Raw genomic sequence first — 70765 nt, forward strand, 5'->3', positions numbered from 1 at the left:
TCTGGCATTGATAAGCCTATCTAAAGAACCGACTGGCAGTGACAGGTTGTTTACAGCTGTTGATCAAAAGGTAGGCCATCATGCTATTATTGCAGGCATATTTGCTTCTTTTTGTACCTCTGTTTACTAAAACTTAATTTTGTTCCCCATTCCTAGGGACGCTGCACCTCTTACAACACTCACTGTTCAGTCGCTTTTATTCAAGTATACAAAAAGGAGGAAATGCGCATGCACTCATAGGATAGCCTGTCTTTCCGTTAACAGCTGCAAATAACACGCCACTGCTCCTCGGTACCTTGGATGAAGTTTTCAATGGGGTTACCTGAGATGCCTAGCAATTGCTGTAATATTTATACCAATCACTGCAGTGAAACAGAAAGATAACACTGCATCACTTTAACTGCTGCATGCACCTATAAACGTGCCTTAATTTATTGCCTATTCTTATAGACGCAGGACCTCTTACTATAGGCTTTGTTCAGTAACCAACCGTCTTTCATTGCTTCAATTTCTATCTCTCCCCCACTTTCTTGTTGCTCTGGGTGTGATAATTTGATTTCATTGTTCAAATCATATTGTTTTATCATGTGTGAATGATTTAGCCTGCACATACATGCTTTCATTTTTTTAGATGCGCATCGGGAGCGTTTTCTACGTAGAAGTGGATCGATTGAGTTGTATCACTGGTGCGAAAACCGACAACCCCCAGAAGATATGTGTCCTGTGGTTGGAAGGGCAATAAAGAAGAAGAAAATCAGCGGAAAAGCCTGCCTAAAAAAAGGTAGCACTGCATCACTGTAACTGCTGCATGCACCTTTAAATATGCCTTATTTTTATTGCCTATTTTTATAGACGGTGGACCTCTTGCTATTGGCTTTTTGCAGAAAGCAACCGCCTTTCATTGCTTCAATTCCTATCTCTCCACCACTTTTTTGTTACTTCGAGTGTGATCCTTTGATTTTATTGTTCAAATCATATTATTAAATCGCCGGTGAATGATTTCGCCTACACATACATGCTTTCATTTTTTTTAGGTGCGCATCGAGAGTGTTTTCTACGTATAAATGGATCGATTAAGTTGTATCACTGGTGCGAAAACCAACATTTCGGTACCCCCAGAAGATTTGTGTCTTGTGGGTGGCAGGGGTATAAAGAAGAGGTTAATCAGTGGAAAAGCCTGCCTAAAAACTTACAAAGATGGCGCAAAAGCGAAATGCTGATCAGGGTTAGAGTCTGATTACTTCTGTTATCCCATTTCACTTGCTAGGTGATGTGACATATATGAAGCACCTTAGTATAATTTGTGGTATACTCACTGAAAATTGTGTAGACATTAATTTTTTTCTCGTTCAATTATTTTGAGTGACGCACGAATTGGAATAAAACGAAGTCATCCACACGTCTAATGCCCATAGACATTAGATGCGTGGATGAGCTCATTAATTGTGTTCCTATGTGAGCATGCAATAGTTTGTCGAATATATTAATATGTTAAAAGTTGATTTTTTTACTGTTAACCGGAGTAATACATATGCTCCATATCATAGCATTATTCGCCTGTAGTTTGTATCTGCTCTTTCCTAAATTGTATTCTACAAAGTATACGTGTGTCATCTCGTACGTCTATTTAACTAGCCAACAATTTGCAATCGAACCCCTTTTGTGATGTTTCAGCTACAAATAATGTATGACAGTTGTGACAATATAGGTAGCTTTAGGTATAACATATAGCGCGAAAATCTTTAATATATGCGATGATATTTTTATTCACCGCGTTGGCTAAACCAGCCTGTTGAAGAGACGAAATGAAAACAAATATGGATGTCTTCGGACAGGAACAGTAATCGTGGTGCCATGACCATTTTTTAATTAAATTTTCATATGATGAACCATTGTTGGACCAATGCTGGCGTGCTGCTTGGGATAGACGGCAGTTGTTACTAGCCAGCGCTGAGGGCACGCACAGCAGCAGTTAGCGGGGCAGTGGCAGGGTTGGTCAGGGCAGGGCGGGCTCTCGGAAAGTGGAAGGGGCCAGGGAACTGGAGGGCACACTCATAGGCGTAGTGAGGGGGCTGACCCTGCAATTGCATTCACAGGTGGCATGCCTGGTTCGCCAAGGGAGGTTTCAGCATAACGCCTTTTTCTTCAACCCCCTCTGTCACAGGAACCAGGCAGCCACCTGCGAATAAATGCGTGTGCCTCCAAATCGTCCACCCCAACTTTTTCGCAAATGGCACCTGCACAAAAACAATGAGGAAACAAAATTTACAACACTATTACGAGGCATATAAAATCGCGCGCATTATTTTAGGAAGATGTAGAAAATTCCAGGATTCATGTACCGAAATTTATGGTCAATGAGAAACACTATACTGATGAGTTCCAGATTAGTTTCAGCTGCCTTGGGTTTATTAGGATGAAAGACGCACATACATTGCATAGCATGTGCCCTGTTGCATTTTGATCGCCTCCACAGCAATACGGCTGAGACAGCCAGTCACTAGGAATTAGTGCTTGATTGTCGGCTGTCTCCGCATATGACTGGCGCGCTAGTTTCTTGCCGCTCCTACGCTTTCTGCGATGTGCAAACAGTTTATACTAAATATCGTTACCAAGAGAATGTTCGGCGACCATTTGCATTTTTTTAAATGGCTAGATATAATATACACAAGCGATCTAAGCCCACGACTGCTGCACTGGCCGCTGGTTAGCTGATATACGCTTTTGACTGGTTTTGTGGGTAGTTCACTTAAACGGGAGCTCACTTAAACGGGTAGCTCACAGGTGCATCATTTTTACACATATACTGCTTGTCCAAGCAAATTTGACCCAAGGGATAAAAAAAAAACATTTCGGAGGCAGGCAAAGGAAACCAGATATATATTGCTGGAAGCTACCTTGAGCGCCACAGAAAAGGTTTTGTTTGGAATCCTTATTGACATTATTTACCTAAATTACTGATTAATGACTTACACAATAAATGGTGTTGCTACTTAGAAGAGTACCGGCACAATCCACGTTTGATTATTTGTGATAAAGAGCCCTCACGTCTGCATTTTGAACGCCAGATACAATAGGAAACCACGAAAATACAGAAATCTGATTCCCGGACAATACAATTGAGGACTTGGCTTGGCTCGACAGCCCTGTGTAGCGTTAGACCTACAAGTTGCCTATGGTTTCTTCGTCCGCGCCAGCACATCGTCCAACAAGACTGTATTTGTATTTTACAGCTAAAAAATACTGTTAAACTCATTTATATCCTTACCGCTTTGTAGTCATTATCCGCATTGCAAAGTTCGGCGCGCTCATTGTAACTCGAGCCTTCATGTGCGCCAAAGGGCCGACGCGAAGCAACCATCGCCAGCATATCACCCTTACTCATGCATGGGGCTAGCAATCATAGCGGCAGGTTGTTTTGTCCGCTCAAAATCATGTTGTGAGCAGCACAGTTGAGGTGCGCGAATGGGCTGGTAACGGTTTCGGTATCTACATAACCCGGAATTTATCTACAGCTGGAAAAAAAGGTACACATGAGGTTTCTAACCGCAAATATTGAAACAGGGGTTTCCGAACGTGCTCCCCGACTCTGTAAGTCCTATTTATTGTCTAAAGTGAATATTTAGTACTTGAAGCGAATAACCTCACTTCCCCACGTACAAAATAAAAATTTTCTGCGCTGTCCTAAGTGGCTGCCAACAATGCACCACCGGTTTCCATCGTCTGTTTCTAATGGTTTATTTATAACCCTTGGCTCAAGCTATGGGGCGCAGCAGGTGTAATGTAGCTTGAATAAAACCTGCAAGAGATCATATATATGGATAGATTTGTAAGGTTTACAGATTTCACTTACAAATTCTACACGAATCGCGTCACTGCGGCCTTTCTTTAAAATTGACACGTAATAGCGCTATATTCGTGGCTAAAATAAAGTACTCAACGCATTAATTCAGCTTAGCAAATGCAGCTGTAACAGAAAGTGAGGGCTGGCGACACCTAAGGAGTGCCTAGCTTTCAAATTTTCTTAGATGGCACAACCGTTCGAAATATGGAATATTAAAAAAGCCCTTGATATTGGCTTTCTCACAGCGTAATATGGGTGCCTCAGATAAGAAACATAATCGAGGTCCCATGGCCATCTTTCGTTTCCAATGAAATTCTTATATGTGGTGGGCAAATATCTAGACACAAAAGAATTAACCTTAGTTTTTCAAGATACGCGTAGTTTCCTCGAAAAAAACGATTGTATGGTATATCTCTAGAGGTAGAAAACGCTGTTTTTGCCATTTCAAAATGTTGCAGGTTTGGATACCATGATTTTGTCATCTGCGCTTTTTTACTCACTAAATATATGCAGGTTTTATATTTACAAACACTATTAGAAACCTATTTTGTTTTTGCAGTTGTGTTATTAAAAAATCGCAAACTTTTCTTCAGGAGCGATACGCTGCAAAAATATTCATTTTTAACCTTATGTACTGGCATATGATGCATTAGGTTGGTTGCACTAAATATGTTTTCACTTCCTGATGCATGTTCTTAATTCCAGGCAGTATCTGGAGCTCCAGACCACTAGGTGTGTTCTCCACAACGCATCAAAATTGCTCAGAATTCGAAAACAGCAGTAAAGGGCAAATTTGCTGCAATTAAAAAAAGATCATCTTCGATTTTCATTCAAATCCCTCTAAAAAATCTTCAGTACCTCCAAAATATCACGGACTAAAAAGTGTTGCGTTATACTGTTTAAAAATATAACATTAAATATTAAACCGAGTGCTTGTGCTGATAATGGCCAAACTCAGCCTGCATTCTTGCAAGATCCAATAATATCTTGGCACAGAAACTATTTCTCTACATTATCTAGGTTCCATTCTTTATTTCTGAAAAAATTTGAAGCTCTAGATTTGTGTGTGTATCTGCATATTATTTTGAAATTGGACAAAAGTAAGAAAATGGTAAAATAAGGAAAACTGATTAGAATTGAAGAAACGGCCGCAACATCAATTTTTATCAAAATCTGTGGAAACAATGCGAAGTACTTTGTTAATTTGAGTAAGTAAATATATTGAATTCTGCAAAATGTAATATTAGAAATATAAAAATGCTTGTTTTTGTTCTATAGATGTGCTTATATGGCTCCCCCTTATGGAATAGGCATCAAAACTTCAATTTAGTATTTGCTGCATTTAGTTACATTTTACCTTAAGTAAAATTTAAAACATTGTCAGCGCTTATACACCGTTTTTCTGCTTCTGGGACAAATACTTAATATAGCTTAAAATGGTATTAATTCACTATTTCTGTCAATTTCATGGCAGAACGCAAGTGAAGGCTGAACTTTTTCTCTGTCCTGCATTCTTTTTTATTGCTAGGTGCAATAGTATTCAATCTAGGTTATTAATATAATATTCCATTTCTCAGCTTTGACCACCACTAACAATACTATATTTTTGAAGATGATTTCTCAATGTGTAATTTTTATAATTACAATCATAAGCAAATTGCTTTCCAGCATAATACTTTTGGTGGCGTTACAGAGAACACACATAGCAGCTTAGAGCTCCAAATTCTGCCTTAAATTAACAATATGACCTGCGTAATAAACACAGAATATTTTAGTGCAAACAACGCAACGCGTCACGCCAGTATGTAAGGTTGAACATTAACATTTTTGTAGCGCGTTGTTCTTGAAGCAAAGTTTGCGATTTTTTACTAAATCAACTGTATCAATGAAACACACTTTTAATACTTCTTATACAAGTAAACGTTACCCAAATGCGGTGAGTAAAAAACAGTGGATGGTAAAATTTTACGCAACCAGCCGGCCTCCAAACGTGCAACTTTTTGAAACGACAAAAACGGCGTTTTCCAGCTTTAGTGATAGGCGTTTTTTTTTTTTCGAGAATAATACGCCGCATCTGGCAAACCTAAGGGTCATTCCTTTGTGTCGAGACATTAGCCCACGACATATGAAAATTTAATTAAAAAAATGGTCATGGCACCACGATTACTGTTCCTGTCCGAAGACATCCATATTTGTTTTCATTTCGTCTCTTCAACAGGCTGGTTTAGCCAATGCGGTGAATAAAAATATCATCGCATATAATAAAGATTTTCGCGGTATATGTTATACCTAAAGCTACCTATATTGTCACAACTGTCATAGATTATTTGTAGCTGAAACATCACAAAAGGGGTTCGATTGCAAATTGTTGGCTAGTTAAATAGACGTACGAGATGACACACGTATACTTTGTCGAATACAATTTAGGAAAGAGCAGATACAAACTACAGGCGAATAATGCTATGATATGGAGCATATGTATTACTCCGGTTAACAGTAAAAAAATCAACTTTTAACATATTAATATATTCGACAAACTATTGCATGCTCACATAGGAACACAATTAATGAGCTCATCCACGCATCTAATGTCTATGGGCATTAGACGTGTGGATGACTTCGTTTTATTCCAATTCGTGCGTCACTCAAAATAATTGAACGAGAAAAAAGTTAATGTCTACACAATTTTCAGTGAGTATACCACAAATAATACTAAGGTGCTTCATATATGTTACATCACCTAGCAAGAGAAATGGGATAACAGAAGTAATCAGATTCTAACCCTGATCAGCATTTCGCTTTTGCGCCATCTTTCTAAGTTTTTAGGCAGGCTTTTCCACTGATTATCCTCTTCTTTATACCCCTGCCACCCACAAGACACAAATCTTCTGGGGGTACCGAACTGTTGGTTTTCGCACCAGTGATACAACTTAATCGATCCATTTATACGTAGAAAACACTCTCGATGCGCACCTAAAAAAAATGAAAGCATGTATGTGTAGGCGAAATCATTCACCGGCGATTTAATAATATGATTTGAACAATAAAATCAAAGGATCACACTCGAAGTAACAAAAAAGTGGTGGGGAGATAGGAACTTGAAGCAATGAAAGGCGGTTGCTTTCTGCAAAAAGCCAATAGCAAGAGGTCCACCGTCTATAAGAATAGGCAATAAAAATAAGGCATATTTAAAGGTCATGCAGCAGTTACAGTGATGCAGTGCTACCTTTTTTTAGGCAGGCTTTTCCGCTGATTTTCTTCTTCTTTATTGCCCTTCCAACCACAGGACACATATCTTCTGGGGGTTGTCGGTTTTCGCACCAATGATACAACTCAATCGATCCATTTCTACGTAGAAAACGCTCCCGATGCGCATCTAAAAAAATGAAAGCATGTATGTGCAGGCTAAATCATTCACACATGATAAAACAATATGATTTAAACAATAAAATCAAATGATCACACCCAGAGCAACAAGAAAGTGGCGGAGAGATAGAAATTGAAGCAATGAAAGACGGTTGCTTACTGAACAAAGCCTATAGCAAGAGGTCCTGCGTCTATAAGAATAGGCAATAAATTAAGGCACGTTTATAGGTGCATGCAGCAGTTAAAGTGATGCAGTGTTACCTTTCTGTTTCACTGCAGTGATTGGTATAAATATTACAGCAATTGCTAGGCATCTCAGGTAACCCCATTGAAAACTTCATCCAAGGTACCGAGGAGCAGTGGCGTGTTATTTGCAGCTGTTAACGGAAAGACAGGCTATCCTATGAGCGCATGCGCATTTCCTCCTTTTTGTATACTTGAATAAAAGCGACTGAACAGTGAGTGTTGTAAGAGGTGCAGCGTCCCTAGGAATGGGGAACAAAATTAAGTTTTAGTAAACAGAGGTACAAAAAGAAGCAAATATGCCTGCAATAATAGCATGATGGCCTACCTTTTGATCAACAGCTGTAAACAACCTGTCACTGCCAGTCGGTTCTTTAGATAGGCTTATAAATGCCAGAGCTTAAAGCTAAGAGCGATATGAGTAATGTTTATTGCGGTCACGGCCGTGAACAATTCTAGCGGAACACTCCATTACTGTAACTATTCAACCGTCCATTTATACATATCGTTCATTAAAGAACCATGCACATCATATTAACCCAAGCAGCACATGACGACGGTCCAACGTTGGGCCTGAGCTGGCAAACGTCGGTCCTGTGAAGGCCCCGCGTTGCCTATGTACTCCCAGCCTCGGCTAATCCATCTTTAGAAGTTGGCGTCATTGGACCAATGTCTCGGATGTTTTCCCAGCCTTGGCTCAGCCACTTTTAGAGGATGGCATTATTGGACCAGTTTCTAGAATGTGTCCCAACCTTGGATTAGCCACTTTTAAAAGATGGCATTATTGGACCAGTTTCTCGAATGTGTTCCCAGCCTTGGTTTAGCCACTTTTAGAAGATGGTATTATTGGACCAATTTATCCGATGTATCCCCTATCTTAGCACTGCCATTTTTAGAAGATGGCAATAATGGACCAGTTTCTCGGACATTCTCCCTGCCTTGGATCTGTCATTCTTTGAAGTTGGCAATAACGGACAAGTTTTTCAAAATTTTTCCCTGCACTGACTGTGCCATTTTTGGACGACGGCAGTATACTAGACAATTAAGTTTCTACAATCGCTTTCCGAAGTAGGCCGCACCACGTTAAAACGTTTGCTACAGAGGAACATCGCTTGCTGCGTCGTTCGACTTTTTCTTACTCTGCGGGATCGACGCGATATTATTTTGCATGGCGTACATGAGCTCTCAGCTTGTGGGATATATAAATGTATATCTTCTGCGTTAACTGCAGTAATTATCCATAAAAAAGGATACCTCGATCCGTATACCCATTCGATTCTCGGCAAAAGCAGGCGGACGTCAACACAAGGTAATGCAGCTGAAGTAACGTATGTCAATTTGTTACCTATCTAATCGCTTGCTATAGCGCGTATACCTGACGCCCAGTCTTCGAGACTCTCGTGGAGCTGCTGAAAAGAGTTGTGTACGGCGCGCATTGCTGTCACTTATACGCGCGCGCTGGCTGTAGGCGAAGCTACGTATGTGTACCAGCAGGTACACGCATCACATTCGCGAGCCGTTCAAAATAAAGTGTCATCTCGATCTGCTGCACCGATCGCCGAAGACTGAGCGCCGGCACAACACAAAAAGTTGTGATCTGTGTATGAAACTTCTTTGCTACTTCTTTACGTGCACGCCAAATCTCCTAGAGGCGTTTGGCGATGACCAGCAGGTGGTGGTGGAAAACATTTATATCTGATACAAATACAAGAGCTGACCATGAGCAGGCAGTCGAGGAATGTCGAGGCGAAGACGCGCTGCATCGCAATGCATGCGATTGTATACAGCAGGTAGCGCGAATGATCGATCTGTTTCCATACGAAGCAGTTTCTCTGGCGAAATTTTCGCGTACAGCAAGCAGCTTAAACCCCTGTAGGTTCAACGTAGCGCGAGTCGATCGAGTGGCGCCCCTCAGCCGTCGTCACACTTCGGTAAATCCCCATATAAATAGCCAGAAATAAATACTACAGTTCAACGCTGCTGTCCAGCGACTTGTGTGAAGCAGTGTATACAAACGGAAGACACGCTGGTTTTCACGCACGCGCGCAGCACGAACTGACAATTTATTGGTGGCACACTCGAACTTCGAATAGGACACCAATCGCCGCATTTCGGGCAGTGTGTAGACACAAGAAAAACAGTCGCTAAAGTTACCCACCACGCGGCTCACATTTGAGCAGTTGTGTCAACTTGGTTTGTCCTATAGTTACTACCAATAGTAGATCGAAGCACATATGTGCAGCATCGTATCTGTCGTACCAAACCTATGCGAAAACCTCAGTTGATATGTCAGATATGCCGAACTTCAAATACTGACGTACCCGGGGTAAATCTTTAGGCTGGTGCGACGCATTTTTAGTTACAGCACTGAAATACAGCCGTATCTGAAAAAAAAAACGCATCAGGTCCTTGCGATGTACCTGTATCCATAGCCCCTTTAACAGTTTTCTTTTTTTTAAGTGAAAATGCGCAAAGTTTCTTCGGAGGCATGCGAGTGCCCCCTTTTGATTGTCTCCTATTCGTCCTTTAAAGCAATGTGCAGTCATGCAATTATTGAAGTGACTGTGACATGAGACTGCTCAGCAGTAACAGAAGCATATTTAGCGTGCAGGTTTGATAGAACTTCGCCTTACTGGCTATATTTCATTTTCAACAAATTCAGTCAGATATATGTCTGCAAATTAATTGCCTCCACAACTGATCTTTTGGTTCAAATTTAAATAACTAGGTACAGAAACAAGTTATAGAAGCAACTCGATTATACCGTTAGATTTGCTGTTTGGTCATGCACTTGGATATCACCAACGCTTTTGTCAGTACTTCTATGACATTAGCAAAACTGCACAAGAACACATATACATGGCAGAACTTCGGTGCCAAGACGACATAAGACAGATCGAATTTAGGAAGCAGTAAGCGATACAGAATTACATAATGTGCACTAATCCCTTACAAAAATGAGTTTTGAAACTCTATTGTTGGACTATTGACCGCCTTTTGAATTTACTGAATTTCGATAGACATTCAACCCCAGCTGAATGCAATCTTTACAGGGCCAACAGAATTTTCATTGTGTTCTACCCAATAGACTTTTTGTGCAATTTTTTCTATGTGCTTTTTGTTGTCAGTTTTCAACGTTCACGAACAATTAGCGTGTACTGTTCATGCTGACCCATGTTTTTAAGTAGTTTTAGGCACAAATGATAAGAGCATGATGTGACAATTTCGTTATGAATTTTTGGTCTCACTTGTAATCAACTATTGGCCACATTCTGCAAAGGGAAATATAAGAGCAGCATGCAGTTGCGTGCTCGTTCATGTTATATAAAAGTACATATTAACGGTGCACACTTAGCTCAAGCTTCGCAACACAGTGAAAATATGCCCTAAAAACTTCATGATGGCAAAGCCTCCACTAATAATGCAAATACATCGTTGAATGTCAATCAGAATCCGTAATGGATCAGCTTCTGTATGTCGCAGAAGGTAACTTTAGTGGTAGGACATATTTTATATTTATCATAAAACAAGTTCAGTGAGTCATCATACTAACAAACAGGATCCTAGATTGAACCTACCATGTAGGGCAGGACAGAGCTTTTTTAAACCAGTTCCAAAGTTCACTATATATATGCTTCAGGGTCTGACATTCTGCCCAAGCATAGGTATTTTTGCCCGTAGCTTTTTGCCGCAAAATGAGGTGCAGTCTGTATTGGAATCCTCCACCGCTGTATGTCTTTGGAGAATTTTACTGTTATTTTTTTCTTTTCCTTCCTTTCTTAGTGGACACCATGCTAAAATGAAGTCACTTTAAACATTGAGGGGTTCTAATAATCACGGATTGATCCCACGCATACTATAGAGTTAACACGCATAGCAAAAACATTCGCGTATGAAAAAAAAAGAAGAAAAAAACAAGATTGCATGCGTCTTCTAACGGCGACTCTTCCTTTCAAAGAAGCATTCGGCCGCCGCCTTGCTCCTGTCCGCATCCCACTTCCCCCGTGCCCCGCGAACGGCGCCAGCATGTCCGGAGAGGTCGAGGGTCGCATCCTGTCGGCTGGGGGGAAAAAATGGGGAGGGAGGAGGGGTTGCTCCCGCTTGGTCTCCGCTCTCTGCCTTCACCGTGGTTTGTTTTCACGGAGATGACCTTGGCTTCAGCAGTCGCGCAGCGGGGGTGGCGGCTTTTCACCGAAGCTGTTCTTCTGCGCCCCGTTTTCTTTGCACGCAGACGCGGGTACGCTGAGTGCGGCGATGTGCCAGTTCAGTTGGCGTTTTCCCGCCACCGTGGTCGCATCTTGCACTGTGAACGAAGCACCGTATGTAGGTTTTTCGCTGGTGATTATCACGAAGATCGTTTTGTTCAAATTGGAGCGCGAACGTACGAATTTAAGTCTTCGGAGGACTCCGCTCTTGGGCGGCAGCTTCTGCGCAAGGAGGACGTGTTTAAGATGTTCAACAGTCGCAGGCGTTTTGGATTCTAGGCGGAAAGCCGGCGCGGGCGGAGGGAGCGTCTGCGCTTTGGTGAGTGTTTTATTTTTTCCTATTCGTGTTTGTGCCAATCTTGTACAGTGTGTGCTACAAGGTGAAGCCCGCATGTAAATATTTCTAGCAGACAAACCAGCCTCGTCGGAAAAAAAAGGAGGGGGAGAGAGAGAGAGAGAACGAGGCTTGTCTCTACGCGGACGCTGGGGCCGATGGAACGCCAGCTGGAATGGCGACATTTTCTTTCTTTTTTTTAACCGGTGACCGTTTTTGACGGATTGTTCAGCACAGTGCTGTACTCTTTCGATACGCTACTCGCGCTGAGACGGACACATTATCGAGATCATAATATGCCTCTGTCACATATTGTGGATTATTGAATCTGTGCAGCTCCGCCATTTTTGCAGTGTTTGTTTTTGTTTCCACTCATTTTAGTGCCTATAGTTGGTAATTTTGCTTCAAGTTTTCTGGGTAGTAATGCTTGTGACCTGCGCTTTGCTATTTATATTCACAATGGGATCTTTGACGGCAGCATATATTGTTTATCAGGATGAAATGAACGATGTGGTAGTGCTGCCGAGCTGTGGAGGCGGCGGTCGATGCCGTCTAAGCAGTGAAAGACAGTGACAACTCATTTTAGACAAGAAATTTCTTGAGCTATGACGTGGAGCAGCGCACAAATGCCTTTGGTCTATTTTTAGGTTAGTATATACCGCAACTTAATTATGATTTATATTGTTTATTTCAGCATCACATGCGAGGAGTTCCCGGACGTATCAGCGTTTTACGCAAAGAACAGCCTGGCGTCATACCTTGCACATGAATTGAAATAAAGCAAATAAACAACCCAGCTCATGTTATGGGTTCACCAAAGATGCATATTTTTTCTTTCTCATTAACGCGCATTTTTTATTCTGTGTTCCCTTTCCGCTGCGGATTAACAGAAAATGCTGCGTGATCAACGGTTAGCCAGGAGCAGGCACGAGGTGGTTTACATTAATGCAAAAGTAGCACAGCACATATCCTTGCTGCGGTCAGTCAACACATTCTATGTTCTGCTCGACCAATCAACAATTTAGTCAGTTTAGTGTAGGTTAATGAGTGAGTAAGTATAATGGGGCTTAAAAGATCAAGATCTGTTTTGTTCTTTTATGCCTCACTATGCTTATCATTAACCAGCACTGATCAGACAGGATTGTTGATTGGTCGGGCAGAACATAGAATGCGGTGACTTATCGCAGCTAGGAGATGTACTGTACTACTTTTGCATTAATGAAAATCACCCCGTGTCTGCTCCTGACAAACCGATGGTCGTGTACTATTTTCTGTTGTTCAGGAGTGGGAAGGTAGCAGAAAATCAAAAAGCGTCACTTGCAGAGTTTCTGAAGCATTTGAGCCTGAAATCAACAGAATTTCAGTTGCGCGAATCCCAAAAGCGCTCTTAAGAAACACATGGGCCACTATTTCATAAGCGCTCAACAAGAGGTCAACACTGCATCATCCAAGATGTTGCCGATTATCGACAGACTTTCAACAGCGTGTATTGACACAACGCTTTCGAATTTCTATAGAAACCCTACATGCATTTTTGTAAGGGATTGCTCCTTGATACAACAGCTGAACATGTACTTATACAAGAAAGGAGACATTGGCTTATGACAAAAGGGCCATTTGTTCAACCTAAACCAGCTACACTAGTGTAGGAAATGTCAGATACCTATAATGTATTTTTGCTGCACTGGTGCAGCAGGTGTAGATTTAAAAAACTGGCCCTAAAATGACACCAAATGAAGTGTCCATTCCGAAACACTTTAGTAGCACTTGCAAGAGCTAACTTTTCTCTTCATCCTCCAGAATGTGCTACATTTTCCTTGCTATCATCTAATGCTTACATCTGCTCTTGAAGACGAGTAAGGATGGAAGTTCTATATTATTTAGAGTAGCTAACTTCCCACTGCATAATCAAAAGGAAAAAGTGTCTATGATGTGTCATTTATTGCTGACACGTTGCAATGCTCATAACACGATTGAGATTCGTGATGGCACAATTACACAAAATGAAACACCCACAAGTAATTAAGCATTTCCATTGTTTTCTGCTAGCATTGAAGTTACATAAATGCATTTACTTAAACAACATCATTTCAAAAATGGCAGGATGAGCTTGAACACAAATTTGAATGCCAGGCGACTTCCACCAACATGTACAGCTGAGGAAAGAAAAATATAAACCTTGCTTTGGCATTCACATGCTTGTTCCTTTCATGTGCAAGGAGAAAAGCAAACCAGAACCTGTAATATGCACCTAACAAATAATGTTTTCAGAGTAATAGATCACAATATTTTAACCGCTGAAAAGTTCACGCCATCTGAAACTGATGAAAGCCATAGCTCTAGTGTTCTTGAACTTGTAGTGTATTCGGTGTGCAGCAAGAAATTGTATTAGGTGCACAATCAATTTGCCTTCTTCGTACGGCACGGACAGATACATCAAGGCAGCCAATAAAATGCATTATAAAATCATGGTGTATATGTTTCCAATAAAATGCTTGATCGCACGTTCTATGCCGAGATACGCGCAGGTTACTTTGCTCGATATTCGTCAGCATTATGCACGTAGAACCCGTTGTTGCTATCAAAAAGGATGGATACTAATTTGAGATGTGTACGGTCACTGCACGCTATCTAGCAGTTTAATTGTATTCACTTCATCCATCAGATCTGATGGAACAGGGCATTACAGGAAGCTCACAACACGCCTGTGCGAATGAATGTTTACCAAGCTGTATTCTAATATAAGGCACGTTTTCATATATCTTATGTGACTCCAGTAGGTTAGGTATATAATAACTTGGATAAACTGTATAAGGGCATACACTTGTCAGTTTTGTGATGAGTGTGAGTTGACACTTCAAATGATAAATGTCTCGCTGCAATTAGCTCATGAACACCTATCAAGTTTTTCGTTTTCATTGTAACACTGTCGTCTTGATAAGAAAATTTGCCCACTGAAGAAACTGAATGTATGTTCTTTCATTGAAATAAGTTCATGAACTTTGAATGTCTCGGACTGAGAGAGTAATGAGACGTACTGCACACCTTTATAAAAATTCACTTTTCCCACAGTACACATTTCAGATTGAATTGAGTACAGATCCAAATTGAAGGCAGCATTTATGGCTGCTTCTGAAGATATACCATCACAGACGAGAGAAGTGAATAAGTTTTGCACAGTATAGTTAAGATTCCAGGTCCACACCGATATGAAGACAAAAAGATATTTCCACGTTCTTTTATAAATTTGCCTTCATGTGCAACATTTTGTACTGTACACTGCATTTAGACTCATATGCACCAGGTTAGAGCCACCATGAAATTCTGACCTCTAAAGCTGCACACTTGTGGAGAACTAATAAATCATTACCTTTCATTTGACATGTAGTTTTACACAGCATCCCATTGATACAAGCCTAGTAATAATATAAGATAACAGCAATCCAGTTTAACCTAGAACAAAAATTATATAGTATGACAGTTCCATATGGCTGGTTGAAATAACTAGCCTGCCTTGTTCAGAATTAGTTGTTACCAGTACAATAACTGCTCAGGACTACATTTCTAACTGATGCTCCACCTGCAGCACTGAAGCCCTCTCATAATTCTCATAATTTCATCCACATGGTAGGAACAGCTCTTCTGCTAATTATGATAACCTGAACCAAATGATAGTTGTGCAATATTATCAGCACCACTGGTTCATGGCGAGTATTGCATTTGTGACCATTCAATTCTGCAAAAAAGGCAATATGGTGATTGCATGCATTAACAGCCTCACAAGGAAAATAAAAGGAAGTTAGTCTTTGGATACATCTGTGCCAAGTGACACGCAGAGGCTTGCATGTTATAATTGAAACATCTGTTGCATTCAGCAGATCCTCACTGACATTCACTGACCAATAGTGCTGGATTAAGGAAAACGGGGGCCCTAGGCTAAAGTGCATGTAACTCCCCTACCCCCCACCCCCGTGTTGTTCCTTCCTCAGTCCCATACTACACTTCTGCAGTATACTCCGTTTCATTCTAACTGCACAAACATAAAAAAAAATCAAGATGTGATCCCTGTGATTAGTGCAAGAGTGGTGCGCTAGCAGCACACAGAATACAAGCGCAGTAATTAACATTCAGACATAGAAGTAACAAATACTATTCTATCCTATTCTTGGACTCATTCTGACTTTGCCTATTTTCCTCCCCCCTAAAGTGGCAGAAAAGAACTGAAGGAACTTCGTGAGAGATATGTAGGGTAATAGAAATGCTGGCAGTGGAAATTTTCCTTCTTATTTCCTCTATTATTCCAACTGCATATTTTTTTATGTTATGCACCACCACAGGATAGAGGGACCAACAGGAAACACTCTCCAATCCTATAAGCAATTGGTGCAGATAACCTCACGTGAAAGGGACTAGCTCCGAGAGTGGTGGGGAATTCCTACTTTTGCAGCTCAACAAGGTCTCACCAACTGCTAAACAATTAAGTCCAATTAGGTGGAGGCCCTATCTCTTCATTCTGTTTTTTTCTCTCCAAAACCTGTTGCTCATAAGTTTCATTGCTTATGAGTCCATATATGGAGCAGGTAAGAATGGGCCCCCTCCCCCTACCCTTGGAAATGAGGCCTGGGCTGCAGCCTTCACTTTGATCGAGTGCAGCTGACCAACACAGTCATGAAGCATCTTTTCTTGCAATTATGGCTGTTCTATTTGAATAACTTTATCACATGGTCAGGTAATGATAAGAACAAGTGGGCAAGTTGGTAAGACGTAGTTTCAACTGAGGCTGCTTAACAGCACAAGGCCTAGAAGAGATTTTCAGTACTGTATTCGTCCTCTAATATCCTCTAGGCCTTGTGATACTTCACTATGTCACTTGAAACTAGTCAGGTAATTAAATGAAATCTGGAATGATGCAAGCATACAGTAGCAATGGATATCACAAGACTAGGCCAGCTGCACAACACCAAGAGTCTATATGCCCCTGCAGTTTGCATAACCGTGCCAGGAATGGTGCCAATAATAAATTTCATTATATAAACTATACAGTTTTCCACTTAGATCATCATGTTCAAGCGCATGTCTTAAGCTTTATTTAATGTGTACTATAATGTTTGCACCTCTGCACTCATACATACTATCATTTGCATAAGTCATAAATTGGTGGCATATATTCACCATATATTTATTTGCACATGGTCTTATTTGCAGTTGCTCACTTCAGGGTATTGCATTAAAATGCAACCGTTATTTTAATATTTTTCACATTGAGTAAATATTCGTTGGAGCATCCTTCACGAAATCAATAACCTTTAAGGTGCTGTAACTAGTATTGTGGTTTCCTTACCGAAATGCTAAAAAGTTCCTAAAGAGCACTGAGCTGGAAAGCACGTTTTACATGCAAGACCAGTGCACTTTCTCGCGTAGGCTAGAAATTTCAGCAAGCTAAAGATTGGCAGGTCATCTTTTGGCTTGTATTATTCATCATTGATTACCTTTGTGTAACTCCTCTTGATCGCATTCTTGTTTATGGCATAGTACAGCAGTTACAAGCTTATTTCAGTCTAGTTATAGCAGGATGCTGGTTTACGGGGCACTGCTTTAGTTCCTTTAACCTAATATATTCTATAAATTGTTTCCATGGAGCCTGAGGGTTCCTTGGAGTGTTTATAGGGCTCCCCAAGAACCTCATTTTATGTATTACTTGAATTACTATAAAACCCCGCCCCCAGTCCCCAGCGACTGCGAAACAATTGACCACGGCGGCGGCCAGACCTGTGACGCAGCAGGGGGTGCTAAGAATTTCTGGCTCCGCTGGACAGGCCGCCATTAGAAACTGACCCTGGAAACGTTTAACGTTAGAACCCCAGCTAGTGAAGCAAGTCTAGCAGTGCTGTTAGAGGAACTAGAGAGTATGCAGCAATAGGATGTCATAGGGCTTAGTGAGGTTAGGAGGCCGAATGAGGCATATACCGTACTGAAGGATGGGCATGTACTGTGTTATCGAGGTTTACCGGAGGGGCGAGATCTAGGAGTAGGTTTCCTTGTCAATAAGTGCATAGCGGGCAATATAGATGAATTCTATAGTATTAATGAGAGGGTGGCAGGCATAGTAGCTTAATAAGCGGTATAAACTGAAGGTTGTACGGGCCTATGCACCCACATGTAGTTATGATGACCAGGCAGTTGAAAGCTTTTATGAAGATGTAGAATCGGCAATGCAAAAAGTAAAGACGCAGTATACTGTACTAATGGGCGACTTCAATGCCAAAGTAGGGAAAAAGCAGGAAGAAGACCAGGCAGTAGGTGACTATGGCATTGGCTCTAGGAATAGCAGGGGGGAGTTTTACTAGTTGAGTTTGCAGAGCACAATAACTTAAGAATCATGAATACCTTCTTCAGCAAACGGAAGAACCAGAAATGGACATGGAAAAGTCCAAATGGGGAGACTAAAAATGAAATTCACTTCATACTATGTTCAACCCCCACCATTATGCAAGATGTAGAGGCAATTGGGAAAGTGAGATGCAGTGACCACAGGATGGTGAGGTCCCGAATTAGCCTAAATGTGAATAAGGAACGCAGCAGATTAGTAAGAAAGAAACCCACCAACGAATTAGCGGTGAGGGCAGAAGAGTTCAAGATCTCGCTACAGAATAGATATTCAGCTCTAACCGAGGATGGCGACATTACCCTAGAAGCAATGAACAGTGACTTCAGAGATATCATTACTGAGTGCGCTGTAGAAGTAGGCGGCAGGATAGTTAGAGAGGATAAAGTTAAGCTGTCTAAGGAGATGAAAGATTTGATTAAGAAATGCCAGAATATGAAAGCTTCAAATCCAACAAACCAGATAGAATTGGCCGAGATATCAAAGCTAATCAATAAGCGCAAGGTGGCCGATATAAGGAAGTATAACATAAAGAAAATTGTGCAAGCTGTGAAGAATGGGGGGAGCCTTAAAGCGGTAAAAAAGAAATTGGGCATAGGCAAAAGCCAGATGCATGCGATAAGGGACAAGGCGGGCAACGTCATCACGAATAGGACAAGATAGTCAAAGTAGCCAAGGAGTTCTATATAGATCTTTACAGAAGCCAAAGTAGTCAGGACCGTTATGAGATTGGCGGTAGGGAAAAATAGTCAGACATTCCTTCAGTGATGAAGGACGAGGTCAAGAAAGCATTAGAAACTATGAAAAGGGGGAAATCAGCTGGAGAGGATCAGATAACTACAGATTTGTTAAAGGGCGTGGGGATATCGTGCTAGAAAAAGTGGTCACCCTGTATACGCCGTGCCTGGTGTCATCGACGGTACCGGAACCATGGAAGAATGCAAACATTATCCTCATTCATAAGAAAGGGGACTCTAAGGACCTTAAACATTACAGACCAATCAGCTTACTGTCTGTTACATATAAGGTATTTACTAAGATAATCGCTAATAGAATCAGACAACCTCAGACTGCAATCAAGCAAAGGATCAAGCAGGTTTTCGGAAACGGTACTCTACTATTGACCATATCGATACCATCAACCAGGTGATAGAAAAATGCTCGGAATATAACCAGACCTCATACATAGCATTCATTGATTATGAAAAAGCATTTGACTCAGTTGAAACCTCGGCGGTGATGCAGGCATTGCGAAATCAGGAGGTAGACGAGCCGTACGTGAAAGTGCTGGAAGATACTATATATAGTGGCTGCACAGCAACCATAGTTCTGCACAAAGAAAGGTGTTAGGCAAGGAGACACGATCTCCCCAGTACTATTGACAGCTTGCTTAGAGGAAGTGTTCAGAGATTTGTAATGGGAGCAGTTAGGGATAAGGGTAGATGGAGAATATCTCAGTAATTTGCGATTTGCTGATGACATTGCCTTGCTAAAGTAACTTGGGGGATGAACTGCAAATAAAGATCGATGACCTAGACAAGTAGATGTTCAACAGCCTCGGGAAGGAACAGCAGTTTACGTTAGGTAGCGAAGCACTGGAAGTGGTAGGCGATTATGTCTACTAAGGACAGGTAGTAACTGCAGATCCAGACCATGAAAAGGAAATAACAAGAAGAATAAGATTGGGATGGAGCGCATTTGGTAAGCACTCGCAGATTATGACTAGCAGCTTACCGGTATTGCTCAAGAGGAAAGTACACAACAGTTGCATCTTACCTGTACTCACCTATGGGGCTGAAACGTGGAGGCTAACCAAAAGGGTTCAACTTAAGTTGAGGACAACTCAGAGGGCTATGGGACGAAAAATGGTAGGGGTAACATTAAGAGATAGGAAGCTGCAAAGTGGGTCAGAGAAATAACTCAAGTTACTGACATTCTAGTGGAAATTACGAAGAAGAAATGGGCATGGGCAGGACACGTAGTGCTATGAGAGGATAACCGGTGGTCGCTTAGGGTAACAAACTAGATTCCAAGGGAAGGAAAGCGTAGCAGAGGGTGGCAGAAAGTTAGGTGGGCGGATGAGGTTAAGAAGTTCGCAGGGGTCAAGTGGATGTAGCTTGCACAGAACCGGGTTAATTGGAGAAATATGGGAGAGGCCTTTGCCCTGCAGTGGGTATAGTTAGGCTGATGACGATGAGGACGATGACGACAATGAATCTTTTTGTACTAAACTTTATTTTCTGCAAAGTGGCTTGTTGAGAGAGTTGGTTGGGCATTATATTAAAACAGTGCTAGGAACATGGACATTTTTTATTTTCTGACTCATCACGTTATTTATTTGAGACTTTCATTATGCAGCTGGCCCACATAACTGAATGTGAGCATTTTTTAAGTACTGTGAATCTGCAGACTTTCTTTTCAAGGTAGGTAGGCATGACAGTAAGAAAGACAAATGGAGTTTCTCAGCCGTAATTGAAAGCTATTTGTTTTCTTCACAGTTGAAATGATTGACTCCTGATTAACCGATCATTAGGTTCTGAGGTTGTTACTCATAATTTTTAGCATTGCATCTGTGGCAATCAGGCAGTACCCTTGAATGACCTAAATTAAAAAAAAAGCCGAAATAAATATTTGATTAAATGGTGAGTACTATTGCAAACTGAAGTGTTGCATGACCCACAAGTGTGTCATTACAGCAGTTCAGATCTTTCCTGGACACTGCAAACACATCTATTATACTGGGCACGGGGGTTTATGACCCTTTCAGGACCAAAAACTTATGGCCAAAGAAACTTGCATGACTACGATAACTTCATGAACACGTCATTTCCTGCCACAGCAATGTGTATGGTACAAAAGGAAATATGAGCCCTCTCAACTTTTTAAAGCGTGCAAATGAGACTGACAAAAATACACACTTGAAAAGAGTTCCTTCACGAGAGTTTCCTGTAGCGAAAAAGCAGTGGAAAAAAAAAAGCCTTAAGTATCCTGGGATACTGTCCAGCCAGGAACTTCATTAACCATGGTTGCTGATGGGGCTGTAGTCAAAAATGAATGCTGGTTTGGGAGTGTTACGACTATTCACAGCTTAGAGGAAGGAAGCTGACATTTCCACTTGACCATCATCAATGACCAGTTAACTTCACTTATCCTTTTGTGCACAATATGCTTTGTACGTGGAGCACGGAGCCAAACTGGTTGATGTCAGAGCACAGGACTTATTTGGCATGTGGTAATGTGATAAATGCCAAACCCCTCTATTTTTGAATCAATGTTATATTCTTATGATCAGTCGATTTTCCCTTTATTTGCAGAAGCCAGTGTTATTTTAATGTTATTCTTGCAGTTTTTAGGAATGAAATGCAATGTGTCACCCTATACATCTGCACTGCACTTTAGTTGTGAGAGCACATGCTGCCAGAAATGCCTGTAAATATCTGTATGTAATCTAGCATATAAAAGCCCTATCTTCAGTGAAAGTAACCTGTCATGAAAATGAAGTAATATATCAAACAGGTGAACAAATTTGTGATTTGTGAAGTTTAACATCTCAAAGGGACACTAGAGCTATGAGGTCTATTAAGTTACATCCTCCTATTACATTAATTTTTTGTAATAATGTCCATTGTGCACCACTTCATGCAGTTATGCCGCATATACCAATTTCTCTCACCCAAAACTTATCAATCCACATTAATATAGCCTTGTGTGCTCAATCCTTCATTGTTTTATTCTGTATGTCTATTTTATTAAATAGAATGAGAGATTTTGGTGGAAATGGGGAGCAGTCGAAGGCCCAACTGCAGCCCTGCCAGCACGTTTGGGTGGCTCTGAAAAGAGCCGTTATCTTCGAAGTCCAAGCTCCAATGTGAGGCTGTAAGAAATGATGATCTACAAGTTGCTGTCCTTGGCACCAATAACTGTGGCCTGCATCTGAATATGAGGCTGCAAGTCCGATTCTCAGCAGCATTTCGATGAAGGCAAAAGACACGGAGGCATACCATGCTGTTCCCTCTTGATAGAGGTACATATTTTTTCATGCTGAAATAACCATCTGACCCGCCGCAGTGACTTAATGGTTAGGGCGCTTGGCTGCTGAACCCAAGGAAGTGAGTTTTATCTTGCGGCCTTTTTTCAATGGACGCAAAAAGCAAGGAGCCCATGTAGTGTGTGATGTCAGTGCATATCAAAGAACCCCAAAGTGGAAGAGCTTCCCAGGCAATTCCTGTATGGTACCCGCCGGGATGGCGCAGTGGTTACGGCGCTTGACTACTGTTCCCAAGGATGCAGGATCGAATCTCGGTATCGGCGGCCGCTTTTCGATGGAGCCGAAAAGCAAGGCGTCCGTGTGCTGTGCGATGTCAGTGCACGTTAAAGAACGCCAGGTGGTCGAAATTTCCGGAGTTCTCCACTGTGGCGTCTCTCATAGCCTGAGTCGCTTTGGGACGTTAAACCCATAAACCAAAACAAACTTCCTCTATGGTGGTTCTCATAGCCTAAGTTGCTTTTGGGCATGAAAGCAAACCAACAGCAATAAGAGATTTCACTGCAAGTGGAGAAGAGGAAAAATAATGTGCCCTCGCTTGTATTTAAGCTTCAAGCATTGAACTTGGTTCCTGATATAAGAGAGAGGCCACATCTTAGCCTCTTGACTGAGAGCGCTGTAACGCCTTATGTGTAGCCGAGAGCTCTCAATTGGTGTTTTGAAGAAATCTCTGCCATTTGGCAAGATGCCAGCCTTGACATTATCTTCATGCACTTCAACAATGAGAACAGCACAGTTGTCTATTATGAAGCAGTCGCCCACTTTCACATGTCGGTCAACTCTTGTACAAGTCTGTGTGCACTCCCTTGCTTCTGACATTCTGCGGCTGAGCTGTGCCAGTGGCTTGTTCGTAGTTCTCAGCTTCTTCTTAACCTTTCCTAAGTAACTTTCGAAAGGAAAAGCACTGAAATCATCCACAGGCCCATGCTGAAGACACTGCTCTGCCAAGTGCACCAAACTGTGTACGTTGTACACCAGCTGCTTCACCCCATATAGTACACCGAACTGCTGAACAAAATACCTCAGCAAGTCCCGGGCAAAGCTGTTCAGAACTACATGGTATTCAGGTGCAGCGAGTATTCGCAAAGCCACATGTAACTGTAGGAAGTGTTCATACTTTTCTTTCGGCAGGAGAGATTTCAGAACAACAGGTCCTAGGTAGAGCAGAAATGTTCTGAATTCAGTCGCTTTCCAACGATCCAACTCCTCTGTTCCTCTGGGTTTTCGCTGGAAGGAACTTGGAAAAGCTTTAGCTGTTTCTCGCAACCTGTTGTTAAGTTCACTTCGCTCATCTCTGCTCAGTCGGGCAGCGTGCCCTTGCGAGACCCAATTTCTTAACAGCCGCCGCATTACACCCAGACAGACAAGGTGCATGTATTCCGTAGGAAAGCATGCCACCATATCAATATCCAACTTGGTGAAAGGGGAAACACCAGTGTGGTGCCGCTTATCTTCTTGTGCACGAAATGATACATCACTTCGCTGCGGTGCATGAAGGTCAGGAAATGTCAGCCTGTTTTCCACATAGCGACCCTTTTGGCTGCATCTTTCACAAGCATGGTAGCCTCCGTGTCCTATAATTGCCTTTACAAAGCTCCTTGCTGGGGCATCGCAGATCACAGCTGTCAGTGTCACAGTGGCACTAGTCCCTTTCACAAGTAAACCGCTGCTGCTCAGACTGTAGACTTCGTCTAGGAATGGAGCGAGAAATTGCTCCAGACAAGGTGGCTTCCCTGCACCACAGTACACAGTGACCATAAATGGTGCAGAGTTCTTGAAGTTCGTTATGCAGCAAAGTATTGGCCACAAACCAGTCTGGCTGCTTTTATACAACGGCAGGCCATCTATGTTAGCATGCAGCCTGATGTTCTCGGGCACAGGTCCTTGCCCAATCGCTTGCTGGATGCGTTTGGCAAGGCCGAAATGAGCAAATGTGTCATTCTGCTCCAGCTGTGATCTCCTTTGCGTCCGCAGCACGGTCCTTGCATCTTTTGGGAGCTCCGGAATCCCGCGACGACGGCAAAAGTCGAGCATATCATTAAGCAAAGCATGTGTGATGTTGTGCTTGTTAGCTATGACAGCCAACTCCTCAGTCGCCGAGAGACTATGAAGAAAATTTTCATCAGGCTGACCCACATTCTCAGCCGCTGGACTGCTAGATGTCTCATCAGTTGACTCTTCCGAGCTTGTGGCATGATCATTTCTTGAATGTTCTGCAGCATATGAATCATCCATAGAAAGGTCTGAGCTTGAAGCCTCATCACTTAGCCTGCTGGCTGTGCTCAATGTGCTGCTCCCTGATGCATTATCACACTCGCGCACAAATGGTGCTGGTGGATCTGCAGGTGGCCCGCTTCTACTGGTGCAAGCGTCGTCGGCGCAGACTCCGATTCTCCGACGCGTGGTTGCCTCGGACGGTGGCAGGGTGCGAACGTCGAGTAACGGTGCTTCACTCTGCGATTGTTTTCTGTCCCCGCGTTCTAAGCGTGACGACGCAGAATCGACCGGCCGCCCCGGAATACCGAGCTCTTGCAAGATCTCCCGGTATTCTTTCTCGACGATGCGGTACTTACGCCTTTTTGCGCTCATGACGAAACGCAACGCTCAGCGGTGAGAGACGAGGACCGAAACAGGTGCACAAAAAGACAACAGATGGATACGGGCCGCACCTCTACGCCACAAAAACACAGCGATGACAAGCGAGCGCGCGCTCGGAACCACGTTGGAAGAAAGAGGTGCTCCGAAGGCGCCGTGCGGAGCCGAAGCAGCCACTTAGTGTGGGCGCCAGTGCACTGAACTATGGTCACCATAACTGTACTGTTCCGCACGGAGCGGCCGCCAAGGGCAGTGCCGGTGCTGAGGGTCGCTCGTTTTGCTGGCGCTTCTAACTGGGCGAACCTGCCACAGGCGCTTCATTTCGACGCGTATGATGTTCGCTTGCATGAAACTACTACTTTCGCATTCCACTCAACAATTAGACCCCTAATTCTCGAAACAACTGTCTCCTTCGCGCTTGGCTAGATTTCAATGTATACTTTAACAGCTAGAGCAACTGCTTATATAACGGTACTGAGCTGAGAACATATAGAAGTTGCGGTTTGGCGCTGCTTTCACGCGTATATCGTGTTACGGCACATGTTAAATGGTGTAAAAATTGATTTCAGAGTTTTCGTTTGTGAAAAGCAGCATCCGTCTATACCAGGATACTTCTAAAACACCACGTAAGATACAAAAAAAGTATAAGCGATGAAGCGCAGGAAAACGACTGCGCATGTGATTGGTGTAAGCTTGGGATGCATATCAACTATCGGCAAGCACGTATGAGTATACATATACGCCGTAGGTATAAGCTGTCTACGAAACATCTGATGCCGATACAAAAAGTACAAGAAAGACTGTTGGCGGCGCACTATAACGGGATGGCACTTTAATTGCAAATCACTGTATGCGCTTCCGATGCCCCGCGCGCGCCAGGCGTCTTCTGCTCGAGCACAGACGTTTCCCATACAGGAATAGCAAATACAGTTTATTTGCGCAGAAGGCAGTGTGAAAATTTATACCAGCTCATAATTAGGTGTTTACATAACGAAAAGAAGCATATATCATGTTAGAGGTGCCTGAATGCTAACTGAGGTTACAAAATTTCAGCGCGCCTGCCGCTGCTCCGTCCACTGACTCTGGCGGCCTCTTCCGAGCACACCAGCCGAGCTTTTTCGCGGCCCAGGCTTCGAAGCACTACTCTCTTACACTATGCAAAGAACTTCCTCGATCCGGACGCATGGAGAGAGAGAGAGAGAAAGAAAAAGAAATACCCGGATGCAAGTTGTCACGAAAAAGCGCCAACACTGTGCAGAAGAAGAAAAAAAAAAGGCTTGCAAACAGTCAACAGTTGTCACGAAAGAAAGCCAACATTGTGCAGAAAAAAGTAAAATGATTTAACGTTACGAGCGGTACGTAAATTAGATATAGCCACAGCAATTTTACCCATGAGCATAAATAATGCATATTTCCTTTATAACATCCATTCGTTTACAACTTCATCTACTTCAGCACTACGGCATTAGGTAAACACGCGTGTGTTTGCTTTCGTAACTTGCAAAAAAAAAAAAAAACACGATGTGTAGCTCTTTAAAAAAAAATTGAAGTGCAGTAAGAACATAAAAACAAATCATGGTGCCGTTGTCAGCACTCAGCTTCAAAGAGCTGTTCTCCACTGCTTTACGGACTATCCCTGTAGGCATCCCTGGGCATCCCTTTAGCGCGCAAACCCGTTATCCCATTATTCCCCCGGTCATTTCGTGGTTCGTCTCCGTCGGCTACGGAAGCGCTTGCTTTGTTTTAGGCTGAACTTTGGCGTGGCGACTCGTCTGGGTGACCCACAGGAGCACGAAGGAACTTTTTACGTAAGTATGCATGTCGATCTTCATCCCCTTGCATATTAGTGGTCAATTAACAGCTAATTACTCGTGAACTTAATGCCACGAGAAACAATGAGCCCGACTCGCAAGTAGCCCTTATCTGTCCGTAGACACCATTGGTTGTATTTTGATTAACGCGTCTCTGTGCATCGCTTCTGAGAGGTTTCGTTTATATCGGGTGTGTGCATGGATATTATAACAAGCCTATAATTTTTGGCACTAAACGAATGTTATGCTACTACTGCTCGTCATGGTTGCGATGACAGGCAAGTGCGAAGTAGTCGACAGCTTTTCATCGCAATTTTCGCGTTTGTAACGCTAATCGCTATTTAATATATGCGCTGTCATAGAAACCAGCCTACATGTCTTGTGCTTGAATGACGAATGTTTCCACGGCAGTGCTTTGTTTCGTTGCGAGTCCTTGTATGATGAGACAAATGTGAGCAGAACAGATGAGCGAACACAATTCTTTTTCAGCGCTGCCAGAAGCAATGCAAAACCTGCCAGTTATCTGCTCCAGAAGGAGTTTATTTATTTATCTATTTATTTATTCGTTAATTTATTTATACAGGTGCCTGCAGCACCTCAAGGGCATTACTGCTGAAGTGGGGAGGGGAGGGGGAGGTGACAACTGGAAGAAAACATGTATTCAATAAACATGAAAAAAAAAACTTAACAGCACAGTACAGTTGCTAAAAGCAAGAAAGTAACTTTTTGTCCCCTCCCACTTAACTGAGTTTTCTATCGCAAACCACGGTAAAAATTTTCCCACTCGTTTCCTGCTGGCATCCTACTGGTTCCCAGTAGTATTAGAACCACCAGCAGCTACTAGTAACAGTAGCTGATGGAATGTGTAGCAGCTGGGTTTCTGTCGTGAGCTGCAGAAAGTCAGACTTTGGTGCATTGTTTTCATGGGGTCCTTTTGGCCTAGGAATCATGGTGCAGCAGCTACCTTGGGCCATACAACCGAAACAATGATGACGGCAGAGGTTTTATTTCATGAATCATGCTTTATTATTACTTATGCCTACATAAGCTCTGCAGTTCGCTTGGCCACCCCTTAGTTTGAGATTGTGGTACTACCGCAGGTGTGCTCCAGCTCCAAATCAGATGGCGCCATGAAGTTAGCTGCACAGAAAAGGACTTGTTCCGAAAAACATGCTAGCAACACCATGCTACTGTTATTTACATTTTGAAAGCAGCCACTCATGAACCACACATGTGGTGAGAATCCACACGGGATCAGGTCAAGTGTAGTACAGTCAAGTCTACTTATAACAGATGCACTTATAATGAACGCTCACTCGTTATGAACGAGGGTCGGGGTACCGTCAAAATATGCATTAGGGCTACGAAACTGTCTCAGATTAAATGAACAACCGTGACCATACCACTTTGTTACAATAAAAAGAAAGGGGAAGCCTGGTGACCCGCCACACCACTGCAGTTGAAAGACGCACGCTTGCTGCGAATGCGGAGAACAACGAGCACATCCCAGGTATTGGCGCATCTAGTGTCCACCTACCATAGGACAGGTTACAAGGTCTGTCGGTGCACGTGTACCCTGGATGGGTAAAGAACCTAATGTAAAAGCAAATGAGTGGCAATCACGTAAAAGGACCAGTCAAAAACCACCATCTCCGATTTGAGTTATGAATAATAGTCGAGGTATGCGGTGCTCGCCCACCAAGACCGGCGTGTGTGTCATTGACAGAGTCGAATCTCGAGCTTCTGCACTGCTGCCACGTGGAGGCGGCACACAAGAAAACAGATGTGTAGTATGTCCTGTGCACACATGCACTGTAGTAGCTTGGGCACTGCTATCTTGTGGAGAATCGAAGAGTTGGGGGGCAAACTACGAAATAGGATAAGCGCCTCATTAGCTATCGCTATTCCGCGTTCATCAAGCAGCTGGTCCGCAGACTGTTTCGGGCAGGAGCATATGATCACGCTGCAAAGCTTAGAAGGCAGCTTGATAGTGTCCGATTTGAATAAACAGATGTCCAAAAACGACTCTTGGAAAAAAAAACAAATGCCACTTTTGTAGAAGTTTGCATTCTTTTGGCTGAAATAAGGGGAGTCCACTTCACATGAACTTTGGATACAACGAACAACATCCGTGCGATTGTTATAAGTGGGCTTGACTGTATAATCACATAGCCTTTAATGAAAATTTTTCATGAATGGTGCTCCACCAGAACTTGAGAAAGGGTGAAGGTGGGTCACACATTGTGTGCACTAGTGCATATTGAACCTAAACCCACACATACCAACTGTGTTCACTCAACACTGAGAACACCATTTCTAGGAGCAGTGTAAGTACATGGCCTTAGCATGAGGCCGTAAGTGCTGGTGCTACCAGTGAGGTTACAGGTATACACACCGTTAGCCAGACCTGGCTGCTCAGTGCTGAATGCTTTTGTCTTGTATGGAATGCCACACAAGACACACCTATACGCTGCAGTAGCTATAGTAGTATCAAGACATCCAAAAACGAATATCATTGAAAGCTAGCCTACTTGGGCTTCGATTGGCATTACTGTAAACAGTGCAGTCAATAACCAAGTGATGAAGTGGGGCACTTGTGTGACACTGCAGCAAGTGTCGCAAGGATTATATTACCTAATTGCTTCTGAGAACAGCCCACATAGTATCGCAGTGTATGCAACAGATCGAGCATCCAAATGCTGCTACACAGTGTATGCCATTAAAATTATTGTGGTACACATTACCGGAAAGCTAGCAAGAGTTCACGGTCACCAGTACTCTGCAAGCAAGTCTGTAATAACCTTTCTGTACATTGGATTCAGGTGGCATCACAGACACCATGACCAAGTCCAAGACATAGCTTCCACAGCGCATGTCGAAACAGGCACCAATAAGCAGATTAGGGAAACATTCAGCTTTCCACCAAGCTTCTAGTTTCAAACGCAGTGCCTGATGCAATGTCCGTGCTGCCAATCTAAACAATAGATAACAAAGAAGCCAACAGACACAGAGGGAGGCATAGGAGAATGGTAAAAAAAAATCCCTTATGCTTTCCTTTGTTTCAATGGCTGTTGGCTCCTTTGTTGTCTGTCATAACGAAGCCCCTCCCTACATTACTTTGCAAATCTGAAACAAGTTACACAATAGTACACATTTCATTGAAGGTTATCACACCCGGAAGAGTTGCTTGTGATTAGCATCTAAAATTTTCATAAAAATATATTTTCAAAAAAAAACAACTTGTAACAATTTTTGATGTGAGAGTGCAGTTTAAGGTAGCAACACAACGAAAACAACAATGCTCTCATCATAACAAATTGCCATATGCAGAACAGCAACAGCAAAGCACTGAAGAAAAAAAAAGATTTTCTGGATTGTTTTAGATGTGCTACAATGACGTATTAACATAGAAGTATTCACAAAATCCCTTTGTCTGTGCTTTGCTCCGTTCTCGTCCTTGCCGCTCTGAGCGCAGTACTCCTTTTTGTACCAAGGTAAGCGGTGAAAATAAATTAAATATATCGACTATAGCATTAATATCAGCACTGCGCGTTCTGCCTCCCGCGAAACTGCCGGCGAAAGTAACTTTCCTCTGAGCATGCTGAGCTTTTTTCTCGCAAAGCTGCACTGCGATGTAGCTCCTCGAACTATAACCATAACCAGTAAAGGCAAGCATAACTTAGTTTTGAAAACGAACATCGTACTCTACTGCTACTGCGGCGTAGCGCATTAGCTCGGCCGGAGCTCCTGCTTTTTTTTTTTCTTTCTTGCCTGTTTATATATCTCCAGGCTTGCTTCGTAGTTTAAACGTAACTATTATAGTACCGCTTCACGGGCAGCACTAACTCCAGGCTTGCTTCGTAGTTTAAACGTAACTATTATAGTACCGCTTCACGGGCAGCACTAACAATCAGAGGCTTTTAAGGTCACGTTTTATTATTATTTTTTCTTTTTTTTTACTTGCGTACAAAAATACGGCCCATTTGGAATTACGGGGTCATACCACCTCAGTTCGGTAGTTCACTCCGTTTTCATCAGTAGTGGCCATCACTGCCGGACATGCTTGCGTTACTGTTGGTCTTCCCCAGTGTCATAAATTAGTCCTCGCAAATCTGCCAGGTAGCAACAATCCAATCGGACATGTGTTTTTACGGGTCACAGATAAGTCAAATATACTTAGGCAGAACTACGGGCCAACAAAAGGGATCACCTCACTTGGTAGTTCACTCGATTTTGATCAGCGGCGGTCATCATTGCCGGGCTTACGTGCCTGAGAACCGCTGTGCCCGTTTGCGTTGCTGTTTTCCATTCATTTAAATGAGTCTTAGCAAAACCGCCGGACCTGAGCCCTAACGCGTTACACAAGTCGTGAAGACCCACAACACGAGAGAGAAATAAGCTTTTACTCACAATTGCAGCGCGGTGCTAGGCCTTGTAGAAGAGTCGTTTTACATTTTTGCGTCTTGCCAGATTGTTATATCGCTCAAATTTACGTACAAATGCTCTAAAATAATTCATACCAAACATGTTAAAAGCGCAAAATACTCGCGGTGCATCGCGCTCGTAAACACGCATTGGTACACAGGCACGAACATCTGTCGCCAAATTCGGCACTCCCTCAAGATATTACACTGCGTAGACTTCAGGACAGCCACTTTTGGCTTGTGGAGGCTCAAGTGGCTCAAGCCTATGGCTCAAGCCGTAGGACGTGGTCATAGGTGCTAGAAACCTGCAATTGTCAAACTGTAATGCAAGAAATACGTGACATAATAAAAATTATTTACATTATTTAAAAAATAACTTCTTGTACATAATTGTATTCGTTGCACTTAGAGAGTTAATGCCGATTTGTCATAAGACGCGTGCGTCGTCTGCTGCGCTAGCAGACAGCAGAAGTAAACAGTAACGTGCACTATGCTATAATAAAGGAAATGTTTCTTCTAAATGATAAAACTTCTTGTGTCCCTGACGCTTGGAATACCTCATAGCGATATTCCACTATGTGGCTACTGCTCGAGAGAAAAAAAAAAACAGACATATGCTTAGCTTGTTTGGAAAATTGCCTGTTCTTCGATCGTCTACCGTTGTATTTCAGCCCACTATAATTCTTATAATGTAACCTAGACTTACCAGAACCATGTTTTAAATATTAGTACATAGTTTCCGTTCTTTTTTTTTTTTTTTTAGTGAAATGCGTAAAAATGCGGTATGTGTATGCAACAAGCTTTTGTATGGGACTGCATAAACTCAAATGCATGCTTTTGTACACCTTCAAGCCAACTGAAGATCGTCGGGTCGTCTGCTGGTTTCAGCAGACACCAGTAAAAACCAGTAGCTCCCAGCCAGCACGAAACGAGCAGGAAATTTTCACCTGATTTTCATGGTTAGGATACATGTGACATGAAATACTGGGTGAAAATCTCAAGCAATGTGTTTCCTGTCTCTCTTGCTCGTTTGGCCTTTTCTTGCATTTTGCTTTTTTTTTCATCCCCGTGCTCCTGGTAAAGTGCACTCAGTGCAATATTCAAGTTCTATGCTATGATGCTGGCTGTGATATGTGCATTTCGTTCGCATGACGACAGGCAGAAAGATTGCTTAAATAAATCCCAGATTGCAAGCACTTGTGACACACGTAACTGTCAACTTGCTTTTGATGAAAGTTCAGGAGAGTGGTGCGGCACAGAACGAGGTGGACGTGAGAGTAGCGACGTCAGTTGTAGAGGGGCACTATAGTTTATGGCTAGCCTAACAGGAGTACTTAGAGAATATCACAATAATTCTCTTGGCTGTAGGGCTTAGACACTGGGCTGCAAAAAGTTTTTTACACTTCTCTATTAATATTTTGTCCTGTTTTCTCCACGCAGCATGTCGAAACCATTCGCATTGGTGAAATTCCCAGATGAGGAGGACAGCTTGGCAGCTGTGCCGGTGGGCTGGCTTGATGGCGACAGCCATTGCTTCTGGCCTATGGCCAGCCCAACGGCAGTGATTCGCCTGGCAAAGAGCCAGGCTGATAGAAATGCCAGCGGGCACAAATGGACACGGTGCCCAGTGACAGTGGTTGCCTCTTGCCGTAAGTATAGTCACATTGTAGACTATGTAAAGATGATGATGATCTGGCTAGCAATCGTAAAGAGCTCTTTAAGAAATTCTTTGAGCCTTCAACTCTATGTGACTAAATTACGACTAAGAAGTTGTAATTTAGCAGCCACTTAGCCAGTTATCAAAAAACAAAGAGGAATGAACTGTTCTCTGTGAGCCGATCGAAGGCGACTTTTGAAACATACTAGTGCCTTATTCTTGAAGTCCTACAGTTTTCAGCGTAACTGCTGGAGTCAACATGCAAAATAATTACAGTTAAGACAGAAAAGTTTAATGCGGTTCAGTTTTTTTTTTCTTCCAGTTTTAAGTAAGCGTGCTGCAGCAGCTAAGCGTCAGGCACTTTGCTGCTGGGACGAGTCCCTGTGTTACGTGCATGCAGTGAAATGGAGCAGTGCAGAATGTGCTTGTGCAATATAGTATCAGTGCTTGTTAAACTATCCCACTTGATGTAAATTAGTGTTCTTTCCCAATGTTGTCCTTCTGTGCAAGCATTGACCTTGATGCCTCTTTTACACTACACGAGCTTGAAGCTGCACTTCTTGCTAACGCCACTCGGTCGGCTCCTGGTGAAGATGGAATCACTTGCTCTGCTAACGCAAAAGATAACGCAAAAGAGTACCTTCTCAACCTCTATAACACCGCCTGGGAAGAAGGCTCTCTGCCATCTCCTCCGTAGCCATGTGTTGCATAGCTTTAAACCCTAGAAATTGGAAACACGTTTTAATTGTAAATATAAAAGAATGCCTCTGCCACATGAGTGTTTCAATGGCATTCAAACATGGATGGAGTCTGTTGGCGGAACTGACTGGTGACTGCAGTTACAAGGGCAGCTGAACAGGCGTCAATTCGGCAAAGTAGCCTAGAACTTCTTTTACATACAGCAGTATCATGCACTTTCGGATGTGTATGTGTTATGGCCAAGCGTTGAGGAATGATATCAATGAAATTTATAAAGAAGGGCAGGTCGTTCAACCAATTGCATGTTCGTGCTTCTATGGAAGTCTATGATCCTACTTCCAAGTTTCGATGACCGGGGTTGTTGCATATTTTAAAAAATGCGATATGTAATTGTGATCAGGAAGCCCCTTCCATTAAGAGTGACCGCCATAATTAAATGCTCATAAGATGTCATGACAGACAGCAGAGCGTCAGCAATGAGGTAATATGTCAAAGAACAGATTTCTTTTATTTTTATACATGACTAGCCATATTAGCAGTGTGCATCTTAGGGGAGTGCTTGACGAACATTGCTACCAAGCAAACAATAAATGTAATATGTGTTTTTGCCGGCATAAAGGCATGATCAGTTGGGCTGGGCAATAGATGTCTTACATATAGCTTATTATGCGCCAATTGCCGCGTCATACCGGCAGCTACAGCAGCACTATCAGCAGTCTAGTGCTTTCAGACCCGCAATGCCAATGAAGCTGATCAGCAGATGGTTGCTTGATCTGTCATAGGCTGATCGAAAACCACTTCGTTGAGGCAATGGCCTAAGTAGTTGCACTTGTCTGTGCCTTAACCATTTAAGAAAATGAAATAAACAGCACTTCAATGTTCAAACTTTAACGTTTATGAGCAGTGAGCTATGCCAGAAATTTCAGTCAACATGGCCAGTTCTACAACAGGTAAACCTAGCAAAACATTGAGTTGGCCATGCTAGTTGGCACAGCTATACCAACTAGCTGTATACCAACCTATGGTCATGATACTACAGCGTAAGAAAAGAAAGAGGGATCACAGAAAGGAAAACACGGGACAAGCGCTGACTTACAATTAAGGGTTTTCTTTACCAATGATTTAGTATATAAAGAAACACTCAAAGGTGTGAAAGTGTTGATGCAGATAAACCATATAACACAACACTAAAGCCCACTCAGATATGTATGCAACCTCCAAGCATTCTCAAGAAAGGCAATCTCCCTGTCACTTAGAAAACTTTTTTTGCCTACGCAGTTATCTTGGTCCAATATATAAATCCTCAACTAGTTCCAGTGTTGTCTAATCATCATGGGCGTAGTGCAGGTGTAGTACAAATTTCATTCATTTCATATTAATTCTTTGCAGGTTCTTACAAGAGCGCCGAAAAAAAGATGCGAAAATATGAATTCACATCTGCTGTGGAGACGTCGGCAGTTTCTGGTAATTATAATTCCTGGAGTTATAATTAACAAAAAATTATTTGCATACTGAAGATGATATTAATGTGCAATTCTTTCTTTAGGAAACGAGGGCCATGAAGATTTGCCCGTGGAAGTGGAGCTGCCATCACCTCGTATGTTATGAATTGTCATCGACATTTAATCTATAAGCTTGATTTTAGTTCAGATTGTGAATATATGGCAGTAGGTGCTTGCAAGAGCTGCAAAAAAAAAACTGTAGCTCATTGCACTCTCAGAGAAATAGAACACATTTACCGTATATTCTCATGTCAGTATACAGATGTCAGTAACCATTTCTTGGCAAACTGCCAGTTGCCCGCAGTTCTAGGGTAATTTTAGTTTACTCAAGAGGTAAAGATGCAGTGTTGAAATTTCTAGTAGACTGCTTGAAATTGGAATGATTAAATTTCTTGAGTTAGGCAAGCATGGCCAGATGTACACGTGTCACATGCTCATTTAGTATTGAGTGATTTTGGCTCCTTGAATAAGGAAAAAATAGTAATATCTTGTTAATTTGGCCTTCAAGGGATCAAGAAAAATATTCAAATTATTGAATGATACTATATACTGCCAAAAACCTCCTGCATCACAGTAGTTTTATGTGATGAATGCCAGAAATATGGTTGTCTGTACTTGAGAGGTAAAAACTTATTAACATTGATCATTTTCCATGGCTACATCAAGTACTTTGCTTTGTGCACAATGTCAGGAGTGTTGAACAATTGCTATAATATGATGCCTGCATAGCCCTTTTCACAGTGCAGTACAGTAGCAGTAATGCCTCTTCACAAATGGCACTGCTGTGTTTCAAAAATGCTTGCATGGACCATGGCTCTTGATGGCAGCGGCAGAATGTTGTGAATTTAACAAAAGTGAAACAGTGCTGCTGGGATATATTTGACAGACGGGGGACTTTTTATCCTAGTCACTCTTCTGCTATAGTGTGCATGATTGATGCGTGTGCACGGGCGCCACTGTTCCATGCGACTCAAGCTGAGAGGTCTATTTTGGGAATTGCTGTCTTTCTGGGTTGCATAAATTAACACAACTTGGGGTTTGAAATAGGTGCCTTTTACTGTTACCTGGCAAAGAATGGTCAAACAAAACACCATCTCACTTTAATCTGGACAGTATGAAGGAGCACTGAACAGGGTAAATGGGGTGCACCTCAGTTTGCAGGTCGAGCCAACGTTTCGACAAGAGAATTTGTCTCCGCCTAGACGAAGACAAGTCCACTTATCGAAACGTTGGATCGACCTGCGAACTGAGGCGTACTCCACTTACCCTTGTTCAGTGCTCGTTCATACCGTGTAAACCATCTTCTTCCTCTCGTTCTACCTTTAATCTGGACAGTTTGTTTATTATTTTTTGTGCCTCCTGCATTACCACTAATGATGTTCGTGTTCCAGCACCTCTGAATGAAGGCGCTGAAGTGCCAGCAGTGGCACTTTCTGAAGCTGTCGGCAGGGAAAGTGCAGCCCTGAGCTCCGAGGAGGCTGCCAATGAAAGTGGGACTGTTGAAGGTGAAATTTTCACTTTGTTTTCTTTTTTAATGTAAAATAACCTAGAGCAAAAAAACAGGAATGCTAGCCAAACATGGGGACAATGTGAGAGGATGGGACAAATGTTTGTCCGGTCTTACCAATTTTTCCCTGTCTGATTTTCACTCCTATTTCTCTGCTATCAAGTAATGCTCTCAGCTAGAGGTTAGACCTGTTTAGCCTTAAAAAAAAGCAGCAAATTTTATTTTCCTCAGTATATCCTATGCTAGTGAACTGAAGTTGGCATTGCCAGAAATATCTAGAGAATAAATATTTAGGAAGGTATTACACGGAGTTCACGATCAGACTGAAATTATGTTCTATGAAAGTGATAACTCTGAAAATGTTTACTGGTATTCTTCAAAGACAGTCCCTACTGAACCAAAGTAATGCTAAAACATACAACCTAGTATTTCGATTCGCTTTCAGCTTTTGTCATTCATACTGCACTGGCTGCTGTAGTTAGTAACTTTTGTTGTCATCTTTTGGATCCTGGCATTGCTGCTGTCTCTCTCTGCCTACGATCACCAGAAAGCCATCACATTTAATGTACTGCGTGCAGTGGTCCCATGTTCTGTGCTTTTTCTTCTTGCAGAATAATTTATTCACTTCCAGGGGCATTCAGGTCAAAAGGGCTCATATTTTAACTTTTGTTGTCTTTGATAGTATCTTAAAAGTTCATTAGCTGGAAGCGAATGCAGTGCCTCAGATGGAGTGTAAAATGTGGAAGAAAATTAATTTGGACATCATGCAGCCCCTGTGCACTCCCTTATAAGGTACCCAAAACCAACAGGGTGGCACGCTCTGATTTAGGAAAGATCTCAGCAGTCTAACCACCTTCTGCAGCATCCGCTGCCATTCATCTTTTCTTGCATACAGCAAGATTTATGTGTGATAAGCAATAATTACGACCTTTTTTATTTCTCAAACATTCGCCTGTGCCTAGCAAGAAATGTCAGTTGGTCGGCAAAAAACAGCCCGCTTTATAGAGATGGTGCCACATTTTCTGACTTAAAATTCCATTTTTATTTGCATACTTCAACTTAAAGTGGCAATAAGCTGAACAGTGTTTACCACAAAATGCTTTCATTTAGTGCACACAAAAATGCTTGCACTATTTATTCTAATACTCTCAGAGCGTCTCACATAGGACTGTATGCCATGTATGACGTCATGTTTATCTTGCTGACAGATGCCAACAATGAGTCACTAGATGATCATGTTTGACATATATGCTGGCAAAAGTTTGCTGTTTGAAAGAGGCAGTTGTTTCAAGCTGATTTTCCAGCGAGTTAGCTTGTGGATTAATATTTGGGCATCGTTTGAGGCATATGTCTGCTTTATGCCATTGTGATGGAATACTTCATTTAAATGTTGCCAGCATATTCGTGGAACAGGAGATATTAAAAGGGAGTCTTCGCAAATCCCAGTTGGCATGCAATATATTTGCCCCCCCCCACCTCCTTCTCAAATTGCTATCATCTGGTGTTGCTTGATCATGAACCCACCCTGGTTTTTTTTGTTGTTTAGTTCACTTTTGTAAGCACTTGTTTGTATTCTTGCTTTTGGCAACTACCTTTTTATTCAATGCCTACCTCTCACTTATACTGGAAACTATAAGCAAAATCCAGATGGCAAAACTAGAAACAGTAAACTAGTCACAAGACCAGCACTACATTCAATTCTCGTGTCCAACCCAGCTGGACTGTGCATAGAATCACGCAGCAGCTCACAGGTTATTGGCTGCCCCCTGCTTCGGCATCAGTGCGGCATAGGCATACTTTTGCTCTTTGGCAGTAGAAGCTCGTGGAACCCCTGAGCTCTGCAGAACCCAGTTTGAGAACCCCTGATTAGTGCATAAACAAAAAGAAAGCCTAGGAGTGGTACCTTGCAGCTTGCGCAGTTACTTTGTAAAAGGTATGCAAAACAAGATTACCTGCTTAGAGGTCTGATCAGAACTAAATTTTCTGTTTAGTGATATTGCAGATGACTATAGTGTAGCTCCTAGCATTTGAAACATGTTACTGTGCATCACCCTTTATGCACTGCATTTTGCATTGGAATGTGATGAATTACTGTGGCAAATTTTTCTTAGCGTTCCTTTTTCAGAATTCTGTGTTGTTCCTTTTTGTCATAAGCAATAGGCAACTGTGTGCAGTGTCTGCAGTTCGATAGTGCAGAGATGTATGAAGAAAGCCTATCTGAAATATTGAACATAATATAGGGGTGCCAGCGGAAACACAAAGATGCATACACAAGAACGAAGAGGTAGCTACAGCACAAAAACACACATCTGACGCATGCGCATCTGCGGTGGTGCTGCAGATGCGCATGTGTCGGATGTGTATTTTTGTGCGGCAATGCTTCTTCAATAAACCACAGTTGATAGTCCAGCATCCGTCTGTAGCTACCTCTTCGTTCTTGTGTACGCACCTTTGTGTTTCCGCTGGCACCCCTGTAATTATGTTCAACATGCACCAACTGGCCCAAGAGCTAATGTTATTGTATCTTATATATTTCCTGTATTTATTTACGTCCACATGGTGGTGGGCTCATCTTGGATTTAATCTTTACTTTGTCCTCTGATGTGGAACTTGACACATGATTCACCTTTTTGTTGCATTTTGTTTATCAGCCAAGGACAACAGTGCAATAGAGATCTTTGCTGCAGCAAGTGTAATGCATTAGCTCCCAAAAGTACTTGTAGTTACACAGAACAGACTCCTACCTCCAGAATTTTTTTAATATCATCTTGCCATGAAAAACACTTTTCAAATGATGCAAAGCTAAATTACAGGCGAAGGCCTGCTCTGCTTCCTGACTCCCTATTAGCATGTGCTTCTCATGAGAGTAGAAGAATACATTAATCCTTTCTGCAATGCAGTAGCAGTGGAAATGCTTCTGAAGTGCCATAACCATTGGCAGAAGCCCAGACTGAGGAGGCATTTGCAGAACAATATCGCAGCTCTTTTGCTATCTGTCACACGTAGAGGAGCTCTGTTTGACCTAAGTGTTCATCAGTGTGATGACATTTATAACTTTTACATTAGGCTGGCAAGGAATAGATGCATGTGTTACGAGTGTCTCTGTGAAAGCTGTAGAAAGTTAGGAGCATAAGCAGCATGTTGCTTCTTGCTGTTTACACTCATACTGTTTTATTGGTGCCTAGGGCATAAGTGATGCTATCGGCCTTAGGAAGCTGTACTCTCACTGAATTTATTATTAATTGCTTCAATTACAGCTGCAGTGCTCAGGGTGCTGAGGATTTTGCTTGAGGTCCGACAGCAGCAGCGGGAGCTGATCCAGCGCGTGCAGCGCATTGAAGATAGCCTGCTGCTGCGGTCGGACCGAGAGCCAGGCCCAGGCACTGCGCAGCCAGTCTCACCACCAGCACCTCCTCCCGCCCTTGCTCTGCCCGCCTACACTACAGATGAGCTGGAGGCAGCCGACGCTGCCTTGCAGGATGATGGTGTGGCAGCTGCACTGGTAATCTAATGCTTTTAAATAACTCTTAACTGAGAAAAATGAGTACCTAGTCAGGGTTTGCAATATAAAGTAATTCAGATGTTTGTGAAAAAGGTGCATGCCATGCTCTGTGGATAACATGCTCATCATATTCATAATTCTTACTGATTTGCTTGAGTATGTTGTCACTTCTGCATGTTTTATTAATGTAAATATCTTGTGCATGAAAGCTGCATATACAGATTACTGGGTGCTTCAGTGAACATTTTCAAAAATTCTGAATAAGGGGAGGCTAGAAAAAATAGATTGTAGGAACGCATTTCCTGATGCAACAGGCACAATGTGCGGCTAAACTTTAGTAATTACATGGTTAACTAAACTCAGTTATTAAATCTTTAATTTAATTGCGATTTGGTGGTTAGTGGCAGTGGGGAGTTCAATTCCATCAATCGTGCCATACTTTTTTTCAATAAACAAGTTTCAAAAGCACTGCAGCATGAGGAAATTACACACTTTTTCACTTGAAAATGGAAATTATTGTAAGAGGCGTGGAAGCTCAGTGAGGATGGCAACGTTTGCTGAGGCTTGTTGCAGTGACCATGGCACTAAATTCGAACTGTGCTTTATTTCTCTTTATTGCTCTAAGAAAGTAACGTCTACACATTTGGCTATTACTGTCCTTTTCTTTCCATGTAAATCTGATGCAAAAGTGCTTGCAGTTTCAACTGAGCACTGCAACATGTCCGCAGTGGGTGTCACATCTGCAGCGACACTCCTGCATGTCTAATGCATAAAGTTTCAGTTTTGCTTCAGGAAGCATTACAATTGCTCGTGCTGCAGGGCTTTTGGCAATTACATTTTCATTTCAGGAATTGATACTACTACATGGTCTTGTATATGGTCTCAAACCGCTTTTGACACTATACCACCAAACTGTGCAACAACACTGATGTTTGGGCCCGTTGATGTTGATTCATCAACGTATAGTGCTCACAGCACGAAAAAAATGAGGACATGAAGAAACACACAACAGGACGAACTTCCAACTAAATTTTATATAAAATAAAAACAAGCTTAAGTATGGTGCTGTTATTGCCATGTGGTAGTCAACCGTGTTTGTCCTGAAAGGCCATTTCATTATCATACAGAAACAATGAGGGGGGCTGACACATTGATCTCCCGCTTTTCTGATATGATATACCTCAACAATATCTCTTTCAGTCTGATCTTTCTCGCACCCAAGAAACTTGGTTTTTCGAAAAATTAGCTTACACTTACAGTTTCTGCATTCAGTGGCAAGATTACTCCCTTTACCGTCTTTGACTTAATCATATTGCTCCCTGGCTCTCTCATTAAAACAGTGTCCTGTTTGACCAATGTAAACTCTATTACAAGTGAGTGGAACACTGTAAACTACCTTTGTAGTGCACCGGGTGAACCAGAGTTGGTGCTTGATACTACAATGCGGCTTTTGCTCTTTCATCATCATTGGACAAATTTTTTAGAGCTTACTTGATGCAGAGAAGAGCATGTTTACATTGTATCTTTTTGCAACCTTCTTAAATTATGGGATACTTTGCGAATGCACGGAATGACTTGTGTTGTCAGCCTCTGATCTTGCTTATCTTGCTTTTTACTGATCTTTTTCTTTTTTAGCAGGCTGTCTGCAACTGCTAAGTATCTGGAGGATAGCCGGACATGTGCAAACGCTATGCTTGTATTTTAACGCTCTGAGATATTTGATGACAACATGATTTTTCCAACGTGTAATTGAGGCAATTCATGGCAACTGCTCATTTTACTACCTTCCAATGAGCACTACTATAGGGGAGGAGTGCCTTTTGTGATCTAGGATTATACATCCAACATATGTGCCCTTTCAAAATTGAAATTCTTAGGTCACGGAACTGTATGCTGTCTTCATGTGGGAGCTCATGCACAGCCCATGAGTTCACAGCCCTGTGTTTTGTTTATGTTGTGGTGTCAAGTCCTTGTTTTCGAGCTGTTTTTTATCCCCACTTTTTCCTCTCTTGCCCATATCATGCTTTCTTTCATTACTTGATCTGCTGCCAAAAACAGGAATGTTAAGACTGCTTAAAGAAAAGTGGTTGCTAGGCATGCAGCTTTACTCATGTGCTTGGGGTACATAATATTAGATCATGCTCAGTTTCGGGATAATGGGCCCCGTGGCAGCGGCTCAGTCATTCAACTGCTGAACCCAAAAAGAGTTCAAACCTGGCTGCAGCAATCACTTTTCCATGGAGGTGAAAAGCAAGGTGCACGTGTGCTGTGCGATGTCAGTGCACGTTAAGGATTCCAGATGGTTAAAATTTGCAAACCCCTCTTCTACAGCATGCTCTTAGCCCGAATTCCTTAGGGACTGCAGCCCAAATACATCCAGCACACATATCTGCTAAAAGCCTCAAGTTATAACATGATAAGAGCGACCACTTTTGCTCAGCACCTAAATTTGTCTGCTCCTAGCAAATTAGAAAAAAAAAATGTCTTTGTTTGCAGTGGTAGAGAGCTGTTGCATCATACAAGAATGATGCATTAAATAGCAGGCACAATTGTATGAGCTGCTGACAATTGGTCACACAGTTATCTCAGTTATTCTATTCAGAAATAAACTAACAGTACTTGTTATTTTATGTCTAATAGCATTTGCGCAACTATGATTTTCTTTCTTTTCAGTGACAGCAGCTGCTCCGCCTGGGGGGAAAAGGGCTAAAGGAGGTGGCGGCCAACGCCATGACGGCCATCATGGGGGTGTCCGTACAACGCCTGTACAGTCTGCACGGCCGGAAAGGAAAACTTTCCTTTATCGGCCTTAGATTGTGCAGCGTGGTCACAGGTATATTTTTTATTAATTACAGTAGCTTTTAATTTTAAAACATGAGCGAAAGCACATGTAACAGGCTTTGCTGCACTTTGTTTCCATCTGTAAAATCTGTTACCACTTTACCCAGCTTACGACTTCTTTTTTATAACAGATGAATATTTTGTTACTGCAATTGTTTGCGGGGCTGGTTGCAGTTTTCCTCAGTGGGCATCTAAAGAATGAACAGCAGATGTATTTTGAAAAAGCCCTCAAACCAGTCAAGTCCATCTTTTCTCGCAGCATTGCAGTCATGTTGCACTGGCCAGCTATTTGTGTTCCCCCTCTAGTCCTTGAAAGGTGGACCATAGTGTCATAGTAGCTATATACAGTTGGTTAGAAGAGCTTTCTTGCGAGAGCTTTTTCTAAAGTTGCATTTGGTTGCCTATAGTCCTTGAATTATGAGGCCCATTCCGTGTAACATTTACTTGTGTGTTCTCTTCTGTTTTTTTCAATAAAACTTGTTGCTGGGCTGGTTCGTCGTCCTTTTGCGCTACCTTTTATTCTTCTGTTCTTCTTTCAGTGAAATAAGCTTGATTTCTGTGAGCCAACAAAGTGTTCCTGTTGGCCTAAAATGTCCATTTATCTTGTGCAGATGTCATCTGCCAAAAGACAGGCGTGGATGTTGCTGAAGCGCACGGCTTCATTAAGAAGTGGTTGCCAGGGTCAGTGGACCGTGGTGGCGGTAGAAAGCGGCGCTTTGCCGAAACACTAAATACAAGTTCTGCCGCCAGCCTGGCAACCACACCGAACCCCTGTGCTTCGGCGACGTCCAGTACGGCACCCTCACTGCCTCACCCGGCCCACACCTCCAGTGCTGCCCTGCAGGGCCCTGCTGGCACCTGAGGCTGCTCATGAGTTGCCTCTACCCGGTGTGCCAGCGCTCTTCTTGGTGTTCTACCGCTCCTCCTCCCATCCGTGACCACCAAAACGACTCATATGGCCCTGCTCCCCTAGCTCGTTCCCACTACAGGGCGCCACCTCCTCCGCAACAACCCCAGCGGCTGGACTTTGCTGATCGCTGCGATCCTGTTACCGAGGGCTATTATTTGGACCGTGCTCGTGAACCACCCGTCTGTTACCGCTGTGGTATGCTTGGCCACATATCCAGATTCTGCCGCCGCCGGTACCCGCCACCACGCTACCAGTGCCAATGGACAAATCGCCGTTCTACTGTGAGCCCAGAAGTCCATGACCCGACCTATCCCCCTCCTTCGGGCTCCTACCGCTACGTACCACCACGCAACGACTCGCCAGTTTCTGATCGCAGCCTGACTCCTCCTGCCCGCCGCTCCCGACAATCGCCTTCTCCCCGCCGTTCTTCTCCGCCACCGGGAAACTAGCGTGTGCGGCCGATGGAGGTGCGGTCGCCAGGTCATCGATATTGCCAATTCCTCTACCGGTCGTTATGCTGAAGAACCGCTTGGAAGTGTCAGTGGATGGTGTTTGTGTTATGGCCTTAGTGGATACTGGTGCTACAGTTTCCGTGATGAGCTTAGATTTTAAGAACCGTCTCGGCCGCAAAATTATGTTTGGCTGGGATAGAACTGTCATATTTCGAGGTGTAGGGGGAGAATCGTTGGTTCCGCTTGGTATTTGTTATGTAAATGTAGCGATGGCTGGACACGAGTTTAGAACTGAATTTACGGTGCTCCCTCGCTTTACGCACGACGTTATTCTAGGAGTTGACTTTTTACTGCAGTGTGGCGCAACTCTCGACTTCAACAGTGGCGAGATATCAATAAGCCCCAGCCTTCGATCGGCCCTCATAGAAGAATCGCCGCGGGCGGTCCAAGTGTTTTCTGTCTTCGAAGATACCGTAGTTCCGGCGATGTCCGCCATCTTCTTCCCAGTTGTGTCTTCGGGTACGGTTCCCAATGCCTTCGACGCTCTGGTGGAACCCACTTCCCTTTCCGGTGCCAAAAAGAGTGTGTTGGTGCCCCGCAGCGTTGTTCGAGTGAACGAGGGCCGTACCACGCTTTGGACTGTCAACCATACCAATGAACCCGCCGTATTGCCGCGTGGTTTCAAACTCGCCGACTTTGAAGAACGCCTTTCTATGCACATCGCCGCGTTCAATGAAGGCGTTGCTCGTTCAACTAGACGTCCCGATCATGCTGATTCCCAGTTTAAGTCTATGATAAATGAATCGCTACCCACCAACGACCAGCGAATATTGATGGAGGTTCTTATGAAACATGCGGACGTGTTCGACTTTGCTCGAGACCAGCCACCACCGATTCCGCCTTCCCGCACCCATCACATGATCGACACTGGATCTGCACACCCGATTAGACAGACACCAAACCGTGTTTCACCTTCAGAACGTAAGATAATTGACGAACAGGTCCGTGATATGATGCAAAGAGGAAGTAAGTAGTTCATGTAGTTCACAGGTAGTTCATGTCGCAAGAATGTACACAGGTAGTTCATGTCGCAAGAATGAAGCGCTGCCACTCTCGCTCGGGACTCTGACAGCCCAGGGGCTTCGTCTGCCAAGGGGGAAATGTCAGGGATGTGCACAGAAGAGGAGAAGGAAGTGCAAAAAGAGGCTCTCCGGGATAGAGAAAGAAGAAGAAGAAGCTCACCATCTGTTACTTAGCACATCAGGCTAAGGTGCAGAATCGCTCTTTAAATAAACCCTAACAATATGTTATTTTTAAATAAATGATAACACTTTGATTTTTGTTGCGCCTCATTTTATGCATGTGTATATAAAGGGTGCAGTTTGGCAGTAGTAAAGCATGTGGCTTGTATAATGCAAATATTAGCTGGAATGCACTGAAAATGCATGGCCTGAATTCTGGGCCAGCTTTAACAGATAGGCTAAACAATTGTCTAATTGTGGCATGTCCACTTTTGGTAGACTGGCTGAATGCAGGTTCAATCATGGCATGAATGTCGGGCCAATGTTATCACATCGGCATAACACTGGTCTAATCATGGCATGAATGTCGGGCCAATGTTATCACATCGGCATAACACTGGTCTAATCATGGGTTTACGGCGGGCCAACATGAATATATGGGCAGTACAGTGGTTCAATCATGGGTGAACGGCGGGCCAACATGAATATATGGGCAGTACAGTGGTTCAATCATGGCATAATGTCGGACAAATGTAGGCTGGAGAGCGGTCCAATCGTGGCATGAACGTCGGCCCAAGGTTGGAAAAAGTCTCTTTTGGCCTAAATGCCAATGACGGTCCGACTTTCGTGCCGTTTTTTACCAATGTAACGCCAGCGCTGGTCCATTGTTGGTGTGCTGCTTGGGAAGTTGCTCTTTTCTACTCCCAAATGATTTCCTATAGAAATAGAATACGTGGATCGCTGCTTCGGTTTCAACATTCTTGCACGATGGCTATGGCGTGCACTTCATGCATACGGTACGGTACGTGAGGTACAAAGAGCTGTAATTGCCGAACAGGCGGACCTGACGGCCTGTCCCATTTCGCCTGAAAGTGCGCGCCGTGATCGAGCGCTTCGCGAGCAATATTTCGGACGATATGGTTGCCTCATACCGGCCGTCAGTGTTTTGTACAATGTGTCCCGCGTGCACGTTGTTTACTTTGCAGTGACAGGGACGCAGTGCACACACGGCTGATGTGCCTTTTTGCTTGTATTGTTATTTTCCCCCGCCTTCGAAGCGCGTCTGCGAAATCGCTCTCCTATTGTCGCCGCTTTCTGATAACGCCCTCACCTGAAGGCGCGGGCTCAGAAGGGGGGCGTCGATTAAGAAAATTTTGAAAAGGGGCTCACTTGCGCTGTTCACGGCTTTCAATTCCTCAATATGATATTAACCGTTATAAAAGTGGAGGTTCATTATGACTTAATTATAGCCTAATCATCAAGCGGCATCACGCACATGTCTGCCCCACTGTAAAATTCGCTTGCACAGACGGCACGAACAGTTTTCAAAACTTCGTCTGTACATCTGAAAACAAAAAACTGCCCTTAACTCTTGACAAAATTCAAAAACTGTGTGAACATGGCTTCCTGCGCGCAGAAGAGAGGCTGTCCAAAATATATGTACAAAGCCGAGCGCATAGTATCTGGTTACTAATTGATTGCGGCGCGCTACACAGTCAAAAAACTGCGCAAATGGCTGCCTGCAGTGTTCTGTCACGTGTTGGTGGCATACACACCTGCTACGCACGGCTCCTCTATTTTCGGCGCAAATGCTATTCATATCGCAGCCAGCAAATAAGTCCACGCACTTGCTTGCATGTAACCCGGACGAAAATTCGCTTAGTTCTTGAAGTCATGCTTCGCGCAGTTGTTTCGAGGAGAATAAGGAAAGAGAACATTTGGGACTGGTAGGAGATTATATAGAACCAATTATGAAGCAATGGCATGCTGCAAAGATATATACTCACGGTCTAAGATGACGGCGTTCACTGAGTCTGATAATGCCGATGGTTTCCCGCCGTTGCTGTAATCCGTACTCCGGCGACATTTCACAGCTCAGCTATTCACTGATATGTAGCAAGCACAAACCGGAGCACATGGACATGTATACGCGCAAGAGAAAATTATGCACAGCACAATGAAAAAGAAAATTAATGAGGGAAGAAATTAAGAAAGGTTTAAGAAGCTGTCACAAGTCTTGTAGCGTCTCCAACAAGCTCTGAAATGAACGCTTCGGGAGGAGGCCGCACAGCAGCGCAGCTTGGGATGCTGTCTGTTGTGTCTTGCACGTAGGCGCGTAGGCGAGGGGGAACAACGCCCCGCTCAACCAGCGCGTGATTCCCGCCGCGGTGTTGTGTTCGCAAGGGCTGCGCGTGGGAACGAAGGACCAACGACCCTCTCAACATTCCATTCCTCCTTTGCCCAGCCCTCTTCTGCTTGCACCGGCCAGCCGTGACTTCGGACCGTGCCGATGAGCGGCCGCCAGCGCGCACCGCTCGAGTCGAGTTCTAATAAATAGTTTTGTTTTGTGTGTTCGCAAACGCATTGTTTCTTCAAGCCAACCACGGACAAACATTTTCTAAAAAAATAGAAAGCCTCCCCATCTACCATCCACATTCTTGCGTAAATCCATACAGCTGGTGCATCGACAAATGCGCGCGTCCCCTCCCTTTCGCCACCTATGATCGAACAAAGGATGGTCGTTCGACCTTTTATATTTACTTCAAAATATTATATACTGTTGCGTGATGACTGATTAATAATGTCAAAGAGGCGGAGTTCCGAGCTTCTCTTCTATTCTGGCCAACTTTGGTTATAGATTATACAAATTATGCTCAAGTTAGCTAGCTGAAAATTATCCTACTAAATATATACATGTTTTTATTTGTATTCAGTTAATGTTCGCTTTTCGGGTATGAGTAGATGTTTTTATAAAAATTCTCAACATCGGCCCAGGAAACGAAACTTTTCCTAATTTGCAGGCCTTTATTTCAGAAAAGGTTCATGGTAGAGCAGCAATAATTCCACAATATGTTCTCAGCATAATTATCCGCAAACAGCTAAAGCTCATATTTTTATGACATTTGGATACAGAGATACGATCGCGCTAATTTACAGAAAACAGCGAACATTGAAAATTTTTAGGAAAACAAAAACAGTTTTCACATTGTTTAAACTTTTTCCACCTATTCTACGCTACCTCAGCTTTCAAAACCATTAAAACACCTTGCATAATTCTGTTGCGCAAGTAATTATGGCCACATCGATAAAGCCTTTGTCCAATTATAGCGCACCGCGCTGTTCTGAACATTCTACGGAATTTGTTAATTGTTCAAGGTTTTTAAATTTTGGCATATAATCTTGTAACAGGGACAAATATATTTACAAAAGAGGATTAAAGATATATACATTGAGGAACAGCCAAGGAGCCAGGCTACGAGGGCCGCCCATTCGACGCACTTCTTTTTCTTAATCTTCCACAAACGAGCGCGCCACTTCGTCCTCATCATTCTCCAGCTGTAACAATATTTCTTCGCTCATGTTTTGTCTCGACTTCGCAAATCGACGGTGACAGACACAGCAATGAATGATTGAGAATCAATTTTGTGCGCGTCGAGGTCCTGATGCGCTGTGGCATCAGGCAATACACAGACGTTTTTCGCAATCACCTTCACCTTAACGCGGATTGCACAAAAAGACGATAACGTTCAATGAGCAAGCAACGTATTCCAAATCATTTTAGTAGAATGAAAGAATTAGAAAGGGCATGGAAAACTGCCTCATTAAAACAGTGTTTCTAGGCTGCATTCGTTTTTTCGAATGACTCGACAGCGCACATTATTTTCATTCCTGTACAGTATTTTTTATTCCTTTGCCACCGCCTAGCGCGGTTGGAATGGTCAAACTCTAAACTAATAGGCGGAAAAAACTATTTTTTTTGTTTATTGGCGATATATATGTTGTGCGCCATATAAATGTACCGGAGCCTTCATGCTCGCAGTCTGCACGAAAAACTGTCATTTTTTTTACCACCGTGTGAATGCCGAAAACTAAAATGGTAACCTCGCGAGTCTTCCGGCTTTTCATTTTATAGTGATTACATCTAGAAAGTACACACATCGTATTCGCTCCTTTCTACAGGTAAACAGACGATGCTGCGCGTAGTTCCTTATGGATAATACAAAAGCACTAGAACAAAAACATCGCTGAGAAAATGGTCATTTGTTCCTTCAACTTGAGGCAACGTTTTCCTTCTCGGCAATGAAAAAGCTACCTTCTAATCACTAATTTAATTTCACATGAACAGCTATGGCGACACGATTTCGTTTTTATGCGCGTTCTCACTGACAACTGGATTTGTACTATAGGTTACGTATAGATGCAGGGATGTAATCGACGTCCAATACAGGCATATTTGGTCGTGAGTGCTAGCCGGTCTGGGGTATACATATGTGGTCGCACGGTCGTGCTATCATTAGATATAATTGTGCGACAAACGTATGCGCCTGCGACGAAACCTGCATGCATGTCAATAGGCTAAAACCATAAACACATGTGTTTACGGTACGCCGCATATGAGCGCACCGAAAAGACGAATCCAGACAGTTGCAGCGGTACGTGCTTGAATGCGTTATAGTAATTGTCGTCCCGTATGTGGTACTTGGTGAGGTCCGAACGATCGGCAGAAATGTTGTCGGAATTAAATGCCGCGGTTTGGCGTCCAGCGCACGTGTATTCAACCATAAAAATGGAGAATTTGTTTTGATTGAATGGTCAACGGAAAATATTCACTTCGGCAGCCCATTAAAGCTGCGTTTTTAGGATGGCAATGACAATTGCGAGATTAGGGGACAAAGTGGTCCATCGTGGGCAGTTTTCATACAGGGATAGCTAATACTGGAAAAACAGAAGAGAAATTGCAATGGTCCATTACAGCCAGTTTAAAACAACGGAACGGTCAACGTCGGAAGAACACAGGACACCTTGGTCCATTGTAGCCAGTTTTAAAAACTGAACGGGCAACGCCGGAAGAACACTGGACAACATGGTCCATTGTAGCCAGTTTTAAAAAAGGAACGGCCCACAACAGCGGAACACAGGACAACTTGGTCCATTGTAGCCATCTTTAAAAAACTGGACATCCAATACTGGAAGAACAGAGGATAACATTGTCCATTGTAGCCATGTTTAAAAACCGGAACATCCAATGCCGAAAGAACACAGGACAACTTGGTCCATTGTAGCCAGTTTTAAAAAACGGAAAACCCAATGACGGAGGAAGGCAGGACAGCTTGGCCCATTATAGCCAGTTTTAAAGCCCGGTGCGACCATTATTGGAGGAACAACGGCAATTTCGGTCCAACATAGACATCTGCATGTACGGCAGTGCCAATATCGGGAACTCACTGTACATCTTGGCCCAAGCTAGCCAGTGTTGGCTACTGGCAGCGCCAACACTGGGGGAGCACTGGCTAGACTGGACCATTGTTGGACATTGTGTTGACTGGCATGTCCTATGTTGGGAGCATGCTGGTTAGGCTGGCCCAATGTAGGGCCACTACTTGCCGTCCTACTTACAACATTGGCCCAATGCTTTGTGCTGCCTGGGATAGTAACAACTGCAATAAATATCTTTTTGTGAACCATGCCCTTGTCTTGTGAATATCTACTGGTTGCTCATGAGCAACAATTTGAATTTATATGGCCACTCCTATTTGAAAAGCCATTATTGTCCCAGCAAGTTCGATGTGCTGTCACGAATATGGCTAGAATGAAAAAGGCTGCATTTTATGGCCTGCACAGGCAGTGCCACAAAATGTGTAATCTTGACATCATCAATGGCACATGAATGGAGTAGCCGGTGTACCCATGAACCATTGGATTAATATTGGTATCGACAATATGCGGCATGAACGGAGTAGCTAGTGCACCTGCAATGGCTAACTATTGGTATGATATTGGCATTGACAATGGGCCATCAATGGAATAGCTGGTATTAAACAAATATTGGTAATACAATGATGGTATAATGCTGGACAGTATTGGCAAGAATCATGGTGCATGAATGGAAAGTCTAATATTGTGCCTACATTGGTGGCTCCAGCTTGGTTGAACACTGGACCAATCTTGGAACGAAAGATGGGCCAAGAATGGAGAATGTAGTAAAATGCCCAAATGCCAATATCAGTCCAATATTGATGCCATTCTTTTCCAGTGATGAACCATTGTTGGACCAATGCTGGTGTGCTGCTTGGGCTGCTTCTGCTGCTAGCTGCTGCTTCTGCTGTCTGCTGCTGCTTCTGCTAGCTGCTGCTACTGCTGCTGCTGTCAGCTGCTGCTTGCTTCTGCTAGCTGCTGCGGCTGCTAGCTGCTGCGGCTGCTAGCTGCTGCCAGCTGCTGATGCTGCTAGCTGCTGCTGCTGCTTCTGCTTGCTCCTCCTGCTGCTGCTAGCTGCTGCTGCTGCTGTTAGCTGCTGCTGCTGCTGCTGCTAGTTGCTGCTGATGCTGCTGCTAGGTGCTGCTGATGCTTCTGCTAGCTGCTGCTACTTCTGCTAGATGCTGCCAGCTGCTGCTAGCTGCTGCTGCTGATACTGCTGCTTACTCCTGCTAGCTGCTGCTGCTGCTGCAGCGGCTAGCTGCTGCCAGCTGCTGCTAGCTTCTGCTAGCTGCTGCTGCTCCTGCTGCTGCTGCTGCTGCCACTAGCTGCTGCTGCTCCTAGCTCCTAGCTGCTGCTACTGCTAGGTGCTGCTGATGCTTCTGCTAGCTGCTGCTGCTGCTTGCTGCTGCTAGCTGCTGTTTCTTCTAGCTGCTGCTGCTGCTAGCTGCTAGCTGCTTCCAGCTGCTGCTGCTGCTAGGTGCTGCTGATGCTTCTGCTAGCTGCTGCTACTGCTGCTAGCTGCTAGCTGCTGCTGCTAGCTGCTGCCACTGCTAGATGCTGCTCCTGCTAGCTGCGGCCAGCTGCTCCTAGCTGCTGCTGCTGCTGTTGCCAGCTGCTGCTAGCTGCTGCTGTTAGCTGATGCTGCTTTTAACTGCTGCCAGCTGCTGCTAGCTGCTGCTGTTAACTGCTGCCAGCTGCTGCTAGCTGCTGCTGTTGCTGCTGCTGCTTCTGCTAGCAGCTGCTGCTGCTGCTAGCTGCTTCCTTCCGCTAGCTGGTGCTGCTGCTAGCTGCGGCCTGCTGCTGCTGCTGCTAGGTGCTGCTGATGCTTCTGCTAGCTGCTGCTGCTGCTGCTGCTTCCTGCTGCCAGCTGCTGCTGCTAGCTGCTGCTTCTGCTATCTGCTGCTGCTGCTGCTATCTGCTGCTGCTGCTAGCTGCTGCTTCTGCTAGCTGCTGCTACTGCTGCTGCTGCCAGCTGCTGCTAGCTGCTGCTAGCTGCTACTGCTTGCTTCTGCTAGCTGCTGCCAGCTGCTGCTGCTGCTGCTGCTAGCAGCTGCTAGCTGCTGCCAGCTGCTGCTGCTGCTGCTGCTGCCAGCTGCTGCTGCTAGCTGCTTCTGCTCGCTCCTCCTCCTGCTGCTGCTGCTTCTGGTAGCTGCTGCTGCTGCCGCTAGCTGCTGCTGCTCCTAGCTGCTAGCTGCTGCTTCTCCTATCTGCTGCTGCTGCTGCTTCTTGCTGCCAGCTGCTGCTGCTAGCTGCTGCTGCTGCTGTTAGCTGCTGCTGCGGCTTTTAGCTGCTGCTGCTGCTAGCTGCTGCTGCTGGCAGCTCCTGCTGCTGTTGCTGCTGCTGCTGCTACTAGCTGCAGCTAGCTGCTGCTTCTGCTAGCTGCTGCTACTGCTGCTACTACTGCTGCTAGCTGCTGCTTCTCCTGCTGCTAGCTGCTGCTGCTGTTTGCTGCTGCTAGCTGCTGCTTCTTCTAGCTGCTGCTGCTTCTACTATCTCCTGCTGCTGCTGCTAGCTGCTAGCTGCTGCTGCTAGCTGCTGCTTCTGCTAGCTGCTGCTGCTGCTGCTTCTGCTGCCAGCTGCTCCTGCTGCTGCTAGCTGCTGCCAGCTGCTGTTGCTGCTAGCTGCTGCTGCTGCAGTTGGCTACTGCTGCTAGCTGCTGCTGCTGTTAGCTTGTGCTGCTGCTAGCAGCTGCTAGCTGCTGCCACCTGCTGTTGCTGCTGCTAGCTGCTTCTGCTCTAGCTGCTGCTGCTGCTACTGCTGCTTGCTCCTGCTAGCTGCTCCTAGCTGCTAGCTGCTGCTACTGCTGCTGCTCCTAGTTGCTTGCTGCTGCAGCTGCTGCTGCTCCTGCTGCTGTCAGCTGCTGCTAGCTGCTACTGCTGCTGCTGCTAGCTACTGCCAGCTGCTGCTGCTTGCCCCTGCTGCTGCTGCTGCTGCTGCTAGCTGCTAGCTGCTGCCAGCTGCTGCTAGCTGCTGCCAGTGCTCCTAGCTGCTGCTGCTCCTGCTGCTGCTGCTGCTAGCTGCTAGCTGCTGCCAGCTGCTGCTGCTGCTAGCTGCTGCTGCTCCTATCTGCTAGCTGCTGCTGCTGCTAGGTGCTGCTGATGCTTCTGCTAGCTGCTGCTACTTTCTGCTAGATGCTGCCAGCTGCTGCTAGCTGCTGCTGCTGCTGCTGCTGCTGCTGCTGCTGCTGCGGCTGCTAGCTGCTGCTGCTCGTAGCTACTAGCTGCTGCCAGGTGCTGCTGCTCCTGCTGCTGCTTGCTGCTGCTAGCTGCTGCTGCTAGCTGCTGCTTCTACTATCTCCTGCTGCTGCTGCTAGCTGCTAGCTGCTGCTGCTGCTGCTAGCTGCTGCTTCTGCTAGCTGCTGAAGCTGCTAGCTGCTGCTGCTCCTGCTGTTAGCTGCTGTTGCTGCTAGCAGCTGCTAGTGCTGCTGCTGCTGTTAGCTGCTGCTGCTTCTGCTGCTAGCTGCTCCTGCTTGCTCCTCCTGCTGCTGCTAGCTGCTGCTAGCTGCTGCTGCTGCTGTTAGCTGCTGCTGCTGCTAGTTGCTGCTGATGCTTCCGCTAGCTGCTGCCAGCTGCCACTAGCTGCTGCTGCTCCTGCTGCTGGTGCTAGCTGCTGCTGCTGCTGCTGCTCCTAGCTGCTAGTTCTGCTGCTGCTAGGTGCTGCTGCTAGCTGCTGCTACTTCTGCTAGATGCTGCCAGCTGCTGCTAGTTGCTGTTTCTTCTAGCTTCTGCTTCTGCTAGCTGCTAGCTGCTTCCAGCTGCTGCTAGCTGCTGCTGCTGCTACTGCTGCTAGCTGCTAGCTGCTGCTGCTAGCTGCTGCCACTGCTAGATGCTGCTCCTGCTAGCTGCGGCCAGCTGCTCCTAGCTGCTGCTGCTGCTGTTGCCAGCTGCTGCTAGCTGCTGCTGTTAGCTGCTGCTGCTTTTAACTGCTGCCAGCTGCTGCTAGCTGCTGCTGTTAGCTGCTGCTGCTGCTAACTGCTGCCAGCTGCTGCTAGCTGCTGCTGTTGCTGCTGCTGCTAGCTGCTTCCTTCCGCTAGCTGCTGCTACTGCTAGCTGCGGCCTGCTGCTGCTAGCTGCTGCTGCTGCTAGGTGCTGCTGATGCTTCTGCTAGCTGCTGCTGCTGCTGCCAGCTGCTGCTGCTAGCTGCTGCTTCTGCTATCTGCTGCTGCTGCTGCTGCTGCTGCTAGCTACTGCCAGCTGCTGCTGCTTGCCCCTGCTGCTGCTGCTGCTGCTGCTAGCTGCTAGCTGCTGCCAGCTGCTGCTAGATGCTGCCAGTGCTCCTAGCTGCTGCTGCTCCTGCTGCTGCTGCTGCTAGCTGCTAGCTGCTGCCAGCTGCTGCTGCTGCTAGCTGCTGCTGCTCCTATCTGCTAGCTGCTGCTGCTGCTAGGTGCTGCTGATGCTTCTGCTAGCTGCTGCTACTTTCTGCTAGATGCTGCCAGCTGCTGCTAGCTGCTGCTGCTGCTGCTGCTGCTGCTGCGGCTGCTAGCTGCTGCTGCTCGTAGCTACTAGCTGCTGCCAGGTGCTGCTGCTCCTGCTGCTGCTTGCTGCTGCTAGCTGCTGCTGCTAGCTGCTGCTTCTACTATCTCCTGCTGCTGCTGCTAGCTGCTAGCTGCTGCTGCTGCTGCTAGCTGCTGCTTCTGCTAGCTGCTGAAGCTGCTAGCTGCTGCTGCTCCTGCTGTTAGCTGCTGTTGCTGCTAGCAGCTGCTAGTGCTGCTGCTGCTGTTAGCTGCTGCTGCTTCTGCTGCTAGCTGCTCCTGCTTGCTCCTCCTGCTGCTGCTAGCTGCTGCTAGCTGCTGCTGCTGCTGTTAGCTGCTGCTGCTGCTAGTTGCTGCTGATGCTTCCGCTAGCTGCTGCCAGCTGCCACTAGCTGCTGCTGCTCCTGCTGCTGGTGCTAGCTGCTGCTGCTGCTGCTGCTCCTAGCTGCTAGTTCTGCTGCTGCTAGGTGCTGCTGCTAGCTGCTGCTACTTCTGCTAGATGCTGCCAGCTGCTGCTAGTTGCTGTTTCTTCTAGCTTCTGCTTCTGCTAGCTGCTAGCTGCTTCCAGCTGCTGCTAGCTGCTGCTGCTGCTACTGCTGCTAGCTGCTAGCTGCTGCTGCTAGCTGCTGCCACTGCTAGATGCTGCTCCTGCTAGCTGCGGCCAGCTGCTCCTAGCTGCTGCTGCTGCTGCTGTTGCCAGCTGCTGCTAGCTGCTGCTGTTAGCTGCTGCTGCTTTTAACTGCTGCCAGCTGCTGCTAGCTGCTGCTGTTAGCTGCTGCTGCTGCTAACTGCTGCCAGCTGCTGCTAGCTGCTGCTGTTGCTGCTGCTGCTAGCTGCTTCCTTCCGCTAGCTGCTGCTACTGCTAGCTGCGGCCTGCTGCTGCTAGCTGCTGCTGCTGCTAGGTGCTGCTGATGCTTCTGCTAGCTGCTGCTGCTGCTGCCAGCTGCTGCTGCTAGCTGCTGCTGCTGCTATCTGCTGCTTCTGCTAGCCTGCTGCTACTGCTGCTGCTGCCAGCTGCTGCTGCTGTCTGCTGCTGCTTCTGCTAGCTGCTGCTACTGCTGCTGCTTGCTTTTGCAAGCTGCTGCGGCTGCTAGCAGCTGCCAGCTGCTGATGCAGCTAGCTGCTGCTGCTGCTGCTGTTAGCTGCTGTTGCTGCTAGCAGCTGCTAGTGCTGCTGCTGCTGTTAGCTGCTGCTGCTTCTGCTGCTAGCTGCTTCTGCTTGCTCCTCCTGCTGCTGCTAGCTTCTGCTAGCTGCTACTGCTGCTGCTAGCTGCTGCTGCTGCTGCTAGCTGCTGCAACTGCTGCTGCTGTCAGCTGCTGCTTGCTTCTGCAAGCTGCTGCGGCTGCTAGCTGCTGCGGCTGCTAGCTGCTGCCAGCTGCTGAAGCTGCTAGCTGCTGCTGCTGCTGCTGTTAGCTGCTGTTGCTGCTAGCAGCTGCTAGTGCTGCTGCTGCTGTTAGCTGCTGCTGCTTCTGCTGCTAGCTGCTTCTGCTTGCTCCTCCTGCTGCTGCTAGCTGCTGCTAGCTGCTGCTGCTGCTGCTAGCTGCTGCTGCTGCTAGTTGCTGCTGATGCTTCCGCTAGCTGCTGCCAGCTGCCACTAGCTGCTGCTGCTCCTGCTGCTGGTGCTAGCTGCTGCTGCTGCTGCTCCTAGCTGCTAGCTGCTGCTGCTGCTAGGTGCTGCTGCTAGCTGCTGCTACTTCTGCTAGATGCTGCCAGCTGCTGCTAGCTGCTGTTTCTTCTAGCTGCTGCTTCTGCTAGCTGCTGCTGCTGCTGCTAGCTGCTAGCTGCTTCCAGCTGCTGCTAGCTGCTGCTGCTGCTAGGTGCTGCTGATGCTTCTGCTAGCTGCTGCTACTGCTGCTAGCTGCTAGCTGCTAGCTGCTGCTGTTAGCTGCTGCTGCTTTTAACTGCTGCCAGCTGCTGCTGTTAGCTGCTGCTGCTGCTAACTGCTGCCAGCTGCTGCTAGCTGCTGCTGTTGCTGCTGCTAGCTGCTGCTGTTGCTGCTGCTGCTTTTAACTGCTGCCAGCTGCTGCTGCTGCTAACTGCTGCCAGCTGCTGCTACTGCTAGCTGCGGCCTGCTGCTGCTAGGTGCTGCTGCTGCTGCTGCTTGCTGCTGCCAGCTGCTGCTGCTAGCTGCTGCTTCTGCTAGCTGCTTCTGCTATCTGCTGCTGCTGCTGCTGCTGCTGCTGCTATCTGCTGCTTCTGCTAGCTGCTGCTACTGCTGCTGCTGTCAGCTGCTGCTGCTGTCTGCTGCTGCTTCTGCTAGCTGCTGCTACTGCTGCTGCTGTCAGCTGCTGCTTGCTTCTGCAAGCTGCTGCGGCTGCTAGCTGCTGCGGCTGCTAGCAGCTGCCAGCTCTGATGCTGCTATCTGCTGCTGCTGTTGGCTGCTGTTGCTGCTAGCAGCTGCTAGTGCTGCTGCTGCTGTTAGCTGCTGCTGCTTCTGCTGCTAGCTGCTTCTGCTTGCTCCTCCTGCTGCTGCTAGCTGCTGCTGCTGCTAGTTGCTGCTGATGCTTCTGCTAGCTGCTGCCAGCTGCCTCTAGCTGCTGCTGCTCCTGCTGCTGCTGGTAGCTGCTGCTGCTGCTGTTCCTAGCTGCTAGCTGCTGCTGCTGCTAGGTGCTGCTGCTAGCTGCTGCTACTTCTGCTAGATGCTGCCAGCTGCTGCTAGCTGCTGTTTCTTCTAGCTGCTGCTTCTGCTAGCTGCTGCTACTGCTAGCTGCTAGCTGCTTCCAGCTGCTGGTAGCTGCTGCTGCTGCTAGGTGCTGCTGATGCTTCTGCTAGCTGCTGCTACTGTTGCTGCTGCTCCTAGCTGCTAGCTGCTGCCAGCTGCTGCTAGCTGCTGCCAGTGCAGCTAGCTGCTGCTGCTAGCTGCTAGCTGCTGGTGCTCCTGCTGCTGGTGCTAGCTGCTGCTGCTCCTATCTCCTAGCTGCTGCTGCTGCTTTTGCTAGGTGCTGCTGATGCTTCTGCTAGCTGCTGCTACTGCTCCTAGCTGCTAGCTGCTGCTGCTGCTGCTGCTGCTGCTAGGTGCTGCTGATGCTTCTGCTAGCTGCTGCTACTTCTGCTAGATGCTGCCAGCTGCTGATAGCTGCTTGCTCCTGCTAGCTGCTGTTGCTGCTGCTATCTGCTAGCTGCTGCTGCTCCTGCTTCTGCTGCTGCTAGCTGCTGCTGCTGCCGCTAGCTGCTGCTGCTCCTGCTAGGTGCTGCTGATGCGTCTGCTAGCTGCTGCTGCTGATGCTTCTGCTAGCTGCTGCTAGTGCTGCTTCTGCTAGCTGCTGCTGCTTCTGCTGTCTGCTGCTGCTGCTTCTGCTATATGCTGCTGCTAGGTGCTGCTTCTGGTAGCTGCTGCTACTGCTGCTGCTGCCAGCTACTGCTAGCTGCTACTGCTGCTGCTGCTTGCTTCTGCTAGCTGCTGCTGCTAGCTGCTGCCAGCTGCTGCTGCCGCTAGCTGCTGCTGCTGCTTGCTTCTGCTAGCTGCTGCTGCTGCTAGCTGCTGCCAGCTGCTGCTGCCGCTAGCTGCTTCTGCTCCTAGCTGCTAGCTGCTGCTGCTGCTGCTAGCTGCTGCACGCTGCTGTTGCTGCTAGCTGCTGCTGCTGTTAGCTTGTGCTGCTGCTAGCAGCTGCTAGCTGCTGCCACCTGCTGCTGCTGCTAGCTGCTTCTGCTCTAGCTGCTGCTGCTGCTACTGCTGCTTGCTCCTGCTAGCTGCTCCTAGCTGCTAGCTGCTGCCAGCTGCTGCTCCTAGTTGCTTGCTGCTGCAGCTGCTGCTGCTCCTGCTGCTGCCAGCTGCTGCTAGCTGCTACTGCTGCTGCTGCTTGCTTCTGCTAGCTGCTGCTGCTGCTAGCTACTGCAAGCTGCTGCTGCTTGCCCCTGCTGCTGCTGCTGCTGCTGCTGCTTCTGCTAGCTGTTGCTGCTGCTGCTGCTCCTAGCTGCTAGCTGCTGCCAGCTGCTGCTAGCTGCTGCCAGTGCTGCTAGCTGCTGCTGCTCCTGCTGCTGCTAGCTGCTAGCTGCTGCCAGCTGCTGCTGCTCCTGCTGCTGCTGCTGCTAGCTGCTGCTGCTCCTGTCTGCTAGCTGCTGCTGCTGCTAGGTGCTGCTGATGCTTCTGCTAGCTGCTGCTACTTTCTGATAGATGCTGCCAGCTGCTGCTGCTGCTGCTGCTGCTGCTGCGGCTGCTAGCTGCTGCTGCTCGTAGCTACTAGCTGCTGCCAGGTGCTGCTGCTCCTGCTGCTGCTTGCTGCTGCTAGCTGCTGCTGCTGCTGCTAGCTGCTGCTGCTAGCTGCTGCTGCTAGCTGCTGCTTCTACTATCTCCTGCTGCTGCTGCTAGCTGCTAGCTGCTGCTGCTGCTGCTAGCTGCTAGCTGCTGCTGCTGCTAGCTGCTGCTTCTGCTAGCTGCTGCTGCTGCTGCTAGCTGCTGCTTCTGCTAGCTGCTGCTGCCAGCTGCTGCTGCTGTCTGCTGCTGCTTCTGCTAGCTGCTGCAACTGCTGCTGCTGTCAGCTGCTGCTTGCTTCTGCAAGCTGCTGCGGTTGTTAGCTGCTGCGGCTGCTAGCTGCTGCCAGCTGCTGAAGCTGCTAGCTGCTGCTGCTGCTGCTGTTAGCTGCTGTTGCTGCTAGCAGCTGCTAGTGCTGCTGCTGCTAGCTGCTGCTGCTTCTGCTGCTAGCTGCTCCTGCTTGCTCCTCCTGCTGCTGCTAGCTGCTGCTGCTGCTGTTAGCTGCTGCTGCTGCTAGTTGCTGCTGATGCTTCCGCTAGCTGCTGCCAGCTGCCACTAGCTGCTGCTGCTCCTGCTGCTGGTGCTAGCTGCTGCTGCTGCTGCTGCTCCTAGCTGCTAGTTCTGCTGCTGCTAGGTGCTGCTGCTAGCTGCTGCTACTTCTGCTAGATGCTGCCAGCTGCTGCTAGTTGCTGTTTCTTCTAGCTTCTGCTTCTGCTAGCTGCTGCTGCTTCTGCTAGCTGCTAGCTGCTTCCAGCTGCTGCTAGCTGCTGCTGCTGCTACTGCTGCTAGCTGCTAGCTGCTGCTGCTAGCTGCTGCCACTGCTAGATGCTGCTCCTGCTAGCTGCGGCCAGCTGCTCCTAGCTGCTGCTGCTGCTGTTGCCAGCTGCTGCTAGCTGCTGCTGTTAGCTGCTGCTGCTTTTAACTGCTGCCAGCTGCTGCTGTTAGCTGCTGCTGCTGCTAACTGCTGCCAGCTGCTGCTAGCTGCTGCTGTTGCTGCTGCTGCTTTTAACTGCTGCTGCTAACTGCTGCCAGCTGCTGCTACTGCTAGCTGCGGCCTGCTGCTGCTAGGTGCTGCTGCTGCTGCTTGCTGCTGCCAGCTGCTGCTGCTAGCTGCTGCTTCTGCTAGCTGCTTCTGCTATCTGCTGCTGCTGCTGCTGCTGCTGCTGCTGCTGCTGCTATCTGCTGCTTCTGCTAGCTGCTGCTACTGCTGCTGCTGTCAGCTGCTGCTGCTGTCTGCTGCTGCTTCTGCTAGCTGCTGCTACTGCTGCTGCTGTCAGCTGCTGCTTGCTTCTGCAAGCTGCTGCGGCTGCTAGCTGCTGCGGCTGCTAGCAGCTGCCAGCTCTGATGCTGCTAACTGCTGCTGCTGTTGGCTGCTGTTGCTGCTAGCAGCTGCTAGTGCTGCTGCTGCTGTTAGCTGCTGCTGCTTCTGCTGCTAGCTGCTTCTGCTTGCTCCTCCTGCTGCTGCTAGCTGCTGCTGCTGCTAGTTGCTGCTGATGCTTCTGCTAGCTGCTGCCAGCTGCCTCTAGCTGCTGCTGCTCCTGCTGCTGGTGGTAGCTGCTGCTGCTGCTGCTGTTCCTAGCTGCTAGCTGCTGCTGCTGCTAGGTGCTGCTGCTAGCTGCTGCTACTTCTGCTAGATGCTGCCAGCTGCTGCTAGCTGCTGTTTCTTCTAGCTGCTGCTTCTGCTAGCTGCTGCTACTGCTAGCTGCTAGCTGCTTCCAGCTGCTGGTAGCTGCTGCTGCTGCTAGGTGCTGCTGATGCTTCTGCTAGCTGCTGCTACTGTTGCTGCTGCTCCTAGCTGCTAGCTGCTGCCAGCTGCTGCTAGCTGCTGCCAGTGCAGCTAGCTGCTGCTGCTAGCTGCTAGCTGCTGGTGCTCCTGCTGCTGGTGCTAGCTGCTGCTGCTCCTATCTCCTAGCTGCTGCTGCTGCTTTTGCTAGGTGCTGCTGATGCTTCTGCTAGCTGCTGCTACTGCTCCTAGCTGCTAGCTGCTGCTGCTGCTGCTGCTGCTAGGTGCTGCTGATGCTTCTGCTAGCTGCTGCTACTTCTGCTAGATGCTGCCAGCTGCTGATAGCTGCTTGCTCCTGCTAGCTGCTGTTGCTGCTGCTATCTGCTAGCTGCTGCTGCTCCTGCTGCTGCTGCTGCTAGCTGCTGCTGCTGCCGCTAGCTGCTGCTGCTCCTGCTAGGTGCTGCTGATGCGTCTGCTAGCTGCTGCTGCTGATGCTTCTGCTAGCTGCTGCTAATGCTGCTTCTGCTAGCTGCTGCTGCTTCTGCTGTCTGCTGCTGCTGCTTCTGCTATATGCTGCTGCTAGGTGCTGCTTCTGGTAGCTGCTGCTACTGCTGCTGCTGCCAGCTACTGCTAGCTGCTACTGCTGCTGCTGCTTGCTTCTGCTAGCTGCTGCTGCTAGCTGCTGCCAGCTGCTGCTGCCGCTAGCTGCTGCTGCTGCTTACTTCTGCTAGCTGCTGCTGCTGCTAGCTGCTGCCAGCTGCTGCTGCCGCTAGCTGCTTCTGCTCCTAGCTGCTAGCTGCTGCTGCTGCTGCTAGCTGCTGCATGCTGCTGTTGCTGCTAGCTGCTGCTGCTAGCAGCTGCTAGCTGCTGCCACCTGCTGCTGCTGCTAGCTGCTTCTGCTCTAGCTGCTGCAGCTGCTACTGCTGCTTGCTCCTGCTAGCTGCTCCTAGCTGCTAGCTGCTGCCAGCTGCTGCTACTGCTGCTGCTCCTAGTTGCTTGCTGCTGCAGCTGCTGCTGCTCCTGCTGCTGCCAGCTGCTGCTAGCTGCTACTGCTGCTGCTGCTTGCTTCTGCTAGCTGCTGCTGCTGCTAGCTACTGCAAGCTGCTGCTGCTTGCCCCTGCTGCTGCTGCTGCTGCTGCTTCTGCTAGCTGTTGCTGCTGCTGCTGCTCCTAGCTGCTAGCTGCTGCCAGCTGCTGCTAGCTGCTGCCAGTGCTGCTAGCTGCTGCCAGCTGCTGCTGCTCCTGCTGCTGCTGCTGCTAGCTGCTGCTGCTCCTGTCTGCTAGCTGCTGCTGCTGCTAGGTGCTGCTGATGCTTCTGCTAGCTGCTGCTACTTTCTGATAGATGCTGCCAGCTGCTGCTGCTGCTGCTGCTGCTGCTGCTGCTGCGGCTGCTAGCTGCTGCTGCTCGTAGCTACTAGCTGCTGCCAGGTGCTGCTGCTCCTGCTGCTGCTTGCTGCTGCTAGCTGCTGCTGCTGCTGCTGCTAGCTGCTGCTGCTAGCTGCTGCTTCTACTATCTCCTGCTGCTGCTGCTAGCTGCTAGCTGCTGCTGCTGCTGCTAGCTGCTAGCTGCTGCTGCTGCTAGCTGCTGCTTCTGCTAGCTGCTGCTGCTGCTGCTAGCTGCTGCTTCTGCTAGCTGCTGCTGCCAGCTGCTGCTGCTGTCTGCTGCTGCTTCTGCTAGCTGCTGCAACTGCTGCTGCTGTCAGCTGCTGCTTGCTTCTGCAAGCTGCTGCGGCTGCTAGCTGCTGCGGCTGCTAGCTGCTGCCAGCTGCTGAAGCTGCTAGCTGCTGCTGCTGCTGCTGTTAGCTGCTGTTGCTGCTAGCAGCTGCTAGTGCTGCTGCTGCTAGCTGCTTCTGCTTGCTCCTCCTGCTGCTGCTAGCTGCTGCTAGCTGCTGCTGCTGTTAGCTGCTGCTGCTGCTAGTTGCTTCTGATGCTTCCGCTAGCTGCTGCCAGCTGCCACTAGCTGCTGCTGCTCCTGCTGCTGGTGCTAGCTGCTGCTGCTGCTGCTGCTGCTCCTAGCTGCTAGTTCTGCTGCTGCTAGGTGCTGCTGCTAGCTGCTGCTACTTCTGCTAGATGCTGCCAGCTGCTGCTAGTTGCTGTTTCTTCTAGCTGCTGCTTCTGCTAGCTGCTGCTGCTTCTGCTAGCTGCTAGCTGCTTCCAGCTGCTGCTAGCTGCTGCTGCTGCTAGGTGCTGCTGATGCTTCTGCTGGCTGCTGCTACTGCTGCTAGCTGCTAGCTGCTGCTGCTAGCTGCTGCCACTGCCAGATGCTGCTCCTGCTAGCTGCGGCCAGCTGCTCCTAGCTGCTGCTGCTGCTGTTGCCAGCTGCTGCTAGCTGCTGCTGTTAGCTGCTGCTGCTTTTAACTGCTGCCAGCTGCTGCTAGCTGCTGCTGTTAGCTGCTGCTGCTGCTAACTGCTGCCAGCTGCTGCTAGCTGCTGCTGTTGCTGCTGCTGCTGCTGCTGCTTCTGCTTGCAGCTGCTGCTGCTGCTAGCTGCTTCCTTCCGCTAGCTGCTGCTACCGCTAGCTGCGGCCTGCTGCTGCTAGCTGCTGCTGCTGCTAGGTGCTGCTGATGCTTCTGCTAGCTGCTGCTGCTACTGCTTGCTGCTGCCAGCTGCTGCTGCTAGCTGCTGCTTCTGCTAGCTGCTTCTGCTATCTGCCGCTGCTGCTGCTGCTATCTGCTGCTTCTGCTAGCTGCTGCTGTCTGCTGCTGCTTATGCTAGCTGCTGCTACTGCTGCTGCTTGCTTCTGCAAGCTGCTGCGGCTGCTAGCTGCTGCGGCTGCTAGCAGCTGCCAGCTGCTGATGCAGCTAGCTGCTGCTGCTGCTGCTGTTAGCTGCTGTTGCTGCTAGCAGCTGCTAGTGCTGCTGCTGCTGTTAGCTGCTGCTGCTTCTGCTGCTAGCTGCTTCTGCTTGCTCCTCCTGCTGCTGCTAGCTTCTGCTAGCTGCTACTGCTGCTGCTAGCTGCTGCTGCTGCTAGTTGCTGCTGATGCTTCTGCTAGCTGCTGCCAGCTGCCACTAGCTGCTGCTGCTCCTGCTGCTGGTGCTAGCTGCTGCTGCTGCTGTTCCTAGCTGCTAGCTGCTGCTACTTCTGCTAGATGCTGCCAGCTGCTGCTAGCTGCTGTTTCTTCTAGCTGCTGCTTCTGCTAGCTGCTGCTACTGCTAGCTGCTAGCTGCTTCCAGCTGCTGCTAGCTGCTGCGGCTGCTAGGTGCTGCTGATGCTTCTGCTAGCTGCTGCTAGCTGCTAGCTGCTGCTGCTAGCTGGTGCCACTGCTAGATGCTGCTCCTGCTAGCTGCGGCCAGCTGCTCCTAGCTGCTGCTGCTGCTGTTGCCAGCTGCTGCTAGCTGCTGCTGCTTTTAACTGCTGCCAGGTGCTGCTAGTTGCTGCTGTTAGCTGCTGCTGCTAACTGCTGCCAGCTGCTGCTAGCTGCTGCTGCTGCTGCTGCTAGCTGCTGCTTCTCCTGCTGCTAGCTGCTGCTGCTGCTTGCTGCTGCTAGCTGCTGCTTCTTCTAGCTGCTGCTGCTTGCTGCTGCTTCTACTATCTCCTGCTGCTGCTGCTAGCTGCTAGCTGTTGCTGCTGCTGTTGCTAGCTGCTGCTGCTGCTAGCTGCTGCTGCTGCTGCTAGCGGCTGCTTCTTCTAGCTGCTGCTGCTGCTGCTAGCTGCTGCTGCTGCAGCTAGCTGCTGCTGCTGCTATCTGCTGCTGCTGCTGCTGCTGCTAGCTGTTGCTTCTGCTAGCTGCTGCTAGTGCTGCTGCTGCCAGCTGCTGCTAGCTGCTACTGCTGCTGCTGCTTGCTTCTGCTAGCTGCTGCTGCCAGCTGCTGTTGCTGCTAGCTGCTGCTGCTGTTAGCTTGTGCTGCTGCTAGCAGCTGCTAGCTGCTGCCACCTGCTGCTGCTGCTGCTAGCTGCTTCTGCTCTAGCTGCTGCTACTGCTACTGCTGCTTGCTCCTGCTACCTGCTCCTAGCTGCTAGCTGCTGCCAGCTGCTGCTACTGCTGCTGCTCCTAGTTGCTTGCTGCTGCGGCTGCTGCTGCTCCTGCTGCTGCCTGCTGCTGCTACAAGTTGCTGCTGCAGTTAGCTGCTGCTGCTAGCTGCTGCCATCTGCTGCTGCTAGCTGCTACTGCTTGCCCCTGCTGCTGCTGCTGCTGCTGCTGCTTCTGCTAGCTGCTGCTGCTCCTAGCTGCTAGCTGCTGCCAGCTGCTGCTAGCTGATCCCAGTGCAGCTAGCTGCTGCTGCTCCTGCTGCTGCTGCTGCTAGCTGCTAGCTGCTGGTGCTCCTGCTGCTGCTGCTTTTGCTAGGTGCTGCTGATGCTTCTGCTAGCTGCTGCTACTTCTGCAAGATGCTGCTAGCTGCTGATAGCTGCTTGCTGCTGCTAGCTCCTGCTGCTGCTGCTATCTGCTAGCTGCTGCTGCTGCTGCTAGCTTCTGCTGCTGCCGCTAGCTGCTGCTGCTCCTAGCTGCTAGCTGCTCCTGCTAGGTGCTGCTGATGCTTCTGCTAGCTGCTGCTGCTGATGCTTCTGCTAGCTGCTGCTAGTGCCGCTTCTGCTAGCTGCTGCTGCTTCTGCTATCTGCTGCTGCTGCTTCTGCTATATGCTGCTGCTAGGTGCTGCTTCTGGTAGCTGCTGCTACTGCTGCTGCTGCCAGCTACAGCTAGCTGCTACTGATGCTGCTGCTTGCTTCTGCTAGCTGCTGCTGCTGCTAGCTGCTGCCAGCTGCTGCTGCCGCTAGCTGCTGCTGCTGCTTGCTTCTGCTAGCTGCTAGCTGCTGCTAGCTGCTGCCAGCTGCTGCTGCCGCTAGCTGCTTCTGCTCCTAGCTGCTAGCTGCTGCTGCTGCTGCTATGTGCTGCTGATGCTTCTGCTAGCTGCTTGCTGCTGCCAGCTGCTGCTGCTGCTGCTGCTAGGTGCTGCTGATGCTTCTGCTATCTGCTGCTGCTGCTTGCTGCTGCTGCTGCTAGCTGCTGTTTCTTCTAGCTGCTGCTGCTAGCTGCATGCTTCTGCTATCTGCTGCTGCTAGCTGCTGCTTTTGCTAGCTGCTGCTGCTACTAGCTGCTACTGCTAGCTGCTACTGCTAGCTCCTGCTTCTGCTATCTGCTGCTGCTTCTGCTAGCTGCTGCTACTGCTGCTGCTGCCAGCTGCTGCTAGCTGCTACTGCTGCTGCTGCTAGCTGCTGCTGCTCATAGCTGCTAGCTGCTACTGCTTGCTTCTGCTAATTGCTGCCAGCTTCTGCTGCTGCTGTTAGTTGCTGCTGCTGTTAGCTGCTGCTGCTGCTGCTAGCAGCTCCTAGCTGCTGCCAGCTGCTGCTGCTTCTGCTAGCTGCTGCTGCTGCTGTTTTTTCTGCTATCTGCTGCTGCTTCTGCTATCTGCTGCTGCTTCTGCTAGCTGCTGCTGCTGCTAGCTGCTGCTTCTGCTAGCTGCTGCTGCTACTAGTTGCTACTGCTAGCTGCTGCTGCTGCTGCTGCTAGCTGCTGCTTCTGCTGTCTGGTGCTGTTTCTGCGAGCTGCTGCTACTGCTGCTGCTAGCTGCTACTGCTGCTTGCTTCTGCTAGCTGCTCCTGCTGCTAGCTACTGCTGCTGCTGTTAGCTGCTGCTGCCAGCTGCTTCTGCTTGCTCCTCCTGCTGCTGCTGCTAGCTGCTGCCAGCTTCCACTAGCTGCTGCTGCTCCTGCTGCTGCTGCTAGCTGGTGCTGCTCCTAGCTGCTAGTTTCTGCTGCTGCTGCTAGGTGCTGCCGATGCTTCTGCTAGCTGGTGCTACTTCTGCTAGATGCTGCCAGCTGCTGCTAGCTGCTGCTGCTGATACTGCTGCTTACTCCTGCTAGCTGCTGCTGCTGCTGCTGTGGCTAGCTGCTAGCTGCTGCCAGCTGCTGCTAGCTTCTGCTAGCTGCTGCTGCTGCTAGCTGCTGCTGCTGCTGCCGCTAGCTGCTGCTGCTCCTAGCTCCTAGCTGCTGCTACTGCTAGGTGCTGCTGATGCTTCTGCTAGCTGCTGCTGCTGCTTGCTGCTGCTGCTAGCTGCTGTTTCTTCTAGCTGCTGCTTCTGCTAGCTGCTGCTGCTATCTGCTTCCAGCTGCTGCTAGCTGCTGCTGCTCCTGCTGCTGCTGCTAGCTGCTGCTGCTGCTAGGTGCTGCTGATGCTTCTGCTAGCTGCTGCTACTGCTGCTAGCTGCTAGCTGCTGCCACTGCTAGATGCTGCTCCTGCCAGCTGCGGCCAGCTGCTCCTAGCTGCTTCCTTCCGCTAGCTGCTGCTACTGCTAGCTGCGGCCTGCTGCTGCTGCTGCAAGGTGCTGCTGATGTTTCTGCTAGCTGCTGCTGCTGCTGCTAGCTGCTGTGTCTTCTAGCTGCTGCTAGCTGCTGCTTCTGCTAGCTGCTTCTGCTATCTGCTGCTGCTGCTATCTGCTGCTGCTGCTGCTAGCTGCTGCTTCTGCTAGCTGCTGCTACTGCTGCTGCTGTCAGCTGCTGCTAGCTGCTACTGCTTGCTTCTGCTAGCTGCTGCCAGCTGCTGCTGCTGCTGCTGCTATCTGCTGCTGCTGCTAGCTGCTGCTTCTGCTAGCTGCTGCTACTGCTGCTGCTGCCAGCTGCTGCTGCCTGCTACTGCTTGCTTCTGCAGGCTGCTGCCACCTGCTCCTGCTGCTAGCTGCTGCTGCTGCTGTTAGCTGCTGCTGCTGTTGCTAGCAGCTGCTAGCTGCTGCCAGCTGCTGCTGCTGCTGTTAGCTGCTTCTGCGTGCTCCTGCTGCTGCTGCTGCTAGCTGCTGCCAGCTGCTGCTGCTGCTAGCTGCTGCTGCTGCTGCTGCTAGCTGCTGCTGCTGCTTCTGCTAACTGCTGCTACTTCTGCTTGATGCTGCCAACTGCTGCTAGCTGCTGCTGCTGCTGCTGCTACTGCTGCTTGCTCCTGCTAGTTGCTGTAGCTGCTAGCTGCTGCTCCTAGCTGCTAGCTGCTGCTGCTAGGTGCTGCTGATGCTTCTGCTAGCTGCTGCTGCTTGCTGCTGCCAGCTGCTACTGTTACTGCTGCTGCTAGCTGCTGTTTCTTCTAGCTGCTGCTGCTGCTAGCTGCTGCTGCTGCTTTTGCTATCTGCTGCTGCTGCCGCTGCTGCTATCTGCTGCTGATTCTAGCTGCTGCTAGCTGCTGCTAGATGTTGCTCTCCTGCTGCTGATAGCTGCTGCTGCTGCTAGCTGCTGCTGCTCCTAGCTGCTATCTGCTAGCTGCTGCTGCAGCTAGGTGCTACCAGCTGCTGCTAGCTGCTGCGGCTGGTACTGCTGCTTGCTCCTGCTAGCTGCTGCTGCTAGCTGCTCCTGCTAGCTGCGGCCAGCTGCTGCTAACTGCTGCTAGCTGCTGCTGCTGCCGCTAGCTGCTGCTGCCGCTAGCTGCTGCTGCTCCTAGCTGCTTGCTGCTGCTGCTGCTAGCTGCTGATGCTGCTGCTGCTAGGTGCTGCTGATGCTTCTGATAGCTGCTGCTAGTGCTGCTTCTGCTAGCTGCTTCCTCTTCTGCTATCTGCTGCTGCTGCTTCTGCTATATGCTGCTGCTAGCAGCTGCTTCTGCTAGCTGCTGCTACAGCTGCTGCTGCCAGCTACTGCTATCTGCTACTGCTGCTGCTGCTTGCTTCTGCTAGCTGCTGCTGCTGCTAGCTGCTGCTGCTGCCGCTAGCTGCTTCTGCTCCTAGCTGCTAGCTGCTGCTGCTGCTGCTGCTGCTGCTGCTGCTATGTGCTGCTGATGCTTCTGCTAGCTGCTTGCTGCTGCCAGCTGCTGCTGCTGCTGCTAGCTGCTGTTTCTCCTAGCTGCTGCTGCTGCTGCTAGCTGCTGCTTCTGCTAGGTGATGCTGCTTCTGCTATCTGCTGCTGCTGCTAGCTGCTGCTTCTACTAGCTGCTGCTGCTACTAGCTGCTACTGCTAGCTGCTGCTGCTGCTGCTAGCTGCTGCTGCTAGCTCCTGCTTCTGCTATCTGCTGCTGGTTCTGCTAGCTGCTGCTACTGCTCCTGCTGCCAGCTGCTGCTAGCTGCTACTGCTGCTGCTGCTTGCTGCTGCTGCTCCTAGCTGCTAGCTGCTGGTGCTGCTAGGTGCTGCTGTGCTTCTGCTAGCTGCTGCTACTCCTGCTAGATGCTGCCAGCTGCTGCTAGCTGCTGCAGCTGCTACTGCTGCTTGCTGCTGCTAGCTGCTGCTCCTGCTAGATGCTGCTCCTGCTAGCTGCGGCCAGCTGCTGCTAGCTGCTGCTGCTGTTGCCAGTTGCTGCTAGCTGCTGCTGTTGCTGCTGCTGCTGCTGCTGCTGCTAGCTGCTGCCAGCTGCTGCTGCTGCTGCTAGCTGCTGCTGCTGCCGCTAGCTGCTGCTGCTCCTAGCTGCTAGCTGCTGCTGCAGCTGCTGCTAGGTGCTGCTGATGCTTCTGCTAGCTGCTGCTGCTGCTGCTAGATGCTGTTTCTTCTAGCTGCTGCTGCTGATACTGCTGCTTACTGCTGCTAGCTGCTGCTGCTGCTAGATGCTAGCTGCTGCTGGCTGCTAGCTGCTGCTAGGTAATGCTAGCTGCTGCTGCTCCTGCTGCTGCTGCCACTAGCTGCAGCTGCTCCTGGCTGCTAGCTGCTGCTGCTGCTGCTAGGTGCTGCTCATGCTTCTGCTAGCTGCTGCTGCTGCTTGCTGCAGCCGGCTGCTGCTGCTGCTGCTGCTGCTAGCTGCTGTTTCTTCTAGCTGCTGCTGCTGCTAGCTGCTGCTGCTGCTAGCTGCTAGTTGCTGCCAGTTGCTGCTAGCTGCTGCCAGCTGCTGCTGCTCCTAGCTGCTAGCTGCGGCTGCTAGGTGCTGCTGATGCTTCTGCTAGCTGCTGCTACTTCTGCTAGATGCTACCAGCTGCTGCTAGCTGCGGCGGCTGCTACTGCTGCTTGCTTCTGCTAGATGCTGCTCCTGCTAGCTGCGGCCAGCTGCTGCTAGCTGCTGCTGCTGCTGTTGCCAGCTGCTGCTAGCTGCTGCTGTTAGCTGCTGCTGCTGCTGCTGCTGCTAACTGCTGCTGCTGTTAGCTGCTGCTGCTGCTAGCTGCTTCTGCATGCTCCTGCTGCTGCTGCTGCTAGCTGCTGCTGCTCCTAGCTGCTAGCTGCTGCTGATACTGCTGCTAGGTGCTGCTGATGCTTCTGCTAGCTGCTGCTACTTCTGCTAGATGCTGCCAGCTGCTGCTAGCTGCTGCTACTGCTGCTTGCTCCTGATGACTGCTGCTGCTGCTAGCTGCTAGCTCCTGCCAGCTGCTGCTAGCTGCTGCTGCTCCTGCTGCTGCTGCTGCTACCGCTAGCTGCTGCTGCTCCTAGCTGCTAGCTGCTACTGCTGCTGCTGCTGCTAGGTGCTGCTGATGCTTCTGCTAGCTGCTGCTGCTTGCTGCTGCCAGCTGCTGCTGCTGCTGCTGCTAGCTGCTGTTTCTTCTAGCTGCTGCTTCTGCTAGCTGCTGCTGCTTCTGCTATCTGCTGCTGCTGCTGCTGCTATCTGCTGCTGCTGCTAGCTGCTGCTGCAGCTAGGTGCTGCCAGCTGCTGCTAGCTGCTGCGGCTGCTACTGCTGCTCGCTCCTGCTAGCTGCTGCTAGCTGCTGCCAGCTACTGCTGCTAGCTGCTGCCAGCTGCTGCTAGCTGCTGCTGCTAGATGCTGCTCCTGCTAGCTGCAGCCAGCTGCTGCTAGCTGCTGCT

General features: G+C 47.4%; 2 protein-coding genes across 2 annotated transcripts; one reads left to right on the plus strand and one right to left on the minus strand.

The window, feature by feature from the left end:
• Nucleotides 1-22652: 22652 nt before the first annotated feature.
• LOC146171460 (uncharacterized) lies at nucleotides 22653-24180 on the minus strand. Its single transcript, XM_084586515.1, has one exon. It carries the CDS (start codon nucleotides 24178-24180, stop codon nucleotides 22921-22923), a length of 1260 nt encoding a protein of 419 aa, XP_084442641.1. The 3' UTR covers nucleotides 22653-22920.
• An 18654-nt stretch (nucleotides 24181-42834) lies between these two features.
• On the plus strand, nucleotides 42835-43876 carry LOC146171461 (uncharacterized). The gene is made up of 2 exons (XM_084586516.1): nucleotides 42835-42952; nucleotides 43572-43876. The coding sequence occupies exons 1-2, from the start codon at nucleotides 42850-42852 to the stop codon at nucleotides 43820-43822; spliced, it is 354 nt and encodes a 117-aa protein (XP_084442642.1). The 5' UTR covers nucleotides 42835-42849; the 3' UTR covers nucleotides 43823-43876.
• Nucleotides 43877-70765: the final 26889 nt, after the last annotated feature.

Source organism: Amblyomma maculatum, unplaced genomic scaffold, assembly GCF_055883805.1.
Source record: "Amblyomma maculatum isolate TAMU_Amacu unplaced genomic scaffold, ASM5588380v1 scaffold_22, whole genome shotgun sequence".
NCBI classification, from domain to species: domain Eukaryota; kingdom Metazoa; phylum Arthropoda; class Arachnida; order Ixodida; family Ixodidae; genus Amblyomma; species Amblyomma maculatum.

What these genes read in the sequence shown, in the direction of transcription:
- LOC146171461 (XM_084586516.1), top strand. Translation starts at nt 42,850, where the DNA reads ATGACGGCCATCATGGGGGTGTCCGTACAACGCCTGTACAGTCTGCAC. An exon ending in ATTGTGCAGCGTGGTCACAG is followed by an intron (nt 42,953 to 43,571) that starts GTATATTTTTTA and finishes TATCTTGTGCAG; the next exon opens with ATGTCATCTGCCAAAAGACA.
- LOC146171460 (XM_084586515.1), bottom strand. Translation starts at nt 24,180, where the DNA reads ATGGTCACTGTGTACTGTGGTGCAGGGAAGCCACCTTGTCTGGAGCAA.